The following is a 72089-nucleotide window of genomic DNA, read 5'->3' on the forward strand; positions in this document are numbered from 1 at the left end:
CAGACTCCGAGCCAGCGGGACCAAAGGCACCACAGACGCACCGGGGGTGGGGCAGCAAGGCAGAGAGGGACCCGACTCGGGCGGCATGGAAGCGGCCCGGAGTGAGGTCGGACTCTGCGAGGCAGCAGTGCGAATGGGAGACGGCGCACGGGACGCGGTCTGCGCCATCACACTGCCGCCTACTGGCGGAATGGGAGGGGGTTGCGAGTGGCGAGGCGGGGCCTGGCACACTGGCGAACGCGCCCTCTTGTGACCTGGAGTTTGAGGAAACTGCTCTTTTTGTGGCAAAGTGGGTACCGCTGGACTCCGGAGAGCCAGCGGCGGTAGATGGACAGCCGCCACAAAATCCCCCCGGCCCTCCTCCGGGGGTGGGAGAGCAGATGGAATACTCTCCCAAAGGGCAGGAACCTTCCGCTCCAGGTCGCCCGTCTCCGGGCCGAGTTTTCCCCGACCGCTTGCCACCTGGTTGGCAGAGACGGGCTGGGCACCACGTCTGCGACCGGCACCCTGCTGTTTGGCTGGTGTAGGCTGCTGCTTTGCCAACTTAGCAGGGGCGGAGGAAGACGCAGGCGGACGCCCTCGGCGACGAGCGGGCTGAGGCTGAGCCACGGGCGGCTGGGTGGAGGCAGCAGCGGACCGCCGTGGCATGACATGTCTGATAGCCTCAACCTGCTTCTGTGCAGCGGAGAACTGTTGGGCACAGCTCTCCACCGCGTCGCCGAAAAGGCCGACCGGAGACACGGGGGAATCCAGGAACCGACGTTTGTCGGTCTCCCTCATGTCTGCCAAGGTCAGCCAGAGGTGGCGTTGCTGGGCTACCAGAGTAGACATCGCCTGGCCAACAGAACGCGCTGTCACCTTCGTTGCCCGGAGGGCAAGGTCAGTGGCAGCTCGCAGCTCCCCAAGCAGCTGTTGGTCAGGACCTTCCTGGGGCATCTGCGACAGCGCTTTTGCCTGATAGACCAGCAAAAGGGCCATCGCGTGCAGGGCAGAGGCAGCCTGCCCACAGGCACTGTAAGCTTTCTCAGTCAGACCGGCTGAGAATTCACAGGCCTGGGACGGGAGACGCGGCTCACCGCGCCAGCCAGCGGCCGTTGGACACAACTGCGTCGCAACAGACCGCTCGACTGGCGGGATCCTCGCGTACCCCCTGGCTAGCCCGCCGTCCAGGGAGGTGAAGGCGGACAAGGGACCAGGCCCTGTACGAGCCCCATGCGGAGCTTGCCAAGACCTGGTCACCTCATCGTGTACCTCCGGGAAGAAAGGCATTGGGGCGGGACGCTGGATTTGACCAGCGCGACCCCCCCCCAAGTACCAATCGTCCAACCGAGATGGGCCAGGACAGGGTGGAGGGTTCCACTCAAGCCCGACGCACAAGGCGGCCCGGGAGAGCACAGCCGTGAGCTCGGGATCCAACTCGGGCAACGCTACCGTCCCGGGCGGCAGCGCGTCCGAATCCTCCCCCGAGGACTCAGGCTCACCTTCCGATGCAGCGATCGACATCCGATCCGCCGCCGGCACACCAAAGGTAACGGCTGGACAGTCCGTAGAGGGCCCAGCGGAAACCAACGGTGGCACGATGGGTTGCGGTGCTGATGAGGCGGCAGGGGCCCGAGGAGCGTTTCCGCTCGGCGGGGAAGCCCTGACCGTAATCCTCAGGTCACCCTTCCTATACAGCGCCGTACCGTCATTCCGGTTCCCGGGGCCGGAAAAAACGGTCGTACGCGGCATAGGAGAGGGGACCCCCGCTTCCTGAGACTTCAGGAAGGAGAGTCTCGACCTCAGCATCGCGATAGTCATGTTCCCGCAATGGGAACATGAACCATCCACAAAAGCTGCTTCAGCATGCAGAATGCCCAAACACGAGATGCAACGATTGTGCCCATCAGCAGGGACCAGGGAACGACCGCACCCATTAACGCACAGACGAAATGACATACTGTCAGGGTTCGTCTGTAAAGCTCTTTTAGAAGGGGAAGTCAACTCACTCGTGCTGAAGCACCCAGGGAGCGACGCGATGTGTCAGGTACACCACTCCCTGACACACCGAGGAACCGGCCCAAATCGCTACACACGCACACACTCTTTGTGTTACTGTGAAAACAGCAGTTTTCGAGCTTATAGCTCAGCTCCTCGGAGACTCGAGACCTCACTGAACGTGCCCTTTCACCAGCACTGAAAGCTCGCTGTAAACCCTCTTCTTAGGCAATGTTTTAGAATAAAACAAACGAAGAAAGGAGTCTTCTAAAACAGGACACCAGTGAATGGCTCCGAAGCGAAAGACAGAGTGCGATTGCATCTGCTTCCTATTTATATACACCTGACGGGGGCGGTGCGCATTATGCAAATATCGCACGCCAATTCCATTGGCTTGTTTTAGTTTACACGAAGATGATAGGGCTCTCTAAGCGATATCCCAATTCGTCGGTCACTACTGACGTACGTCGAACGTGACCGACTGAAAGGGAACTCATAATCTGCAGTTGTTACTCCTGTGTCCTGACAAAAACATTGCATGCGGCGCCTGTGGAGTGTGGAAAGTTACTGGAGCGCGCAGCCGCACACGTCTCTCACAAGGAACGTCACGGCAGTGATTGACAAGCCAGAGGGCCAATCGTTTACACAATGATCACGTAAACGATTGGCTGATGTTTTTAAGGCCCTACCTCGTGCACAGATGATGTATATTAATATTATTCCTTTCAGTGCACCTAATAAATAGTCTTTTATCAGTTAGTAAAGACAGTTTCAAGTAATATAGCAAAAATGTATCGAGTCAACATTTAGTCTCATATAAAAGATTTTGTCAAACATTCTGTATCTTTCATACTTTGTGGGGTTTTCTGGTAATAAATACAAGTTCACACACACACACACATTTGTTTTTGTGAATTGTGGGGACATTCCATAGGCCGCAATGCATTTTATACTGTACAAACCATACTTTCTATCCCCCTACCCTACCCTTAACCCTAAACCTAACCATCACAGGAAACTGTGCACACCTTTATTTTCTCACAAAAACATAATTTAGTATTTTTATTAATTAATTTAAATTGTGGGGACCGGTGGCTGGTCCCCACGATGTAGGTGAACTCAGGTTTATATTAAATATAAACAAAAGCACACACACACACACACACACACACACACACACACACACACACACACACACACACACACACACACACACACACACACACACACACACACACACACACACATGTTTGTTTTTGTGAATTGTGGGGACTTTCCATAGACTTCAATGCATTTTACACTGAACAAACTGTACATTCTATCCCCCTACCCTGCCCCTACCCCTAACCCTCACAGGAAACTGTGCAAACTTTTACTTTTTCACAAAAACTCATTCTATATGATTTATAAACCCATTTACATTGTGGGGACCGCTGGCTGGTCCCCACGATGTAGGTGAACTCAGGTTTATATTACATCATGGGGACATTTGGTCCCCACAATGTAATATAAACAAAAGCACACACACACACACACACACACACACACACACACACACACACACACACACACACACACACACACACACACACACACACACACACACACACACACACACACACACTCTCCTGTGTGGTAGGAGAGCATTGAACTGGGATTGAGAGAGTGTGAGGAAGCAGACAGGTCAAGGTATTAAAGTATTGTGTATATTTTCAAGCCTTGACCTGTCCGCTTCCTCCCACTATTCCCTCAATCCTAGTTCAAGTTCAGTGCTCTCTTATACCTACACACACACACACTGTACTGACTGCCACATGAGTAACAAGTAAACTGCACTAGAAAATGAGCAAGATGATGTAAGTTCCTGTACATGAGCGCTTTGTTATGCAGGTTAACAATCTCAGTGTTGTGGTCAACTAACCTCCACTCACTTTCTATGAGACATATGAAAGGCTTGACAGCTACCCAAGAGCTGCCTGAAAGACTTAACAAGACACCTTTAAAACATGACCTTTAACGCGAGAACAGTGTGTGTGCGTGAATCACACGTTGAGTCTGCTATGAATATGAATGTCCACTGAAGCTTAATAAATGTCATTGTTGGTGCTTCTCTGGTTCTTATCAGTATTTGGACACAGTGACATTTGTCTTTTGCTGTGCTCCTGAACACCTGGCCGTATCTCTTATCTCTGATAACTCGGTCTCAATTAGCGTGAGCAGCCTTCTTTGGCATTTTGCACTTCTTATCAAACTTCAGGCAGCCTGAATCCACACTGTTCCCACCATCCAAACATGATATATCAGACACTTTTGACATCTCTGAAATTAAAAGATCCTGCTTAAAATCTTATTGCAAAGTTGCTGGCAGGTGTAACAGATGGGTTCCTTACTTTTCTATTATGGAGTCAAAAAAAAAGGCAGAGAAAAAGATTTAAAGATTTTTGTGACTAACTCACAGAGAGCATTTTAATTTGTTTTCTAGGACTAGACATCTAAAACGCATTTCCTTCTGTTTTGAGTGCAATTTTTTTTTTCATGCAATACTTTTAAATATTAAAGAAATAGGCTACTTCACCCAAAATAAAGTGAAATTTAATTTGTGCAGGTTATTTGCACACTTACATTGTGCCCAAAGGTGTTGGATATAATTCTCTATTCATTAAAATGAATCTGGTTATTGAAAATAAATATCAAGAGTAGGTTATAATAAAACAATATTCTGTCTGAGGTGAATCTGTTTAAATTAAACCGCTGTTTTATCTGTATTTGGCACTTCCTGATAAGAATCACAGAATTAATGAGGTCTGTGTTTAACCTGCCAATGGCGTCCAGCAACCTTTCTATACAGTTTTTTTTCTCTCTATCTCCGCAGTACATAATCTGATAAGAAACACATCCTTGATTCATTTATTTTGAAAGCCAAGATGGCCTGTGTAGTATGCATCAAATTTAAACTCTTTGGCTGTTCCTCTGTATCCTCTGCTATTTCAAATATTTATACTGGCCTTTTTCATATTAAAATATATAAATCATTTTCAAACAAACTATTTCAAAATTATAGAAGTCTCTTTTATTTATTTAATCAAAAATGCAGTAAAAACATATTGCAGAACCAATACAGCTGTGCCTATAATAAAACAAATATATAGAAATGTGCTCTTTTGTTGGTGACTTGAACATTTTGGAGCATAATAAGATAGAATAACTCTTAAATTCATCCACATGGTGAGCACTACATACTGTAACCACAAGTACACCAGCTGCCTTTGATCCTGACTTGTGGAATAAATTTGGGAATTCTGAATTATTTTACATATCACACAGATTTCAAACATCTAGGACAATAGAAACACTTCAAGCTTTATCGTAACTACCGCAGAATCAGAAACTTCATAGCCTGCAGACAGCTAGTGTGGAAGTCCTCCAGGGACGGGACGTTCTTCATCATGCGTTTATCTGATGCTGAGACAGGAAAGGAATGAGAAATCAGTGCTGAAGAGAGAAGCCATGATACCAGCCCTATCTGACATGGCTGGAGTCAATAGCACTTCTTGCTGGTCACCCTTTAGAAATGGAATTGCTTTTATCAACAACCAAAAGGTCTGTATAGGAGAGATATAAAAGTTTTATTGTTTATATTGAGATATATTCAGAGTTTTAGACTCTTCTGAACAGCATGATGCTTCACAATGTTAGATATATGGTGAACTCTAGGATTATACAACACTCCTGCTCTGGTCCTGCTCTGCTTCATACTACAGTAACGTTCCCGAGTCCTATCCCTATTCTTTCAAGATTCAAGGCTTAAACTTGGCGTCATCAAGCTATGCCTTTGTTCTGAATAGGCCACTAGCGACCTCTAGCGGACAGAAAATATTACATAGTGCACCTTTAAGTACTCACCCTCATTTCGCTCCAAAACCGTGAGACCTTCGTCCATCTTTGGAACACAAATTAAGATATTTTTGATGAAATATTTTTTTTTAACCTCCTATAGAAAGCAACAAAATTACCACATTCAAGGTCCAGAGAAGTAGTAAAAACATTGTTAAAATAGTCCACGTGACTAGTGGTTCAACCTTAATGTTATGAAGCAACGAGAATACTTTTTGTGCGCAAAAACAAAACAAAAATAACGACTTTATTCAACAAATTAATCTTTCCCAATTCTCCAATGCTGTTTACATAAAGCTCTTCCAGGTTCTACATCAGAACGCTAGCTCAGTTGCTCAGCTGCCGTTCTGTCGTAGTGACTCACTGCTTTCACTGCATCAACTGCGTAGGAGACTGACAGGGAAGAGGAAAAACGGTTGAATAAAGTCATTATTTTTGTTTTATTTTTGCACACAAAAAGTATTCTAGTCGCTCCATAACATTAAGGTTGAACCATTGTAGTCACGTGGACTATTTTAACAATGTTTTTACTACTTCTCTGGACCTTGAATGTGGTAATTTCATTGCGTTCAATGGGACATAAAAAAAAACTTGGATTTCCTCTCAGATTTCTTTAAAAAATATCTTAATTTGTGTTCCGAAGATGAACAAAGGTCTTGCGGGTTTAGAACGACATGAGGGTGAGTACTTAATGACAGAAATTTCATTTTTGGGTGAACTAACCCTTTAAATGTACTCTCATTATCTTTGCAACAATGTGATTTGCTGTTCTTGTTACAAGGCACTGTTGCATTTTACAATTGTTTTTCAGCAACCCCACCATATAAAATGAATGCATTACAGCAAGTTACACAAGCACAATTCTAAGCAATATGCTGTTCTTGTTTCCTTAGGAAATGGCTTTCCAGGGTCCTTCGTGTCAAAGGTTTGCTTGTGGTCCAGAGACTGCTCTGGGCTTCCACTCAGCCATGTCAGAAGGGATTTTTCAGGCTTACACCACCCCAACAGAGAACAAGATAAACAATGATTCACTCCGAACAACAGCTTATGGCCCAGAAGGCTTGTGTGGCCATACTATGGCCTTTTCAGTGTATGAGCCACTGTTGTTCCACATATATTTACATTGAACTCTTTATGAACACTGTGGAGAGTGACATCATCAGTTTAACCAATTAGAATTAGCTACCACACCAATAGGGTCTTCCTTATTTGCAAATTAATCCATTGCTATAGGCCATGATTCGAAAAAAAAATAAATAAATAAATAACAAAGAAAAGAAAATAATAAATATACTTTCCATATAAAGTATCTGTTTTCTACACTTTCTTTCTTTTCCTTTAGCCACCCACACGTACTAAGACACGCGCTTCCTGCATCCGAACTGTGGAAGCGGATGTCAGTCCTGCCTGAAGAACATTCTCTCCCCACTGACTCACTGCTAAACCCCGTGATGCTGCATGTATGCAGATCTCACTTTCATGAAAATGAAGTTGGCCTCCGAGCCTTTTGTGTTCAAATACTACTGTCAGCTGGGAAATCTGCTACATGTAATCCTATTTTGAATTTGAAAGGCAATGTGAATGATCAGTAAACAACGGTGATGGGTAGATGAACACTCTGAGGAACAACCGAGAGGTAGTGTTTGGGGGTGAAGACTAAATAAACAGGCAGAATTCAAAGTGTCTTGGAGGAATCCTCAGGCAAAGATCGGCTCCTGGTTACTTGGTTTGGCTTTTGTTGGAGAATTCAGATGTGACATCATAGCTCTGTTTGAAAAGCTAGTGAGCTGTAGACAGCATTTTAAGGTGGTCTCGATGTGAAACTAAAAAAACAACAACAACAAAAAAAAAAACCCTATGCAGCATAGTTAAATGGCTTTCTAAGGGAACTTCTTTTGGCCAAATTCAAAAGCGGCATTGCATGTATCCTTCACTTGTGAAAAAGAAGTGTGCTTAATAGTACTGAATGTGCATTATATTATCTTTTTAAAATATCATATTTGCAGATATCACAATATTAACAAAATAAGTGTAAACATTGATGACTGTTTCTTAACAACACTTTTAAAAAGTGCACTTTTTAATGTCAAATTAAAAGTTTTACTTTAAAGTACATGTCAAATAACTGTTTTAATAATCTTTTGTCATGCTACAAAGAAGTACGCTAATTTTGATGCTTTAGTATGTTAGCCAACACACTAAAGCATCAAAATAAGCGTACTTCTTTGTAATGTAAGGTGTAAGGTACTTGATTATTTTTTACTGCAGTGTGTTATTTGATATTACACTTAAAGTTATATTTTAAATGTACTAAATTGCAACTTCATTACAAAATGCAATTACAAATATTTTTAAATGCACAACATACAGATTTTGATAGAAACGACATTAAAGTATACTTTACTTTACCATAAATGCACATTTGTGTACATTTGGCAGCACACATTAACCATATTTCAAAGACAATAATATAAAATGTACTTCAGTCCTACTTAGTAGGTTAACTAATTCCATTTAATATAAACTATAATACATTTTCATTTAACAGTAAATAATATGGAATTATGACATATGTCCGAAAACATTACATTTAGTTGGCACTTAAGTATATTCATTTAAAGTATATAATTTCCATAATAAGTACTATTTTTTCAGAGAGTGCTACACTCCAAAAAATTCTGGGTTAAAAACAACCCTAGTTGGGTTGAAAATGGACAAACCCAGCGATTGGGTTAAATGTTTGCCCAGCGTGCTAGGCAGTTTCATTTAACTCAACTATTGTTTAAAAATTACTATGGCTGGCTTAAAATGAACCCAAAATAAGTTGGAAATTGAAAATCACAAACATAATTACTAGAGGCAACAATAATAATCAAAAGGTGAACATTTATTAATAAGCAATTTAATAAATGTATATTGTTTAAGTATTATTCATTAAACTTATTAATAAGTGTAAATGTATTAAACCTTAATAAATGTTAATTTTCAACATATTTTGGGTTCAAAAAATCCAACCACTCCTTTTTTTTAATCCCCATAAATCATAAGCAGTGTCTCAGAACAAGCCGTTTCCAGATCCCTGGCAGTATGACGTCACATTAGCCACATACTCCGCCCACAAATGTTGACAGACACTGTTGTTTTAACACAGAACCGCCCTGAGCGAGTTCACAGCGAGTTGTACACAGTCCGCCATTGCTGCACTGATGAGAACATCTCCCAGGCGTTTTAGGTGTTCTATAGCTGGATGGATTAATCCACATAGCTCTCTCCATTTACTCACGAAATCTAAACTGCTGATGACGAGGTGGATTAATTTTGTTTTCGAAGAAAATGCTCCCTCAACTCTACCGAAATGTGTTTATGTCTGCGTGAATCATTTCACACCGGACTGCTTTGTGAACAAATGTCTATACAAAGGGACAATACAAAACAGAGGTTGAGATAAAAATTTGTTACTTAAGGATAGATCAGTAAACTGTTTGTGATCCAGCTTATAGTCTCCAGAGTGATACTGGATATGGCAGTAATGAAGGTGAGAGCACTTTATTACAGTTCATTGGAGTTTATTTATGGATATAAAGTTTACCAGTTTATTAAGCACCACCCGAAAAGGCATAAGGTTTATATATTTGTTTACTGTTAGTTGTAACAAGTGTTTCTGTGTAATTCGCTGTGTATGTTGATGATAATGTAAGGGAGAGAGAGAGTTTATGGATAATATTTTAATGCACACTTGCACTGTTTTATTAAAGATGCCATAGAACGCTTTTTCACAAAATGTAATATAAGTCTAAGGTGTCCCCTGAATGTGTCTGTGAAGTTTCAGCTCAAAATACCCCATAGATTTTTTTTATTCATTTATTTAATTATATAATAATTATAAATGCGCCGATTCAGCGCGCTACCCCTTTAAATGCTCGCGCTGCCCGCCCCCAAGCTCGCAACTCTAATACATTGCATAAACAAAGTTCACACAGCTAATAAATGGATATTTACAAAGTGTTCGTCATGCAGCCTATCAGATCTTGTAAGTACAGTATTTATTTGGATGTTTAAATTTGATTCTGAATGAGTTTGATAGTAGCCTATGTGTGGCTAATGGGCTAAAGCTAACGTTACACACTGTTGGAGAGATTTATAAAGAATGAAGTTGTGTTTATGAATTATACAGACTGCAAGTGTTTAATAATGAAAATAACGTCGTCTCTGGTCTCCGTGAATACAGTAAGAAACGATGGTAACTTTAACCACATTTAACAGTACATTAGCAACATGTTAACAAAACATTTAGAAAGACAATTTACAAATATCACTAAAAATATAATGATATCATGGATCATGTCAGTTATTATTACTCCATCTGCCATTTTTCGCTATTGTCCTTGCTTGCTTACCTCCATAAAGTCTGTTGATCCAGCTGTGCAGCTCCAGACGTTAATATTGCCTTGTCTAATGCCTTGAACATGGGCTGGCATATGCAAAAGTTGGGGGCGTCCATATTAATGATCCCAAATGTTGCGTCACAGTCGGTGTTGAGATTCGCCTGTTCTTCAGAGGTCTTTTGCACAAATCAAATTTACATAAGAAGGAGGAAACAATGGTATTTGAGACTGTATGTCATTTCCATGTACAGAACTCTAATTATTTAACTATGCCGAGGTAAATTCAATTTTCAATTCAAGTGCACCTTTAAGCTCTTACAGAGATTTTCTAGAGTGAAAACGGATGCTTCATCTTTTGTGTGAAGTACAATAAACATCATAAAACTCATCTGTAAAGTTTTGGCCATCATTCGGACGGGGTCCGGTACAACAGGCTTGTACTAATATAGTGGATGAATACAATATAAGTTATAACTATAATTGAACTAAACTATACCTTTTCTATCTCCATGCAGCATGGATTCGCAGTTTCTGACATTATAGTGTGTCCTGACTGACTCCTGACACCAGAGAATCAGCTCTTGAAGCTCCGCCCTCTTAGGCCGAGAGCAGCAGCTCATTTGCTTTTAAAGGGACCACATTGAAATGGTGTGTTTTTGCTCAAGCCCAAAAAGTAGCAATTTTAACATGCTTTAAAAAATGATCTGTGGGGTATTTTGAGCTACACTCTGGGGACATCAGAGACTTATTTTACATCTTGCAAAATGGGGCATAATAGGTCCCCTTTAACACAGCTTTTTTTTTACAGTGTACTTATTTTTCACAAGGGAATCCAGTGTTTCCCATATATTTACTAGACTGTGGTGGCCCGCCACATTCTAATTTGTCCTGCCACAGTCTCAAAATGAAACAGAAATTAGCTTTGTCGCGATATTTAAATAACCGTCTGATAATTGCGCTTTTTTTATATGGCAAAAGTGGAAGTCAGAGAAAAATAAGTAGACTAGCACCCATTAAGTTTTCGTGCACTATATTCAAAGTCATCTGAAGCCATTCCATAGCTTCATGTAAGGGACAGAAGGATATGTACATCGTTAAGTTCATGGTCAGAAACTCATCTTCCCTCTGCTACAGCTGTCAATCATTCAGCACTCAAACAGCACGTCGCGTACGGTAACGACATTCAGCACGATAAAACTCTCCAATATGACATATTCTCATTATAATACTTGATATGTAGATAAAGGGCTGTGGATTTACATAAAATGACTTTATCCTGCTGGAGTTTATTGCAATTTCTGAACGATGTGATCATACTGGCTACAGTGTCTGTTAGATCGCACAACACAAGGACTATGAATTGGTTCACACACACAATAACTGGAATTTAAAAAAGTGAGAAGAAACACATGTTTAATAAACTGTTAGAAGCAGATATACACCGGGATTCTCTTTGTACCGTGAACTTTTCAATGTGCAGCGCAACTGCGCGCTCTGACTCGATATTGCTTCAAGCACATCATTTTGCACCCGGGATGCGCATTAGCGTTTTTTTGCTGCTGTTTTGAAGCGTTTCATATTATCATGGTATTGCACACTGAAGGATTATTAATAACCTATTTTGTTCTGTCATATCTATCATATCTTGTTGCCCAATTAAAAAGCTGCACAATACACTTAAAATAAGCGTCTTTTAATCTTACATTAACATAACATATAATTATTTACATATAAATATAATATAAATAGTTTTTCATTTTCATCAAAATATGTTTTTCATTTCATAATACAAATAGTAATTTTAAACTTTTTATTAACATTTGAATTTATAAAATTACTATGCAAAGTTCTTTTTTTCCCCAAGAATTAGGCTAGAATACTTCTTGCTGCTGAATTATATACTCACCTAGTTTACTTATTTATTTATTTAGTTATTGGTCAGCTTATGATTATATATTTTTATTAATTTGTAATTTTTCTCTACAATGAAGTGGTGTGTTTGCACTCTGGATTGGTTAACAAATCAAAGAGTGACTATTAGTTCCACAAATACAGATACGGGCTATCATTTAGCCTACTATATGTTGTGTTTGACTAATGTGCCCTACCATCACCAATAAATAAATTACTTTTAGAGCACAAAATTGTTTACAAGAGAACAAATTTCTTCATTGATCTAGTCACTTAATTTTGCTCTCAGAATGCACCAGATTTATGCATTTAAATATAAAATGTACAAAAAACTGTCCACCCACCACAGTCTCACAAAATCCTGTGGGAAACACTGGAATCCCATAATGCAGACGAGCTGGAAAACATGGATGGCGAACAAACATACAATTCATTCAGTACTGTTGCTGTTAGTTTACTATAGTAAAACATTCATACGTACTGTTTTTGTGCTTATTAAAATAACACACTGACACAAAATTCTATTGAAATCAATTGTAAATCAAGTCTCCTGCACATTTCACACAAGTAGTGCTATTTGTATGCCTCACAGAGCTGCTGCATGTAGAGTGTTCCAAATCAATCACTTACAAAGTTCCATTTCAGTTGTCTTAGAAGGCAGCTGTCTATATAGTCAGTAGACAGCGGGCAGCTCAATAGCTTTTGGATCAGAGCTGTGTCTGGGCTTAAGACTTGTTTACGCTTATTTCCATTTGAAATGAGGCAGCCACACACATAACGCAACAAAAAGTCATCTAATCCAGATGTGATTTTAATCTCCCGCCGCATTGGCAGGCTTGAATGGATTATCAATGCCCCAGTGCATCCTGTGAATGTCTCATTCCAAGCAGAGAGTTTCTGCCTCCTGCTGACATTTTTTCATCAATAAAAATTAACATTTAATTCTCATGCGCTCTGAGCCGAAGCCGTGACTGTGCCAGCAGTTAATGGGGCAACAGCAATATTAGCCCTCAAAACCACTGGATCGATAGTAGTTATTACTATTATTATTACCCCTGCTGATAGAATTGCTGTAATTGGTATTATATTTTATGGCCACCATTAAACAGGATGTCAAAGATATTATCAACTGCATGTTTAATGGCATTTTGGATGAAGGAAATTGTGTCACATTGGTCACTGTAAGGTTAAGGGGTTTTGCGCTCTTGTAAGAGGGACTTTTTTTAAATTTGTATCATTATTTTCAAAGGCACACGAGTAGTCATGGTAAGCAAAATCACAAATTCTTACTATAGTAATACCAGTAATTTATGCATAATAACAAGCAGATAATCACAAACCAAACCATATAGTAATGTTAGTCAGTACTCCAATTCTAAACCTATTTATGGAAAATGCAGTTCAACTGGACGATTTCATTTTGGACTTAATTTTATGTTTTGGTGGTGTTGTTTTTAAGTTGCATTTAAAAAAAACAAAAAACAATTGGCTTAAACATCTAAGGGGCCAACACGTTCCTTAATCAGATTATAATACAAAAAAGAAAACTGGATGTAGTTTTCAGTTTTTTAATGAAGTGGTGAGAATTTTAAAATATGATGGTGTATGTGAAACCACAATAGACAGACATTAGCAAGGTGGGTAAGAGATATTTATGTCTCCTCGATTTTCTTTTTTTTCAGAGACAATAACAGAATGAAGAATGTTACACTTTTTATAGACACATGTATATATGCATGTATATAGACACTTCCTGTAAAATGAATGAATGAATGAATGAATGAGGCATTTATATAGCGCTTTCCTATGTACAACTGTACACCCAAAGCGCTTTACAATCATATCAGGGGTCTCTCCACAACCACCACCAGTGTGCAGCATCCACTTGGATGATGCGACGGCAGCCACAGTACAACGGCGCCAGTGCGCTCACCACACACCAGCTGTTGGTGGAGAGGAGAGAGAGTGAAAGAGCCAATTCAATGCATGGGGATTATTAGGAGGCCATGATTGTTAAGGGCCTATGGAGGGAATTTGGCCAGGACACCGGGGTTACACCCCTACTCTTTACGAGAAGTGCCATGGGATTTTTAATGACCACAGAGAGTCAGGACCTCGGTTTAACGTCTCATCCGAAGGACGGTGCTTGTTACAGTACAGTGTCCCCGTCACTATACTGGGGCATTAGGACCCACACAGACCACAGGGTGAGCACCCCCTGCTGGCCTCACTAACACCTCTTCCAGCAGCTACCTGGTTTTCCCAGGAGGTCTCCCATCCAGGTACTAACCAGGCTCAGCCCTGCTTAGCTTCAGTGGGCAACCAGTCTTGGGCTACAGGGTGATATGGCTGCTGTAAAACATCCTTCCATCTATTTGATACTGTTACAAAGGCACACAATTTTATTCTAAATCTCTTATGCAGGAAAACACTTTCCAAAGCTCCAACAAAACTACAGTGGAAACAATTTACTCTGTTGTCAGGTAACAAATTATATTGCATGTTATCATAACCTTTTATCAATCATGCAAATCATGCGTCCATACTGAAAACAAAAATGCATGCAGCAAAATCGCATCATTGACTTTTAGCCCCTGCTGGTAGAGGCCATAACTACACCACTCTGAGGGATCACTTTTCACTTTCGCTTTCAAGTTCGCAATCTTGTGTACTCTGTGTATATAGGCCTATAATTTGCTAGCATCAGCTGCTATCAATATGTGGGGTACCGAAATCTTTGAATTTTTTGAATGCGCACTTGCTTTTTACTTTCGCTTTCGAAATCGCAATCACACGTAGGCTGCTCCATGTATAAGATATTTGTCAATGAGACTCAGGATCTGTTGCACACTAAATCCAACACCCCTTCATGACAATGGTGTTCCCTGGTGGAAGTGGTCTCTTTCAGCAGAATAATGCACCATGCCTAACTGCACGCAGTGTTCAAGAAGGTTTGAAGAAGATTATGAAGAGTTCAAGGTGTTGCCCTGGCCTCCAAGTTCCCCAAATCTCAATCCAATTGAGCATCAATGGGATGTGCTGGACCAACAAGTTCAATCCACGGCGGATTCACCTCACAACCCACAGGTCTTAAAGGATCTACTGCCAGATACCACAGGACACCTTCACGGGTCTTGTAAAGTCCATGCCTTGGCAGGTAAGTGCTGTTTTGGCAGCATGCGTAGGACCAAAAGCACATTAGGCAGGTGGTCATAATGTTTTGGCTCATCTGTGTATATCACAAATATTTAAATATATTTATTGTTTGTATTTTATTATTTATATTACTTATTAAAAAATAAATATAAGTAGATTTTGCCAGTGATAGTTTTCTTGTAGAGCTCTTAAAAGAACAAAGGAGGTGCCAGCAGAGCAATTGCCTTTGATTCTCCACTTATTATAGACAGAGTCACAAATGCACTCCATCTCAATACATGCACATCTCTTATGGAAGGAGTCTTCTTCATTTTCAATGCAATTATTTCACAGTATCATATCAACATCAAGCAATGTCAAAGCACAGAGAGAGAGAGAGATAAGAAGGAGAGGTGTTCTGATGTGCAACAGAAGATCATCACCACCTCCCTGTTAATGATGCTGTCATTGAAGCTTAGCACGAGCTGTTCACAGGCCGTTAACACGGCTGTGTTCCTTATTATGAAGGAATGTGGGAAGTTACATTAAATTAAGCAGGTTGGCAGAACCGCTGAAGAAAATAGAAGAGAAACTGCTTGAGCCATCCAGCAGGAACACGGCTGGCAATAAAATATGACATTTAAAGAAACCACTCCTCGAGATACTGATCAGAGATAGATTTCCTCTAAAACTGATCCTCAAATTTGATCTGATCTGAAATTCAGTTAAGTCTAAGACACCCATTCTACCTAAATAAACAGTACACAATTACATATTTTCATGTCTTTACTGAACACAGCATGTAAATAAACACAGTGTAGGGTGGGAAAAATGTTTGAACCCTTGAATTTAATGACAATTTGGCAACCTTAACCTCTACCAAATGCCTCCTGTAATGCAGATCAGACCTGCAAAACAGCAAGAGGGTTTGATTTCCCCAGAACTGTGAATCTATCTATTCTCACACTCTAACAGCTTTTGTATTTTTATATTAGAGTATCCACAGGAAAGGGCTACTGTATTGATGCTACAAACCGAAAGGGCCTTGCCACGGGGAGTTTGAGGTCACCACGGCTAATGGAACTTCGATGTCCATTAATCCAGCTATGGAGCTGTCTGTTACCCTTGCCAATATACTGCAAACCAAAAGACAAGTCAAAGATAAATAAGTTCAGTAGAACTACAAGTAATAAATCATCTGATTTGATGCTGCTTTAGAAAAAAGCCTAACAAAAGGATTAACTTTCCAAAGACATTTTAAAATCACAACTGTTGGGTTACAATTCGGTGCAAACAGCACATTCTGTGGAATAAGCAAGCAAGTTCAAGTTCTTTTGGACTTTCTTTTGCATCCAAAAATATTCACTAACAGTGGAGAAATGAAGAACAACATAGTCCTGTCAAAATAAAACAGATTTACAAATAGAATACATGAAGCATCTGTGGCATGAATGAAAAGCAATTTGTCAAACAAGTATCAGCAGATGTTCAGTGTTTTACTTTGGACGAACATCTGTGTTGGTTAGATATTGTCCTAAGTAGACTAGTAGTCTAGAGCAGTGGTTCTCAAACCTGTCCTAGGGACCCCCCACCACTGCACATTTTGCATGTCTCCCTCATCTCTAACACCCAATTCAACTCTTGCAGTCTCAACTAATTAGCTGATGACTTGAATCAGGTGTGTTAGATGAGGGTGACATGCAAAATGTGCAGTGGTTGGGGGTCCCTAGGACAGGTTTGAGAACCACTGGTCTAGAGCAAAGGTTCCCAATCACATTCCTGGAGGACCCCAATACTACATGTTTTCCATGTCTCCTTAATCAAACTCTCCTGATTCAGATCATCAGCTCATTAGTAGAGACTCCAAGACCTGAAATGGGTGTGTCAGACAAAGGAGAGATACAAAATTGAGGTTTTCACAAAATGAGTTAATTAAGCCCTCGTCTAGCAATCCCAATGCTCCTAATAGCAATTAAACATCTAAAAGTATCTTTATTTGTATGTTTTCTGAGAGGAGTACCTTTCCTTTGAACATTTTTCTCTGCTTGTTTCTGGACGACTGGCCCTTCCCTCAGCTCAGGTTTGGTAGCGTTTTAAAGCGCAGCATTCCATCTTTGTGAATATTCATAGCGAATTCTCGATGCCATGAGTCTGAACTGATGAAATGTGATTTTCAAACTCATGCTGATTTTAACAAAATGATCTTACTCGCACTGACTGACAGATCTGAAGCGCGCACAAAGACGCCTCAGACAGAGTGATCCAGATATACACATATAAACAGAATTACAGTATTTTAAAAAAATCTGTCTTGGTAAGTATTCACGCAAACATTATCTTGGGGGAAAACATCTGATGTGTAACATTATATTAGATCCGTTTGGTACAGTAGGTCTTAATATGTAGTCTGTCTTTCATTAATGTTATAAACAATTGTGGAATCATGAAAAAAGGTGATTATATATTTTACTATAGATATGGGTTTTGACTTGGTTTGTGCCAAATTTGGTGGTATTACCAGGAATTTTAAGGTATGGTTGTTAGGTGATTTTTTTTTTTTGTGGAACCTTCAGAAAACTTTAACTCGATTTTTCTCAAAATTGACTGGATTCCAACAAATAATACATCAGTTTGGAGGTTGTTTTTTAAATAGAGAATGTGAAAATAACAATAACTATTTTTTTTTTTAAATTTGCTCATTGCAAATCATTTTGCCAGCATGGGTGCAGAATAAGCACAAATTAGAAGTTCTTATGAGGCTCTCTGAGACAGAGTGAGTCCTGAACATCTCTAGTTAGACTAAAAAGCAAAATGCAAATCTGCAAATCATCAGAAATATGCTTTATACAAAGGCACTGCTGAATTATAATTGGTTGACAAATGTTCATACAGTGTTGATTCATTTTCTCTCTAACGGCATGGCTATAAAGTAGTTCCATGTTTGTTGACTGCACTGCAGTTCCATAACACTTTGATTTTGTTTCAAAATCATTCTCCATTTTCATACTTTTCATACCCCATTTTCATACGCACTATGTAGTGCATACTTATAGAATGCATTACAAGTTTGTATATTTTTGAGTGTGTTGGGACATTTGCATATTGAGACCTACTATAGAACCAGTGTACTGTTTAGTGTGTAAGTGTTTCAAGCTAAATTCATTATTACTTTCACTGCAGGTCATACATTTAAAAAAACCCTGCACTTTTTGCCTCAGTTAAAAAGTTGAATGATAAATATTCCAAACTCTTCAATGCCCAAGATCAATATCAACCAAAAAGCATGAATAAACACAGACTTTGACAATCCACTGTCACATTTCGCATACTGTTTTTAAAGGTGCCTTAGAACTTTTTTTTAAAAGATGTAATATAAGGTGTCCCCTGAATGTGTCTGTGAAGTTTCAGCTCAAAATACCCCATAGATTGTTTTTAAATTAATTTTTTTAACTGCCTATTTTGGGGCATCATTATAAATGAGCCGATTCAGGGTACGCGGCCCCTTTAAATCTGGTGCTCCACGCCCCAAGAGCTCGCGCTTGCCTTAAACAACATAAAAAAAGTTCACACAGCTAATATAACCCTCAAAATGGATCTTTACAAAGTGTTCGTCATGCAGCATGTCTAATGCATAAGTACAGTGTTTATTAGAATGTTTATATTTGGTTTGATAGTGCTCCGTGGCTAACGGCTAATGCTACACTGTTGAATTGATTTATAAAGAATGAAGTTGTGTTTATGAATTATACAGACTGCAAGTGTTTAAAAATGAAAATAGCGACGGCTCTTTTCTCCGCGAATACAGTAAGAAACGATGGTAACTTTAACCACATTTAACAGTACATTAGCAACATGCTAACGAAACATTTAGAAAGACAATTTACAAATATCACTAAAAATATCATGCTATCATGGATCATGTCAGTCATTATCGCTCCATCTGCCATTTTTCGCTATTGTCCTTGCTTGCTTACCTAGTCTGATGTTTCAGCTGTGTAGATCCAGACGTGTAATCCCTTTCATAATGTTGGGAACATGGGCTGGCATATGCAAATATTGGGGGCGTACACCCCAACTGTTACGTAACAGTCTGTGTTATGTTGAGATTCGCCTGTTCTTCGGAGGTCTTTTAAACAAATGAGATTTATATAAGAAGGAGGAAACAATGGTGTTTGAGACTCACTGTATGTCTTTACCATGTTCAATTTTTGAATCAAGGGCACCTTTAACACATTATTTGACAGGAACTGATTCAGGATGGATGGTATGCAAATTGGAACAGAGCAAAATTTCAAATGAACTTCAAAGAGCATTTCAAACTAGTAACGGTGGCTTGGGCAAGCTTGGGAAGTGGTTCCACTCAAAACATTTCAGGGACAAAATCCTGAAATATTGCTATGGGAGAAACATGTGGTAACTGCGTTTTAAGGAATAATTTACTCTGTATTGTTGAATTATTGAAAAACTAATGCACACCTTCCTCTCATTGTGGTTTCATTACCACCGCGGGTGTGCATGAAACTTTCAATAATTAAACGCCCCATCTTCAATTATTCCTTACTTTCATTTTTCAGTACAATAATATTTGAATTCTTACTTCAATCTTCAAAAGCCAGAAGAACGAAATATTATATAGCAGTTGACATATTCATGGTATAGGTTTGGGCCATGCTGTTAATACAGTAACTTACAGTTACTATCGTCAGAGTTTATAGCATAAATTATGTCTCTGTTTTGTGTCTACTATCTTTATCACATGCCTTAAGAAATATGAAGAGGAAACCATCTTTTACGCTTTGGATAAATAATTCAAATAATAATTTTCCTTCTCTACCCTTAAAGTATAATAAATCTTTCAGCTGCAAAAGGTGTTATGGCTCTCATAAGAGAGTCCCACACAGAAGAGAGTAGTCTAATTGACTGTATGAAACCACAGTGAAATGATCTGTGATGACCTCTGCGCTATAACTCAAGATTACAGCCATCAATAACCGCCATTTATCGCAGGAACACATAGTAAATCAAATGCAGATGGAGTGAAATAATATCCGCGGTGGTGAGCGTCTCCCCAGGGCCTGTTACGGTTCACCGAACGCAGAGTGGACAAAGCCGCCGACATTACTGATTTTGCCGCTGTTGCATTATTCATGTGAAATGGCGATATTTCACGCTCGAATTATGAGAGCATGTATTGTGCAAACCGTATGTGTACGGGGAACATGATATTCCTAATATGACACGGGGTCGCTCAGCCGGTGGGATGCATTTAGGGCTAATGTCACATAGATCCTCGGGCTGAACTACAGCAAATTAAATAATTTGCCTGTGAGAACAGATCGCATAGAGCAGGTGGGTGTATGGAAATGCACATGTAGTGCTTGTGTCCCTCTGGAGAGGAAGCATATACAACCACACACACATTCAAGGAGCAGGAAAAACACTGAAGAATTTGTTTATGCTATATTTATAATTAGTCATCTGACTGACATAAAAACAATCAGTTCTCTTTTTTTGGGTGGCTTAACCCTCTGGGCCCATATTCATGAAAAATCTTAGTGCAAAGAATTGCTCCAAGTGACAAAATTCTAAGAAAATTCTTAGAAATGTGGGCGTTTACTCTTAAAATTAAAGAAAAAATCCTAGTAAAGAAAAAAGTAATTCAGAAAGCATCTTAACCCTTAAAAGAGGTCTTAAGGTCAAAATTGTTAGGAGCACGGACGAGGACTTTTAAGAGGCTTAAGAGTTTGTTTAGCAGAGGTGAAAATGAAAGAGGAGATGTCAAGAAGAAGAAATGTGTTGCACAATGAGTTAATAAGACACTACACATTAGATTGTGCAGGGATCATGTTTGTGACAGATCTTTTAAGAGACACGCTAACATCTCTGACACAGTGCAGAAATGCCATAATGCCAGAAATAGAAGTAATCACTACATTAACTAACATATTTGGCAACTGGAAAAATGCAACAATGGGTCTGTCACAACCTTCTATAAGCAAAGTGATCACACAGCTGTTCATTTCCTGTCAGATACATTAAGCACGACATTAATAGCATGATAAATAAAAAAATAAAGTACATACATACATATATATAATATGTGTGTGTGTGTGTTTGTTTATATTACATTGTGGGGACCAAATGTCCCCACGATGAAATATAAACCTGAGTTCAACCACATTGTGGGGACACAGATTGTGTCCCCACAATATAAATGGATTATTAAACATACTAAATGATGTTTTTGTGAGAAAGTAAAGGTATGCACAGTTTCCTGTGATGGTTAGGTTTAGGGGTAGTGTAGGGGGATAGAAAGTACAGTTTGTACAGTATAAAATGCATTACGCCTATGGAAAGTCCCCACAATCAACCAAAACGAAAGAAAGAGTATGGTAAAACAGGAAAAATTTCACTTGTATTTTCAAAGTGAAAGCTTATAACACTTAAAAGTGCTCTTTTTTTCCCTTCTTGGACAACCAAACAATCACAGACTTCAAAAGACTGTGTCATACCTAGCAAAGGGGTCAGCCCCGCCTCCTCACTAAGATACAAGTTTTTGTCTTTTCCTCGCTCACAGTTGCTCTAAGATTGGTCCTGAATCACCCTTAAGTTAAGACTCCTAGGTAGAAACATGTAAGCTAAATTAGGAGCTTTTTGAGAGGATTCTTAGAAGCTTTAAGAATATGGGCCCTGGTGTTGTTCAGTCATTTTTGACCAAAAAAAGTTTTGGATTTTTTTTTTAAATCTCTACTTCGAAATTCTGTGGTTTTTGTGGCAGTCTCTATGTGATAGGGCTGCATGATATATCGGAATTATCGAAATGTTGCAAATGTGCATATTGCAAAATGCATATCGCCATGGTTTGCGATAAATGAATGATTTAATACTTAAAGTAATGTATAGTCAAAGTTTTAGGTCGATACAGATAGTATAGCATCTGGCGCGTGGATGTTATTTGGGATATGTGTGCAGGATAGCGTGCGCATGCTCTGACGCAAGACAATCAACAAGCCGCGACGCTCTCACAGCAAGCTAATCTGATAAAAAGCACCAGTCAGAGGCACCTACAGCTGCTACCGACGATTTAGTGCCAAAACCAAGAAGCTTCTCAAAAATATGCCAGTATTTTGGTTTTAAAAGAGATTACCACATGCAGACTGAAGTTATAGGTAAAACATGTAAATCTCGAGTGGCAATGCAAAGGGGAAGCACTACAAATCTTTTCAGTCACCTCAAAGCGAAGCACAACAATTTGTATCAGCAATGCTCGGCAGACAAATCTTCAAGCACAGGGGAATCAACCCTTGTTCCCGAAACTAAGCAGCAATCCATAACATCAAGCTTTGAAAGCCTAACACCATATCCTGCAAGCTCCCACCATCATAGAGATAACAGAGGCCATAACACACCATCTGGCAAAGGATATGGTTCCAATCGCCACTGTCGGGAAACAAGGTTTTGTGCACCTGATACATACCACAGACAAACGGTACAACATTCACTCTTTGTCCTATTTATCCCACACTGCTATCCCCAAAATGTACGAGTAAACTCGCACCGTGTCATGTTGGAACAGAGAGATATCGAACATTTCGCATGTAAAACAGACCTCTGGTCCATTAGGACAACAGAGCCGTACATTAGTTTCAGTTCGTTTTATTGACCAAGATTTTAAAATGAGAAGTCGGTGCTTACAGATGGCATATTTTCCCAGTGAGCACATCGGGGGGGGGGAAAAAGCTCTGGGACTGCGAAATTTGAAGATTGTAATTTGAGTGAGGCATGTCTAGTGTGTTTTACCACAGACATAAGATATGATGAACCAAAAATGGTTGGCCCTAACTTTATTTCAGTAGTTTTAATTAGTTATTTTAACATCATAATTTTTCATTAAACATGTTTTATTGTATATTCTGTCACATTTCTTCTAGTGTTAATATTATTTAAATGAATAAAGCATTATAGATAAGTTAAAGTATAGATGTAACAGTTTTATGAAAATTATTTTTTATTTATAATACAATTTTAATTTTATGAAACCATCATTTGTTAATTAAAACAATTAAAACATTTTTCTTTTCTTTATCCAGAAAATGCTGTTAAAGGTGACACGTATCAGTCGCGCTAAAGGAATGTGCAAAAGTCTGGTGGGACATTTTTCCCATTATTGGAAAAAAGAGAAGCACTGAAGAAAGAGAGAACTTAACCTGCCAGAACATGGTCTGATCACAGAGTGCCCAACACGATGGGGCACTAAGCAGCAGATGATGGAAAAGATACTGGAACAGCAGAGGGCTCTGTCACAAATTCTCTCTGAAAATCGGAGTACACGACATCTGGTTCCATCTTGGCAGGACACTGAAGTCCTTGAATCTGTAAACACAGCATTGAAGTTTACAGATGCTCTGTCTGGGGAGGACTACGTGACCATTTCCTATCTCCTGCCAGTTCTTCATTTACTGAAGACAAAACATTTGCTGCTGAAGATGAAGACACAGAGCTGATACCCACAACCCAAACTCTGCTGAATATTGCCACATTTATAGACCCAAGGTTAAAAAAAACACTACATTTGTAAGGAACAACTGCCAGAAATTAGTTAAAGGGTAATATCAGAAATGAAGGCAATTCAGAAGGTAAGAATATTTTAAATGGCAAGAATGATTTGAGCTCATGAGTGCCTCCATACATAATTATTAATTATTTAACTTTCTTTTCTCGGAGACACAAGCAGCTGTTGACATCTCATCATCATCATCTGAGACAGGGCTAAAGTGCCACAGCCACAAGTGCAAAGAAGATGAAGAAGTCTTTAGAAAGCCTCTTACAGTCCTCAGTTACATCTGTATCTCCATCTGAATCCCCTGACCAAGCAAACATTGAAGCAGAATTTAACAGCTACGTTCTGATCCACAAACTCCATAGTGAGGAGGACCCTTTGGCTTGGTTGGGAATTCATAAGGTCATTTTCCACACTTAATGTGGAAGGCTCTGTGCTAAAGTTTCAAACAAAATAAAAAAATTTGGGGGTGATTTTTGATACAAACTTAACATTTGATTCTCACATACAAAACACTGTTAAAAATTTATATTTCCATCTAAGAAATATTGCAAGACTGCGCCCCCTGTTATCCTTCTGTTGCTGAAAAACTAATTAACACTTTTTTTTTTCATGCATCGATTACTGCAATGCACTTCTTGCTGGGATCCCAATATCTACCTTGAACAAATTACAATCCGTTCAAAATTCGGCCACTAGGATCCTGACAAGGACCAGGACTAGGGACCATATCTCTCCAGTTTTAGAGTCTCTACACTGGCTCCCTGTCAGGTTCCGGATTGATTTTAAAATTCTTATGCTGACCTACAAGGCCTTAAATGGAATGGCTCCGCATTATTTGTCAACTTTTAACTGTCTATACTCCGAGATGTGACCTCCGTTCCTCCAATTCTAGCGTTTTGGTTGTTCCTCCTACTCGTTTGCGCTCTATGGGTGACCGGGCTTTTTCCATTTGTGCACCTAAACTTTGGAATTCTCTCCCCATCGAGATTAGACCGGTCAAATCTTTTAGTGTTTTTAAGTCAGTCCTTAAAACCCACTTCTTTAGGATAGCATTTATGTGATTTAATTGTTGAAGGTGTATGTGGGTATATGTGTGTGTGTGTGGGTATATGCATATAAACATATATGTGTTTGTATATATATATATATATATATATATATATATATATATATATATATATATATATATATATATATATGGTATGTATATACATATGGTATGTATATGTACATGTACTGCCATGTATATGATTTTTATTTCATTTTTATCTCTATGTCTGTAAAGCGCTTTGAGAGGTTACCTGTAAAGGCACTATATAAAATAAAGTTTATTATTATTATTAAGAAGATAGCTAGTTCAAGATGAGCATTTATGGTTAAAATGTATACAATTTTTATTTTATTTTTTTTTTAGAAAATGAGCAATGGTTTCTCTAGATAAGACCCTTATTCTACATCTAGGATCACTGTAAACTGTAATTTTTACCTTCAACTGTTTGGGCTCCATTGAAGTCCACTATAAGGAGAAAAATCCTGGAATGTTTTCATCAAAAACCTTAATTTATTTTCGACTGAAGAAAGAAAAACATGAACATCTTGGATGAAATGGGGGTGAGTAAATTATCAGGGAATTTTAATTTGAAAGTGAACTAATCCTTTAATGGTTAAAGGACCAGATTTGTTCACTTGATGGGGAGAGCCAACAAGTATCACTTCCGTTTTCTCACTGTTAAGACAGAGGACGTTTTGAGACATCCAACTTTTTATCTCAGAAATGCAGTGTTCAACAAAACCAATAGCTGCATTAACACCAGTTTTTGTATGAATATAAATTTGGGTGTCATCAGCATAAAAATGGAAATTAATACCAAGAGATCTCAAAAGCTAACCAAAAGAAGAGATGTACATGCTAAAAAGAAGGGGACTCAGAATTGAACCCTGGGGGACACCAAATTGAACTGAACCAACTTCGGACCGACATCCACCCAAGGAAATAAACTGTCTATGGTCGGAAAAATAAGACTTAAACCATTTTAATACAGTATCATTAATACCAAAGGTAGATTCCATGCGAGTGAGTAATAAACAGTGATCTACTGTGTCAAAGGCTGCAGTTAAATCAAGAAGGATCAATATTGAAGGACAGCCACAATCCGCAGCAATCAACAAGTCATTTGTAGCTTTAACTAAAGCAGTTTCAGTGCTATGGAATTCGCGAAATCCAGATTGGAGTGGTTCAAAAAGATTGTTTTCAGTGAGATGAGTGTGCAATTGAGATGCCACGATACGCTCAAGAATTTTTGCGATAAAAGGAAGATTAGAAATGGGACAAAAACTGTTTGGGTTGTCCAAGTCAATGTTATGCTTTTTTGGTACAGGGGTCACAGAAGCAATTTTAAATGCCGCTGGCACGACTCCCGTATGCAAGGATTCATTTATTATACTCAAGACAACAGAGCCTAGAGAGCCAAAACAAGATTTAAACAACTGAGTAGGTATAGGGTCAACTATGGAAGTAGCTGCTTCTTCTTTGAATTCCAGCAGAGTAGACGCTGCTAAGTGTATTACTTCCCTTCACAGGTCTAAGTTTTAACTAAATTGTCATATACAATATGCTAGTGCAAGTATATAACAATTAGTTCAAACTTTGACCTGTGGAGGGCAGTAATACACTTAACAGTGTCTACACTGCTGGAACTCTAATAGAGTATTCTGGGGGCAGTAAATTATCAGGAAATTTTAATTTGAAAGTGAACTAATCCTTTAAGCAAGTTGGAGCAAAAGTATCTTCGTGTGCCTGCCACTAGCACACCATTTGAAAGACTTTTCAGCACCTTAGGCAATGTAGTTTACATGTCAGCGCACATCTCTGAAACCAAGCAATGATGATGGTTTTCTTGTCCAAAATTCTGTAACAATTTTATTATGAATGCTGAAATGTGACTAAGCAGCAAGACATGTTAAGAAAACAATAGCAAAGAAGTTACTCTACTCTGTTTCAAGTGTTTTTGTTTACCTGTTTGTTTGCAGGTTGAAGTGTTGGTGATATTTTTTTTTTGTTTACTTTTTGTTAAAACATAATTTGTTTTATGCAACAGTAAAACATGGCTGTTCACTTTCAGAAGTTGCAGTGATGCTTTATTTTCCCTGAAATAATGTGAAACATATGCTGGTTTAGATATAAACTCACAATTCTGACTTTTTCTCAGAATTATTTATATCTCACAATTCTGAGAAAAAAAGTCTCCTTTTCCTTACAATTTAACTTTATAGAAAATAAGTAAGAACTATGAGTTTATATCTTGCAACTGATAGAAAAAAAACTTGCATAAGTTTATAACTCACAATACTGACTTTATTTCTCACAATTGTAAGTTTATATCTTGCAATTTTTACTTTATTGTGAGAAAAAAAGTCATAATTGTGAGATAAAAAGTTGAAATTAGAATTGTGAGAAAAATTAACTCACAATTTATTTTTATTCAGTGATGGAAACAAGCTTCCATACCATTAAGATGACTGTTCACAAAAACAATGTTTATTTCTTAATGTTTAAAACTTTTTTTTTAATTAGCACCAAACCACTGACTGCATTATATTTGAACCATTATTATATTTGAATACAATTTGATTATTCTGAGTGACTTCAGTTCAGTCTAAAATACCATCCAAGGTAAATGCATTGCCACAATGCAAAAAATATTTTCTGGTCTTGTTTTCCAGTATACTGTATCTAAACATTCTTAAATCAAGATGCATTTAAGGTATACTAGGTAACTTTTAGCCATCCAACAGGTAAAAAAAAAAAAAAAAAAAAACTGCATGCATTTTGCAGAATTACATTGTTTTGGTTGTGATTCGGCTCTGATCTGACTGTGCGTATGAATATGGTTATACAAATGCTCATAAAACATTCACTGCTTAAGAGATATAACCAGTTTAGATGGAAAGGATCTCAAGCTGACTAGCTGAAGGCATTATTGTAGCGACACCCATTAATATACATGGTATTTCCTTGAAAATAAATTCCACCAGCATTACAACAACCATAATGAAATAACCCTTAACAACAGATAATGCTTTACAATGAACTGTTAGAGAGCTACAAATGGCAATTTATTTGTTCAATAAAATACCTTACTCACCTGTTGAGTAATAAACGCCATCTCCACGTTGCTTTTCAAAATCCCTCAGTTCTTGCCATCTCCGAAAAGCCAAGCCAATGTTGATTCTCATTTTATTACAAGCTCTGTCGTCTTCTCTTTTTGCCAGCAGACTCTCCTCTTTTCTTCAAATGGGTGATTCCTGGAGGTTTGAGATTTAGCATGCTGCATGTCAACCAGTCTCGCTCGTTGTGACAAATGACCTATGCAGATGGAAAATTATTTATGGGGTGACACAAGGACTGTGAGGGGTGACAACACCAAAGCAATCAAGGATTCAATCATCTATACTTAATCTATACTATAATTACATACAAAATATAGCCTCAAGCGGCAATCATCAGGTTCGAGCACCAATGACCCATTTGGATGACCATGTTCCAACTGAAAGGAGTCTGGTGCGTTTCCACCGCTGGAATTTTCCCCAGGAACTATAGGGACTTTGGGGTGGTACTACTCAACTGCAGGGACCAGGTCTAAATTCACAAAGCTTAGTGGTGTTTGAACCCCTAATAAAAAAATAGCAATACCCAGGGCACCAGGAAACTGCATTAAACACTTCAACGCATTCTAAATGTATTTTAGCTCATTAAGGTGATGATACACAGGGCAACTTTTTGAGTAATGTTGCCGGGCAATAATGCCAAGCAATGTTGCTTTTCCATCAAGAATGGGCAACAAATTATGATCTAAAGTATCCAGATAAAAATGTGTTGCCCATTCTCAATGGGAAAGTGCCCAAGCAACATTGCTCAAAAAAGTTGCCCCATGTATCATCACTTTTAGAGTAGGTATTTCATTGGATCATTACTATATAGAGAAGAGTTTATTACTATTATGTAGGCAGCCTACAGTACGGGAGAGCAGGTTAAGTTGTCACATGTAAGTTGTCACACTCTTCATACTGTAACTCCAAAACTAGAAGCTCTATCTCAAAAATCAAATAGCCACTTTGTGTGACTTCTTCTTCCATAGTCAACTTCCTGGTCACATGTGGTCAAAATCGCTCTGAGGTTAGCACAATTTTCTTATTTTTTGGCTTAAAAAGTAAAAAAAATTGCACTTTAAATTTTATGCAATACAACTTTGTTAGGTATGAATGTTAATTTTTTTTATATTTTGCACAACATAGAGGAGACAATAACGTATCTTTTGATACTTTAGCTGACGTGCTATGTTGAGCGAACCTTGAGATTTAGCCAACATTAGCACACATGTCAGTTTGGGGCAAGTTGTCTCAATGACTTTGGGGCAAGTCGTCACATGTGACAACTTGCCCCAGTACAAATAAACACATAGCTCAACATGCTCAAAAAAGAGGTTCAACATGTCAAGTCAGTTATGTTCAGAGATTAAACATGTTAAATTAAGCGAGTTATCTGCAGTATTCCATTCAGTTATCATGGATCTATGTGCAAGCCATAGAAAGTTTGAGTTTAAAGTTCTAAGTAAAGTGGTCTTGCTACTTAAAGGGATAGTTCACCCAAAAAAGACAAATCCAAATGAAACCCTGCGGCTCGTGACGACACATTAATGTCCTAAGACACGAAACGATCGGTTTGTGTGAGAAACCGAACAGTATTTATATCATTTTTTACCTCTAATACACCACTATGTCCAACTCCGTTCAGCTTCCAGTGAGTGAGGTCTCGCGCTCATTGAAGTATATGGGCGAGACATCACTTCCGTCACCAGAACGCGTTTTTTGACCTCACTAGCAGGAAGCTGAATGGAGATGGACATAGTGGTGTATTAGAGGTAAAAAATGATATAAATAATGTTCGGTTTCTCACACAAACCGATTGTTTCGTGTCTTAGGACATTAATGTGTCGTCACGAGCCGCAGGGTTTCATTTGGATTTGTCTAAGCAAGTTTTATTTACTGTTATAGTTGAAGTTCCCATCTACTGCAATTATTTGAATGACAGAGGGCAGCGGTTGCAGTTAAAAATCATCATTTGTGATCGACTGAAGAAAAAATGTCACCTACATCTTGGATGCACTGGGGGTAAGCTGATAAACATCAAATTTTCATTTTTGGGTGAACTATCCCTTTAATGTGTTTTGACTTAAATATGTATTTTTTGGATTGAAATAATTGTTTTTCCAAATTCTCTAGTCATGATTGTTTATATTTCCAGTTCTGGTTTGAATTTAAAAATTAAAATCAATAATAACAATTAAGTAGTTGTGTTCTTATTTTTTGATAATCTAGTGTGACAACTTACCCACCGATGGGACAAATTGTCACAGTGCACATTCTCTATTCAACAGTCTACAACTCCGTAATGAGGTAAGATATGAAAATGTAATGAATACAACATATGTGCTCAAGACTTCCTTCTTTCATTTGGTATGACATTTATACCATTGTGATGTATGGTGTTCAATAAATGTTAGACAGTGTGAAAAGTGTGACAACTTATCCCGCTCTCCCTTACATAATAGCAATAAACTCTTCTCTTTGTAGTATTTGAACGTTTCTGATGCTTTTAAACTTGATGCACTAAAACTTGTGATTTATATATCATCTAAGTAGCCTGTCTGTCATCGTTTGTCCATGTAAAAATAAATGAGATGACCAATCAAATCAAAGTAGGTGGGCTTTATGAAGATGCTGAGTGCGGATTCTATTGCAACGGTCATAAAGTGTGAGATATGATGTAAGTAGATAAACTAAAAATTTTAGATTTGACACAGCTGTTGGCTATTAATGTAAAACGACCGACAAAAATAATGAGGCAAAGTAATAAACTTTTGTCTCATGTCGTCATTTTGAATTGTGATTCATGTAACGTTAATAATTAACTGTCAATGGGGACAAGAAACATTAAAGAAGCTTTTCATTAGGCATAAGAGCGATAATAATTTTTGTATATGTTGTGAATTAATTTAATAAACTTATTTACCTAGCTTTCTTGGTAGCCTTCAGTAAATTAACTGCTAATAAATAATTCATAAAACATAAATATCAGGTGACCCTACGTTTTTTACGCAGGTCAAAATAGACGATGAGAAACGTTGTGGAAAATAATACTATTTATAAATAATGAAAAAAAACGATCCATTTGTTTGTGAATTGGACTGGTTGTGCTGTGTTTTGACTCACCAAAAAGAACCTTTCATGTCTTTTAATAAAATTAACTACAACGCGCGAGAAGTCTTGCAGCAGAGAGTTTCCTTGCCATTTTTCATATAAGCGCAAAATGGCGGAATACGTCCCGCCTTCTAAGTAAAAGAGCCAATCGCTGATTGATAAAATCATTGCATGACTGCAGCTGCAGTTACAAGCTCCGGTTCCCATAGAATCCGGAGAGTCGCGCGTAGACACGCCCAGACAGCGCAAAACGGACCAATCATGTAGGAACTTTTCTGCAGCTGTGGAATATCATTAAGAACGTGACGTCACAGTAGACAGGTACAAAAGCGCTTACTATCCTCAATCTGCATCGCTTGTAGTTTGTTGCTCATTCTGGTGTTTCTTGTGTTTGTCACTTGATTCACGCTTGAGTCACAACAACTTGCATTTCAGATACATAATTTATTGCGCAATATACTTATATTGCACCATTTTTTTTTTTTTTTTTTATCTGTACACGACTTATATCGACACAGATAAATAACAAACCGTTGATCTCACATCTTGCAGTCTACGGTTAAGGCCTAGTTAAGGCTTTCAAAATGGTGCTTTTTACATTACTGGGACTGACCGCTTATTTCCTGCAAAAAAGGAAAAAAGCCAACAACACCGACTCAGGTCAGAGTGAAAACTTGGACCAGAGTGATGAAGTCCCACCTGTGGAGAGTTGGCCTGATGATGGTAAATGAGATGAAATTATATATAAATGACATAAATGATCATGTTATGAGAATATGTAACTCTTTTTGTTTACTGGAGTGTGCACTGGCTCTGCACTTAAAAAGTTTTTTGAAGGACAGTCAGAAATTTAGTGGCACAGCTGAAGTTCAGTTTTGTAAAGTCTGTGTCACAATACAACACATGCACAAGCATGAATTAAAAACTGAATTGTGCTACAAAATCCCAAAACTTCATAAACTCGACACATGATACAGGACATTACACACCATCTTTAAGTTCGTATCTTCATTAATTATGTACACAGAAATGAAAATGTATTGCCTCCATATTACTTTTATCGGAGTCTGTATATGTTTATATACATTAATTACATCACATGATGTTTGTTTATTGCATATTGACTGACAACTGAAAAAGTGGAAAGAATGCGTCCAGTGTGAATTCCCCCCAAAAGTTACTTCATAATTAACAGCAAGCTTTGTTGCAGTAACATGAGTATTTTATTAATATGGTAATGTTGATGTCATTACCCTCTTTAGGTCAGACTTTTCAGGATATCATCAGTGACCATGAAGTCCTTCCTACTGCAGAGGAACCCATCACTGGTGATCCTGAAGTCAACAATGAATGGAGTCAAGACCCATTGCTGTCATTTCTGGTTAACACCTCTTATTTTTCTTTTAACAGATATCAATTCTTGCTGCTATGAAATCGGCGATCAACTGGGTAAAGGAGGCTTTTGAATGGTTTATGCTGCGACACGTTTGGAGGATGACCGTCAGGTATCAATTTTCATTACATAACTATTTATCTAGATAATTATTTTTGTCTTGTATTAGACTCTTTCTTATCAAGCAATCTTAATGTGTCTTATATTTACTATTTAGTGCACTTGACCTGTTTAAATTGTCAGACATGCTCTACATGTTTGTAAATTTAAGAAACTTTACATGACTGTTCAGGGTTGATAATTGAAATATGCAAACTCTGAACACACAAACAAATAAATAATTCAACCACAAATCTATTTTCTGTTTTTTCATCAGGTGGCGGTGAAATTTGCTTCCAATGAATATGCAAAAAATGCCCGCATTGTAAGTAGACTGTGCTCTCCCAGTCACTGTGTTCAATTTTAAACATCTCATATTAACATAAATCACAGAATGATTTTTCCAACCATTATAACAACTGTCTTTCTTCTAGGACAGTTATTCCAGACTCATTCCGCTCGAGGTCGCTCTGCACATGTATGCAAATCAAGGGCCCAGGGTTCCTCAGATCGTCGAGCTTCTAGACTGGAAGGATGAGGATGACCATTACATTATGGTCCTAGAGCGGCCTGTGCCCTGTCAGCCCTTGTATGAATTTTTACAGAGCTACACGAGCACAATGGATGAGAAGTTGGCACGGATAATTATGGGGGAGGTAGCATTCGCTGCTCAAATATGCTGCCAGCGTGGAGTGTTACACCGAGACATTAAGCCTGAAAATCTGCTTATTAACCCAGACACCCTAGAGGTCAAACTGGTTGACTTTGGGTGTGGTGATTTCCTCACCAGCGCGGGTTACACGTCCTTTGCTGGTATGTATAATTTCTCAAAGCTGTAAGGTGGGTCTCAAACTCTGGTGATGAGTTGAGAGCTGTTCACACAGGACTCTGAGTGAGTCAAGCTCTCATGAAGCATCATGGAATGGGATTCAGTGTTGATTAGCATCAAATTTCTTTTATGATAACGGATATCTAGTCAAAATGTTGTGCTAATGGAAACTTACTTTTTCCTGCAGGCACAAAAGCGTACTGCCCCCCCAAGTATGAGATGTACGGCGTGTATCACGGGGAACCAGCGACAGTGTGGTCCCTCGGGATACTCCTGTTCTTAATACTTTTCTGGCAATTTCCAAGCAGACGAGACCTGCGTATGATCAGTAAGAACATCTGGGAAAATGATGGCTTGTCACAAGGTGAGATCTTCATTTCAGTAAAGGACAAGTTTAATTTTGAATATAGAACAAAGCAACAATACAGGAAAAGGAACATCTGAGCCTAGTGGCATTATAAATGATGCTCTTGTGGATGTTTGTTAAGTTAAAGTAATAATCTGACATCTATCCCATCTTTCTCCACAGAATGCTGCGATTTTATTCGCTGCTGTCTCCAGAGGAACCCAAGGAAACGGATTGAACTGGAGAAAATCGGTCTCCAAGACTGGTTTAACGGTATTAATTACATTTTAAAGATTTTGACACTACCTTTAATTATGCTACCTTTCGATATGTGCTGCAAGTGTCATATAGTCAGATGACAAATTCCAGTGCTGTATGTTTAACTTCTGAATTATATATATATATATTTTTAACTCATGCTCTTAAATGTCCTTTTTTACCTTATGTTGGCTCTTTTTGTTTGTATCTATATGATGTTGTGTAATGTATGTAACAATCTGATTTGTTTTGTTGTTTCAAATTGCAGACGTGGAGTAATGAGGAAAGGGAAAAATAAAATAATGTCATTCAAATGACGGGAAGCTCTGCAACGACCATGTCAGGAACTTGATGCTGCCCCCAAGTTCCCAGAGTTTAATTTAGAAAAAGGGCTGGCCAAGGATGGTTGAGCCACCTGTCATCCTGCCATTTCAGTGGCTCTTGCCTGCAACAAGATCCACAGCAGGGGCTGGAATGTATACCAACACGCCAGCAGCTATCACCCTGTAGCCCAAGATTGGTTGCCGACTAAAGCTAAGCAGGGTTGAGCCGGTCAGCACCTGTATGGGAGACCTCCTGGGAAAACTGTGTTGCTGCTGGAAGCGGTGTTAGTGAGTCCAGCAGCAGGGGGTGCTCACACTGGTCTGTGTGGATCCTAATGCCCTAGTATAGTGATGGGGACACTATACTGTCAAAAAAGCAGAGTTCCTGACTCTCTGTGGTCATTAAATTCCCAGGATGTCCTTCGAAAAGAGTAGGGGTGTAACCCCGGCATCCTGGCCAAATTTGTCCATTGGCTTCTATCCATGATCATGGCCTTCTAATCATCCCCGTACAGTATACTGTATATATGTATATACTGATTGGCTATATACATTCACTCCCAGAATTATAATATATATATATTTATTTATTTATAATAAAAACAAAATAGAAAAAAAAAGATGCTTGAATTTAAATGATATTCTCTACGACAGTATAATTTATAACTGCTGAAAGAAAAGTGTTTTGCTGGATCATTAAATGTACACTCTCATTCGTAAGTGTTTATGTGTATGTGTGTGGTTTTCTACAAAGAAATGTAGAAAATACACTATCACCGAATTAAATGATAGGCCGTACACATCTTTACATAGGCTATAAATCGTATTTCTTATCAATATACATTGAGTGACACAGTAAGGTAAACGAACACTGAAACTGTGATTATTAAAATGGCGTCTTAAAGATGCAGAATAAGGTGCAAACAGATGCTATTGCGGTAGTGAAACTGTGATGAGTCATGCATCTTGCAGTTAAAACGTAACAATAACAGATGCACTTTCAAGCAAATGAATCATATTCAAACATTTATTAGTTAAGTTAATTAACACACACAATACTGCACAAATTAAGGTGATTACAAAGAAGTAAGATCTTCACTCCCTCTGTCCCAAACGCGTACAATCTGGGCCAATATCAACTAACACAGTAAGGTGGATATATACCGCACCCCATCAGTTAGTTATAGTTGGTTCTATACTGCCACCTGTTGGCACATTTGTGTAACTTAGAGAAGATTAAAGGTGCCCTAGATTCAAAAATTGAATTTATCTTGGCATAGTTGAATAACAAGAGTTCAGTACATGGAAAAGACATACAGTGAGTCTCAAACTCCATTGTTTCCTCCTTCTTATATAAATCTCATTTGTTTAAACGACCTCCGAAGAACAGGCGAATCTCAACATAACACCGACTGTTACGTAACAGTCGGGGTGTACGCCCCAATATTTGCATATGCCAGCCCATGATCCCAACATTATAAAAAGGCATTAGACAAGGGCAGAACGTCTGGATCTGTGCACAGCTGAATCATCAGACTAGGTAAGCAAGCAAGAACAGCAGCGAAAAATGGCAGATGGAGCAATAATACCTGACATAATCCATGATAGCATGATATTTTTACTGATATTTGTAAATTGTCTTTCTAAAAGTTTCGTTATCATGTTGCTAATGTACTGTTAAATGTGGTTAAAGTTACCATCGTTTCTTACTGTATTCACGGAGACAAGAGCCGTCGCTATTTTCATTTTTTAAACACGTGGAGTCTGTATAATGCATAAACACAACTTCATTCTTTATAAATCTCTCCAACAGTGTAGCATTAGCCACGGAGGACAGCCTCAAATTCACTCAGAATAAAACTTTTAACATCCAAATAAATATTCGAAGCATACATGCGCTGTAATATAGTCGACAGTTCGTGGGGCAGGAAGCTCGCGTCTTAAAGGGGTGGCGCCGAGTGTAAATCAGTGCATTGTTAAAGGGATAGTTCGCCCAAAAATGAAAATTTGATGTTTATCTGCTTACCCCCAGTGCATCCAAGATGTAGGTGACTTTATTTCTTCAGTCGAACGCAAATTATGATTTTTAACTGCAACCGCTGCCGTCTGTCAGTCAAATAATAGCAGTGATTGGGAACTTGAACAATAAGAGTCGAAAAAACTTCCGTAGACAAATCCAAATTAAACCCTGCGGCTCGTGACGGCACATTGATGTCCTAAGACACGAAACGATCGGTTTGTGCGAGAAACCGAACAGTATTTATATATTTTTTTACCTCTAATACACCACTATGTCCAACTTCGTTCAGCTTCCGGCTAGTGAGGTCTGATCGCGCTCTGACAACGGAAGTGATGTCTCGCGCTCATTGAAGTATATGGGCGAGACATCACTTCCGTCAACAGAATGCGTTTTTGACCTCACTAACAGGAAGCTGAACGAAGTTGGACATAGTGGTGTATTAGAGGTAAAAATTATATAAATAATGTTCGGTTTCTCGCACAAACCGATCATTTCGTCTCTTAGGACATTAATGTGTCGTCACGAGCCGCAGGGTTTCATTTGGATTTGTCTAAGCAAGTTTTATTTACTGTTATAGTTGAAGTTCCCATCCACTGCTATTATTTGACTGACAGACGGCAGCGGTTGCAGTTAAAAATCATAATTTGCGTTCGACTGAAGAAAAAAAGTCACCTACATCTTGGATGCACTGGGGGTAAGCAGACAAATATCAAATTTTCATTTTTGGGTGAACTATCCCTTTAATGGTGCCCCAAAATAGGCAGTTAAAAAAATTAATTTAAACAAAATCTATGGGGTATTTTGAGTTGAAACTTCACAGACACATTCAGGGGACACCTTAGACTTATGTTACATCTTGTGAAAGAACATTCTTGGGCACCTTTAAGTTGAGATAAAGAGAAAACAGCTTTTATGTCGAGATCACGAGAAAATATTGTAATGATCATGAGAAAACAACAATTGTTATTTCGAGAAACGAGAAAGAAAAATAATTATAATCCAGGGTCTCTAATAGATAGGGCTTCTGTAAATTTGTCTATCATTGACATTTTGATATATACATATATTGCGGTATGTAAACATAAATATATCTGCATAGCAAAGTACTAATTAAAGTTGTTGACACTTTAGAGTGATAAAGAAACATGCATGAATGAGAAAATAAAAAGCAAGATGTTAAAAAGTTATTAATCGCAATAAGCAGTGAAAAAGAACTCAACGCGGTTCTCGCGCTGACTAACAACACCCAGAACACACACCTCTCTCAAACAGCATGTGATCCTGAATTCAATTCTCTTTTGTGTCTTATTGCGCTTCAATGGTCAAATAAACACACAATTATATAAAAATACACATTGGGTCTCATTCATGAAACACGAGCAGAACAAATTTTTGTGTAAATCGTGTGTAAAGTGGTTCTGGCGTAAATTTTCGGATTCATTAAAATGTTCGTATTTTCCAAATGTTAGTTGGTACGAAAGAAATCTACACCTGCTCCCAGTCACGCGTAAATAGTGCGTTTAACATCCGAACGTTTTGCTCATTAATAAGGCTGCATTTTAATTCACCTTAATAAGGTACATATTTACACAGCATCTTGAAAAAATATTATATATAGTAATTACGTAAGTTTTTTCTTTTTACTTTTATTGTGAGAGCCACTAATAGCATCTGCAAACGGAGCACTTTAATCAAATAATTAATTGATTTCAATAGGGCTGGGCAAACTAATGGCCCCAAATGGCCAAAATCCTTCGTTTGGTGTCATAATATGATTCCCATATATAGTTGTCAGTCAGATTTAATGGGCGGGATTTATGGTAATTGAGAATGAGCGTGTACGCGCGTCCCATTTACGACTGATTGGAATTCATTAACACACACACATTTCACTATCACTTCTGACGTTTACGAAGTATTTGTGAATCAGGAGAAGAGTTTTCGGGAAGGTCTCTTTACGCGCAAATCACTCACATATTTACTCGTATATTTACGAATGTTTCATGAATGAGACCCATTGTGTGGAATATTCTCGTAAACACAGTTGGCTATGTCAGTGAGCACTGGGTAAAGACCGGATGTGTGTCAGTCTATTAGTGTCATGGACTGCATTTCCCTAGTTGCTAGTTCCATGCTCCCTAGTCTTTCCTTGCTCCTCATGCCCGCCACAAACCCAACTAAGCAAATTTTTTTTTTTTTTTTTTGCAGTGCAATTGGCATATATTTTACTTCTTTATTAGTTTAGACTTTACATATAGATAATAAAGGTGTAGACTATATATATATATATTCCCCATTCTCTGTAAATATATAAAAAAGTGGCATTTGAAAATTGCACAATATTTTTTTAAAACTAGTTTGTGCTACACTTGGAAAAACTGCATCTTTTGCAGCATGGAGTATTACATTTAATCTTTCCAAAGCTACAGCTGAATATGTAGCAACCAGATAATTGCATATATTGGAAAACAGAGTTAAAAACATGATAAGCTCATGTTTGTCTGGGGAGAGAAACAGAAAAAGTGACAAGCTGGAGGTTTCATTTATTTAACTTTCAATCCGAGAACAGAAACATCAGCAACAAATTCCTCATGACTCTGCAAACTTCTTCTCCTCTTTCAATTCGGCTCAGTATGCTCATATTAATGTTCCTGTTCCTCCGGCCTCACATGTGACTGAGAGTGAAAAAAGAAAAGAAAAGCTTTTGAAATGCACACATTCATTTTAGAGAAAGGTGACTGATGTGTTGCTATAGATTATGGCTTATTCTGAATGCATTTTTTCAATTTTGATATAAGTCATCATTGTAGTCACTGTATTAAACACTCTTTTAATTATTGTAATTGTAACTTTATTTTACACAGTAATTTATTTCTCGTGTTTGCAACAATTTCTTATTATTTGGACATAGTTTTCACACATACAATACTGCAGATCTGCATCATTTTGGGAAGACTTTACAATAAGGTTTCATTTGTTAACATTAGTTAATGCATTAACTAACAATTAGCAATTAGTTCACAGTGCAACTAATGTTAACGGATACAACTTTTGATTTTATAAATTTATTAGTAAATGTTGAGATTAACATTTAACTAGTAATAAATCCTGTAGAAGTATTGTTAAATGTTGGTTCATGAAACCTTATTGTATAGTGTTACCATCATTTTTTTATTAGTCACTTGATAAGTTGCGTTTGCAAAATACAAACTTGGAATTACAATAAGCTTGTTTTTTATCATTAGTTTCCAGGTGTCATTTTGAGAGTCACAATTTGAGATTTGAAATCAGAAATACAGAATGCAAAATATCAAACATCTTATACACTCTAAAAACTAATTCAGGGGACCTTTAGTCATTACTTAAATATATATATTGTTGTTAAATAAAAAATCAAGTTCTGAAATGCTGTTAGACTTTTTACTTGTAACTGTTATTTTATTGAGCTTGGATGACACACAAATCATGCCTATTGATTCAATATACTATCATGACTTGTCATAGTTTAACATTTTCAGTTAATCAAAACTGTATTTAATTTTAAGTTCTGTTAATGTAAAATACAATCTGATGACGTGTAAACACATTTCATTGTTTTGAGTTGTATGAACACTTCTTTTAATTTAACTGAACCTGGGATTTATATTTCCCACGATTTGCCCATGGCACTTTAAATGGAGAGTAAATGCTAAAATTAAGTGTTAATGTTTTTTGCACAAGATTATTGGTAAGGGAGATTTAGCAGTAATTAGTGTTTTGTTATGCTAATTTAGAGGAGTTTCTGTTAATGTGAGTTTTTGGAGATTCACCATCATGGTGACAAGCAGTGCTTGGTAAGATCATGTTACTTAGAAATGTTTTATTGTGTCCAAAAAGCATCTTCACCTTACTTAAAACATTGTTGGATCAACTTAAATAGTTGCATTCATGTTGACAATTATTAAGTTCATATTACTTAGAAATGTGTTTTTATTGTGGCAAAAAGTTAAGTTAAAAATTCTAGTGGAAAACGTTAACATATTTTTTTTGTTGTTGTTGTTGTTGAACCAACGTTTTATTTTTTAGAGTGTTCAAATAAACTAAAAGGGCACAATTGCAACAGCACAAACGTGAATTTGTTAGTGTGCAATGTATTAGGCTTCAATTAAACATACTATTTTTATGTACTAGATTGAGAATTGCTGTTTAAAGAGTGTTGCTGCATATGTTGCATTACTCAGATACTGAATATTTTTCATGCCCTGTTTGCTCTCAGCAATGCTTGCAGCTATAGATGAAAAATAACATTTACACTGTGTGTGTGTGTGTGTGTGTGTGTGTGTGTGTGTGTGTGTGTGTGTGTGTGTGTGTGTGTGTGTGTGTGTGTGTGTGTGAACATGCATGTGTGTGATTTAGTGACTTGACTTCACTATCAAGAAGGTCCAGTAAACAGCACTTTGAGAAGGCTGTTGGATTACTTGTGGAAACACTTCATACATCTCTGAATAGCTCCATGCTGCTCTGTCTGCTGCCCCGAGGAAATGTAAAAAGAGATACAGATATTCTGTTTCCTCTCCTCCACCTCTATCTAGAGATCACACAGAGAAAGAAAATGATAATAATTAAGAGTGCAATCAAGAAGAAATTTATATGTGCGCAATTTGTGACCTTGGAGAATGTAAGAGGTTTTCAGTCCCATGATCGAAATTTGATATATGAGTTATAATTATGAAGGGTGGCACAGATGCAGGATCTCATCCACCACTTAAACCAAACACTATTTTTAAGAGACTTTGAGAGAGTCATTAAGTCTGTAATTACAGACTATAAAAAATTGAACATTAGATGGAAAATTACAGAAAAGTATCTCTCTACACTTTGAATATTGTGTATAATAAAATAGTTAAAAAGTCAAATGTTTGGTACTTATTTAAACAGTATAACATTAAAATGCATGTGTATTAAAATTAAGTGTAGGCTACTTAAAACTGTTTCTATAACTTGTTATCATATACAGTATAAAGATAAGCCTTAAAGGTGCCCTAGAACTTTTAAAAAAAAAAGATGTAATATAAGTCTAAGGTGTCCCCTGAATGTGTCTGTGAAGTTTCAGCTCAAAATACCCCATAGATTTTTTTTAATTCATTTTTTTAACTGCCTATTTTGGGGCATCAATATAAATGAGCCGATTCAGGGCTGCTGGCCCTTTAAATCTCGTGCTCCACGCCCACGGAGCTCGCGTTTGCCTTGAACAGTGCATAAACAAAGTTTACACAGCTAATATAACCCTCAAATGGATCTCTACAAAGTGTTCGTCATGCATGCGTCGGATTATTTGAGTATTGTATACTGTTATATTGTTTACATTTGATTCTGAATGAATTTGAGGCTGTGCGCCGTGGCTAACGGCTAATGCTACACTGCTTGAGAGATTTATAAAGAATGAAGTTGTGTTTATGAATTATACAGACTGCAAGTGTTTAAAAATGAAAATAGCGACGGCTCTTGTCTTCGTGAATACAGTAAAAAATAAAGTATCTTTAACCACATTTAACAGTACATTAGCAACATGCTAACGAAACATTTAGAAAGACAGTTTACAAATATCACTAAAAATATCATGATATCATGGATCATGTCAGTTATTATTGCTCCATCTGCCATTTTTCGCTATTGTTCTTGCTTGCTTACCTAGTCTGATGATTCAGCTGTGCACAGATCCAGACGTTCTGCCCTTGTCTAATCCCTTTCATAATGTTGAGAACATGGGCTGGCATATGCAAATATTGGGGCGTACATATTAATGATCCTGACTGTTACGTAACAGTCTGTGTTATGTTGAGATTCGCCTGTTCTTCTGAGGTCTTTTAAACAAATGAGATTTATATAAGGAGGAGGAAACAATGGTGTTTGAGACTCATTTCCATGTACTGAACTCTTATGTTATTTGACTATGCCAAGATAAATTAAATTTTTCATTTGAGGGCACCTTTAATGAGTTAGTTCATTTACTCAACCTCATGTCTTTCTGAACCAGGAAGACTTTTGTTCATCTTCAAAAACAAGTTAATATATTTTAAATGAATATTTCTGTCCTTCCTTGACAGTCCACGCAACTACCAGTTTGTCGCTTCAAAATGTTCATAAAGAGACATAATACAAATCCAGTAGAATGGAGTGGTTTAGTCAAAATTTTCTGGAGAGATTTGATTACTTTATACAATGAATTTAGACATTTATTGTATAAAAGTATAATGTATAATCACACATAGATCAGTGAACATAAACAGAAGCTAAACTGTACTTGCTTGATGCGTGAGAACAAACCTTTTTTGCTCTTGCGGAAGCTCAAACCAGATCCATTGAGAGAGTTGTATCAACTATGTTTACTACAATGGATCTTTTTTTTTCCCAGCAATGTCGGATCGTAGAGCTCGGAGGTCAGGTCCATCGCCAAGGGGGGAATTAGGGGGGCAGTGCCAAATTTACGATTGAGAGCAAAAATGTTATTTCTGTAGATTTGGCCATTCGTATTCCATAAAGCATCTTGTTTACAATGTGTTTTTGCAGCGCTGAGCAATCACAAACATATCTGTTGATTTCTTGAACGCAATGACCAATCAGAGGTGTTTAAGTTAGTATTGCCGTTTTGAGCGGTGAGTGGATATCATCTCATCATAACAAACAATTACATAAATAAAAGATTCAATGCGCAGTCAGCTTAATTTATTCTAACACCTGCTTGAGATTGTGATGAACTAATATTAGTGACAGCTTTTTAATGATTATAAAAGGAGCACTCTTTGCACGCCAAATCCCGTGTACAGTATGTAATCTGTTAAAATTAACAGTACTTTGTGAACGTAGATGCTTTATTAACAAATAATTTATCAGCAGTGTTTATGTTGGGATGTGTATGTTGTGCAGTGACAAGTAACTATTTCAAGGAAATCTGTTTAAATGTGTTTTTAAACGAGAAGTGCATTTCCTTAGACTTTCTCTGGAGTTGATTCACCCTCCACTTATGATCGGAAAATTCATATTTAACGCATTATTACACAAAACGGAACTTGAAACATAATTAGGCTATATCTATAAACGACTATCACTCGGAGACCCGCCTCCTTCAACTACCTTCAATGTACATGTAAGTACATGTAACCCCTCCAGTTCGCACCTGCCCGCTCCAAGCGGGATCCGAACCTGGGCCAGTCTACGTCCGTTACACTCACCCCCCTAAACCTCACTCCCATCCGGGTCATGGCACCAATGTAGCCCCTCCAGTTCACACCTGCCTGCTCCAAGCGGGACGTGAACCTGGTCCCGTCCACATGGGAATCGGACGCTCTAACGAGGAGGCTAAAGGCTGTAACCTCTAGCGTCAGTCGCTAGAGCATCTCTTGAGAACAGGGGAGTGAGGTTTACATGCACAGCACTTACCAGCCTATGTCCGTTACACACACTCAAAGTCTTTGTTACACATCATTATGCTACAGATGTACATATTTTATTGCTATTTGATATGTATTGTTTTTATCATTGTGTGGTCGGAGGAAATGAAAAGCTTTTGTGCGTATATTAGGCATAATGCAAAAGGGTTTGGTGTAGTTTGTAGGATGGACTATCTTGTTTTTTGGTGTTAACGGGTTAGTTCATCAAAAATGAAAATTATCCCATGATTTACTCACCCTCAAGCCATCCTAGGTGTATATGTCTATATTCTTTCAGACGAACACAATATGAGATATATGTAAACATTTCCTGGCTCTCCAAAGATTTATAATGGTAGTGAATGGGGGGCGTGTTTCATCCATCGTTGTGTAATTGGATAAATAAAAGCCTAAATGAAATTCTGTTTATCATGATGGTGAGTAAATGATGACAGAATTTTCATTTTTGGGTGAACTATCCCTTTAAGGCCATTTCTAAACAAAAGAACACAATCTTTCCATTACAGCCTTTCATCTCTTGTCAGTGGGAGTCTGGAGTGCAGTGTGAAAGAAGAGAATATATTTCCTTTCTATTTTTATCGACCTACCACCAAATAACAAGTGAACATCTCCTTTCCATCTCAGTCTGAAAGAAATCATACTGCAGGCTCCATCTCAGCCTCTTTTCAGACAATATTTACTGAAATGGTCCCTGGAGGGAAAGTATCATAGCAGAGACCCGTACAGCAGGAAAGTGCGGTAGACCTGAACAAAAGAAATACATGAACAGCTCTTTTCTCATCTTCCATGATTATGTTTGCTAATTGAGATTGCAAACACCTAGAATCATCACCACCTTTCGCCCTGCTATAGCGACAGCCCTGATTTCAAATGTGAAAAGTTCTTAAGAGGCCTAATTTAAAGTCTGACCATTTATTTAGGACCAGGTATTTGGTCAGATTTTCATGTTTCTAAATGTGTGCATAATAAATACTTCTAACGTTAAAGGCACAATATGTATGATTTTTGGATTAAAATATCCAAAAGCCACTAGAACAATGTTATATGTTTTGTTGAGTTGCTTACATGATCCCAAATGTTTCCAAGAATGTTTAAATCCAGAGAAATAAGTCATTTTTACATAGGACATGGACCATGTCTATGCATCGCCTATCAGTGACATCATACCCACGTTACCCTCGATTTCTCATTTTATTTTGTAAAAAGCAACACCAAAGACGCTTTAATATATTATGTGTTTTATTAGACAGGTGAGCAGGTTTTATAGCTCAACACAGTAAGTTTTATTTATTAAATCTCGTTTTCTTGATTTACCACGAGTACCATGTTTTACCATGCCTAATATCGATCCAGCTTACTGCAGTGTGCAACAAGTGTCTCAGAGTAGCCGCCGAGCAACGCACAGAGTGGCATTATAACAACTTTCAACACACAAATGTATCTAATATGATAAAACAGCGCTGTGTTACCCCACATACACTTGAGATTTTAAAATAATAAAAGCTTGTCTCTCATTAGCAATCGCTCCAGCGGTCTCGTTCTACTCCAACAGCTTTCAGCCCCACCCTGCTTCATACTACAGTAATGTTAATAAATCTTTAATACATCAGCTCATCCATGAATATGATTTCTGTCCGAGTCCGGTCGGATTCTTTTCCACTCGCTGTAGATGCGAAGACAACAACTCCCATGATTCCACGAAATCAAGGCATCCCCAAGCTACACCTTTGTTTTGAATAAGCGACCTCTAGTGGCGAAAAATTAGATATTTTGCCTTTAATATACTGTCAATTTGTCTATATTGTTCGTTTCAGAAAAATAACAGCTCACTCTTGCTTGAGGTTGTAGCTCATTGGCAATAATTAATCTACATTGCTTAACAGTCTATTGGATTCCCAGCCTTAAAAAGACCTTCATCAGTCAGTGATGCAAAGTCATTAGTTATATTGTGTAGCAGACCATTAGAGGAAACCGAGTGTATCCAAGTCTGCGCTATTTTATCGCGCATCACATGTACACCATGATTGACGACCTTCACCACTGGCATGAGTGCTTTAGGAAATTGATGTTATAATAGTTAACAAATAAGTGAATGAATATAGATGCAAAAATCTGCTCTGATGAGCATACTGGTATTGCATTTTCAGATCACTTTTAATAAAAAAGTATGCCATTTAATTACTTTTTGATAGTGGCCATCTGTTAGCTGTAATGTGCTAATTGGCAACTGAATCAGTCCATTGAGTTGACAAGTAAGATGATCACACACACTCACATCAGCCAATGCGTATGTAGCAGTAGGTTTGTGTGTGATTCATTTTAAACAGCCTGAGGAGCTCTTCCGCTCACATTTCCTCTAAACCAATTAAAATCTATAACTCCACACATAGCTCTCCTCACATCTCTTCAGCTTTTCAGTTATATTTTATTCAAGACACTATGAAGGATTAAACCATAATGAATTGTTTGCATGAGAGTTAGGTGTATTTTATTCACTATATAAACCTGTAAAATAATGTTTTGATTGATAGAACAGAAATGCCTTGGATGAGCTACTGAGACGTTTCATTTCAAGTGGAGCTGGGAAAAATATCATACAACTTCTGAGTGCATGAATGTATTTATGAGTGAGAAACTATTCTAGATGATTTGTTGATTTTAATAGCTTATCAGAAAAACAAAAATCTTTGGAAGTGACCAATAGACACACTTCACTCCTCACAGTCTGCCATCTCAGATCTGATCCAAACTTTTCACCAGAAAAAGTACTGTGATTGTTATCTATGGTGATTGTGTAACATTTTGTGTGTGTTCTCCTACACATAAGTGAGTAATACTATATGAAAGCAGAGGCAGAACAGTCTGTTTATGTAATTCTTTTCCTCACTGGAGCTGTGCATGCATGAACTTTCTATTGAAAGACCCAAAGGGACAAACACACAATCATACACATTCACAGGGTGAAGTCGCTCCATGAACTGCTTTCCACTTCACTGGATGTTTATTCATGATGAATCATATTGAATTTGGTCTTTCTGAGATAAAAAACAAACAAAACAAAAAAAAAACAACATCATTGTACTATAAAAACATACTGTAACTTTCTACTGTAAATTCCTCCCCTTGTAAAAAAAATGAATTAAAAAAAAACTTACTTTTAAAAGGAGTACCTACTTTTTACAGAAATAATATACTTTAAAAGAATATACTTAAATGCTGACTGTTTTTATGTTTTAGGATACCTGAATGTTATTTAATAAATGAAAATGCATTATTGTTTAAATTTATATTAAATGCAATTAGTTGAACTTAAGACCAAATTTCCAACCCCCTTTCCAAAGAGGGCGGAGCTTTAACAGCTCACGTTTCGGTTGATCAACAACAACAAAGCTGGAGAATCTCACGCAGTCAAAATGAGGATTGTCAGTAACGGTGTTCAGCCTTACATTGTTCAAACCGGAGTCGACACTGATGGAGAGACTCAGGAAGAAGTTACAACTTTTAGAATGAAACTGGACGTTTCTGAATGTTAAGTGGATAAATTTATGTAGTTGCTGTGGAGTTGATTCAACTCATTGACTAGCATGTGCCGTCATGTTCATCTTTTGCGCAAATCCAGTGTTGAATTGATCGTCGTTTGTGAAGCAGTCTGACGTAAAATGACGGCATGACAACAACACTCTACTACAACAACTCTTCCTCTTCTCTAAAGCAGCTCAACATGGCCTCACCCCTTTATTGCATGTTCCAGGGATCAGGGTTTATGTACATTTTAGGGTTAATGATGTCACTAACTTAGGAAGAAGTCCTTTGTTGTAGTCCTTAAACAGTCCCTAAACATTTTCTTAAAAGAAAATATATCCCTTTGCATTGAACTTTGAGTGTCATAACTTTGTTTATGCTCTACATTACAAACTAACTAAAGTTAAAAAAGAGAGCTGGATTCAAGTCTTGTGCAGTTTATGAGGCACATTTCAGCACAGATTGTTTTGTGAATCTGTCATAGTGTAATTCAGGCTTTGCAAAGAGACTCTTATGTGACTTTAAAATAAGCATGGAACAAGTTTCTATCTTTCTTCTTCTCAGTTTGTCACTGCTGTATCTGACTTCTATATTTCATCTTCATAGCTCCAGGATGCACGGCTGATGCAGTGTTGACATGACTGAAAGATGGCCAAACCACATTTTCTACTTTTTAAGAAAGACTCGTCTTTTTATCTTTGAAAATAAAAACTTTTATCTTTTTCTCCTTGTATGTTTTGCCTGTTGGCATTATGTTCTCTCTGTCTGTCTACCACTGCTCTTCGACCATACTGTGAGTCGACAGGATGACATTTGATAATGTGTCCATCAAGCCGGGCTGCTGTGTTGAACCGCACTCACACATACACTCACTCACTCGACAGCTCTTCTGACTAACAGCCTCTCCGTAGACAGACACAGTGTGATACTGGAGTCACGACTTCTCGACTCACACAAACATGGCTCAAACTCCAGCAGAGCAAACTCAACACTCACAACTGTCCTCTGACTAAACATCTGTTGAACAAGCGCAATAGCTGCCTCTTATGGCTCAAGATACCTTTGCATCTGTTTTTAGTAGAATCAGAGCTGAGCTACTCATATTTCAAGCTACAATCAGCTCGAACTAATTTATGGCTTTGGTTAACTGGCCTATACTAATAGACCACTTTGGAGCAGACGTCACAATGACGTCACTTGCAGCTGCGCGCGCATAGTGGTTGCAGAAAAATAGCGGTAGCAATTGGAGGAAAATGTGCAAAATCCACAGAATAAGAGAAAAATGTTTTGTTGTGCCTCTGGATGTTGGAATCGGAATGCAAAAAATATAGTCTTCATTTTTAAAGAAAACCATCGTTGAAAACGTCCTTTGAAGCTAAACGGAGACGTTTCACAGACTGGACTGATGACACCTGCAAGGATTAGTCTACTATTAAAGCAGGAATTTGATGTAAGTCTACATAATATTCACATATGCAGTTCAGAGGGCATACATACATAGCAGTTACAGCATTTAAATAATATTTAAACCTATAACATTTCACATAGATAACTTTTAAACAGTCTATACAATTTTAATTTCACAATTCTGACTTTTTTCTTGCATTTGCGTGTTTATTACTCCCAGTTCGGACTTTATTACTGCAATTGTGAGTTTATTTCACAATTCTGAGGGGGAAAAGTCAGAATTGCGGGATAAAGTGCAATTCAGAAAAGACAGAAACGAGTAGCTATATCTCACAATTGTTTTTCTTTGTAAGAAATGTGAGATATAAACTCAGATTTGGGAGAAATAAAAGTCAGAATTGTGAGATATAAACTCGAAATTAACTTTTTATTCTTTTAATTCGTGACAAACAAATCAAAAAACAAAGTTGTACGCGTCAAGACAAGAGACTTATACGCTTTTAGCTTCTCCTGAATATACACTTGAGGTGTCAATCAGGTAAATATATATCTCTGGCCACTGGATGCTTGGCCATTTCGTTTCGTCATTTAAAAACTGACAAGGTGCTATGGCAAAAGGATCCGTAAGCTGTATACCACTCGGTAATGTTAATTTTTTTGAAATAACAGTGCTTATCGCTGGGTGAAGCTGCTGTGATATGCCGACAACATTTAAAAAATAAATAAATAAATAAATAAATATTCTATAATGTTTCTAAATCTTAACTACTTTGAACCGCTTCGTCGTAACTCTAGTCGTAACCATAGACTGTAAAAAAATACTGTCTAGTCGTAACTGGTTATCACTCCCGGGTTTTCTGCAACCATGATCCGCGCGCATCCCGAATGTTTACAAACAGTAAATAGGCCTATAGCTACTAATAAAAAGTAGCCAACTACATTGTAGCATTGAAATCGTGAGGAAGTCATCCGACAAATGGCTTATACATGTCTCTGAACATCAAACTTGAAGGACAGGAAAAAGAAGGGTACAAAAAAAAAAAAGAAAAAAACATTAGACAAGTCATCTTTCTTTTGTTACATTTTAGTCCCTCTAGCCTCGTTTAGGGTGTTTGAAAATGTGCCCAAGTTTGATAATCACATATTAACAAGTAAATTGTTGTTATATTAAAATTTTACAATTCATGGTTCTTCCTATGCATTATTCATTAAGTCATTAAGAATGTATTAGTGCATATTAGTCACTCTCATTTGCATGATTAGTAAAAGGGAGGCAAATTGGAGCATGTTTTTTTTCCCCCCACACACACTCGCTGAGCACTTGGATATTTTTTTTTTTCAAAGATTAATGTGCCTGTAACAGAGATTTTGTGTAGTGAGATGCTGGTGTTGTAGGTATTCACACTCTTGCACATCTGATTTGCTTAGCTCAAGTGTATTTGCAACACATTCTTTAAAGTCTGACAACAGCATAAGCAAACAGCTTTGTAGTGTGGCTTGTGAAGGTGCGTAACATTGACTGGATGAAGTGATATAATGAAAGTGCCATTCACAAAACAAAATGATTGAATCAGGCATTTTGTTTGTCAGTCTGCTGAGTCTGACCAACAATGGCTGAAGGAAAGGCAGGGTGTGGATTATATGGGGGTTTGGGTGCGTCAGACTCTTCTAATTAAGGCTTGAACCCTCAAAAAGGTCAAAACTTAATATTTGAATAAATGTAATAACATTTTTGTTATTTTGTTATACATACATTTTGCATATGTGTACAGAAATCACACACTTACATGCACGCAAAAAAAATTTTAAAAAAAATGCTGGGTTAAAAACAACCCAAGTTGGGTTGAAAATGGACAAACCCATGCTGCAATTGGATTGTTTTAACCCAGTGGTTGGGTTAAATGTTGGCCCAATGTGCTGGGCAGTTTTATATAACCCATCTATTCTTTAAAAATTACTATATGCTTGCTTAAAACGAACCCAAAATAGAGGCAAAGATAATAATCAAAAGGTGAACATTTATTAATAAGCAATTTAATAAATGTTATTGTTTAATTATTATTCATTAAACTTATAAATACATGTTAATTTCCAGCATGCTTTGGGTTAATTTTAAGCAAGCAATACAGTAATTTTTAAACAATAGTTGGGTTACATAAAACTGCCCAGGAGGTTGAGCAAACATTTAACCCAGTCGCTGGGTTTGTCCATATTCAACCCAACTTGGGTTGTTTTTAACCCAGCATTTTTTAGAGTGTGTACAACAAAAACTGTAATATTTACATAACATAAAATAAACACCAAATACATGCATTTCACAGTGGATACACACACACACTCATCTGAAACATGCTTCTATATATAGAGAGTGCTGCAGTTTTTGTAGCCCAATAGCCCAACTTGGAAGTTAGCAACACCCTGGTTGCCTCAACCTTTTCTTTTGGCTTTTGGATTGTTGTAGAAAAGTTCATGATTCTTACATGTTCTTACATGTTCATAATGATATTCTTTAAAAATTAACTCAACTTTTATGTTGAGTCTTAAACAATCATCATAAGTAAAAAGCTAAATGTAGGCTGTAAACGAACTACACCACGGTCACATGACTTCAATATACGTCACCATCATTAAGCTCTCGACTACTCTTTCAGTCTTTATTTAAAACAATATTTCCCTGAAAGTTCAAGTTAGAATAGTTTGCAGAGCATGATTATAAACACAGCAAGGCTATGATAGTGGACTAGTCAGTAGATGAGTTTACTAGCCTGACGTGGTCATACTCAATTCTAGTCAGAATATGAGTCTGATCCTGCTCCATTGGGCTTTGATTATGGGGGCGTATTTCAACCGATCCAGGAAAGACCTCAATTGGATAGACCTACAACCAATCAGAGCTACAGAGTAAGTGACGTATGTTGAGCGACGCATAGATGTCAACAGAACTCTTCTTAGCGACCATCGGGGCCAGCTGATAAATCAAACTTTTGCCGAATCCCGTAGGAAGGACGGCAAAGACATCTTTCCCATCGACAAATGCCTTGATCGCGGTCCTCTGTTCCTCTTTTAAAATGAATGCGATGTCGATATCTTCTATAACGGACGCGAAGGCGGAATCTACACATCTCAGTTCTTCAACAACAGCCATCATTGTTGTAAACTAATTGACCTTTTGCAAAGACTCGCCCCCCTTAGTTACTGTTGCTTTGTCCGACAAGCCGTGGCGCTGTCATGCCACACAGAGTGGAAAATACATCGCGGAGCAAAGAAGAAACTGACAACACATCGACAGACGAGACAGAGGTTACTTATGATATTAAACAAAGTCCAAGCTTTCAAACTGTGTAGTTATTAAAAAAATTCAAATAATAAAAACCGTTTTGTGGCTCTTTAATGTGTTGTGTACATGATCGTGACAGATTGCTGTAGCGCCTCAGCTCAAGAGGCTCGTGAACCGATCATCTCTTCCTACTAGTCCATTTATAGCATCAAATAAACATGAATGAACATGAGAAGGAATGTTGTTTCAAACGCGGAAAGACGTCAATATGCACAATTTTTCAAGTTTAACTCCACCGATGTTAATCTTCTAACTCCTGACTGCTTTTTTGTACAAAATGGCGGATGCGGCGTTCTGATTGGTTAGATTGCTTGTCAATCAAACTCCCCAAGTGCTCTTTGATGACATGGGTGGTTACGTAACCGCAGATAGCCTGTCCATCATCGATTAAAGCCCGCCCTGGCAATTTGATTGGCTCTCCCTTCTGGGAGCCGAGCATAATTACTCCACAATGGATCGAGTCCAGACCGAACTTCCCGTCCAAAAAATGTTGTGGGCGGGGTTCGGGCTGGCACCCAGGCTATGAGTTTACCTGTTCGGTAAAAGTTTTTAAAAATCACAAGGGGATATTATGCATTTTATGTCATGGAATAAAATGTGAAATATCTTGAGCTTGTGGTAACCAGAGACCTTATTTCAGGCATTTAACAAAAAACCCATTCAAAAAACCCACTGGCTGCATCCGAAATCACATACTTCCCTACTATATAGTAGGCAAAAAACAGTATGTGACAAAAGTAGTATGTCCGAATTCATGGTATTCATAAAAGACTAGGCAAAAAGTACCCAGATGACCTTCTTTTTTTTATTTTTATTGAGAATAAGACATTAACTTCATGACTCTGGAAAAAGTGATAAAATGTGATTGTTTCCAGGATTTGGCCTACAAAAATGCATCATCCCTGAAGCAATCTATTCCAAAGTGATTTATAAAATGCAATTAAAAGTGATAGAGAGGATTTTTTCGTTGACTGAGAATCCAAAGACTTGTTACTGAGTTTTTGAAATGAGCGCATGCGTAAGAACAACCCCCCTCCTTCACAGCTCATTTCAAAGGAACGCCTCCCAAAACTCGTGCACAAGTATGGGAACACGAGTGTTTACCACCGGCATTCACTGTATCGTGTTAGTGGACTCATTATGTCGGACTCACCGCAGGTAACTCATAATCTGCAGTTGTTACTCCTGTCTCCTGACAAAAACATTGCATGCGGCGCCTGTGGAGTGTGGAAAGTTACTGGAGCGCGCAGCCGCGCTCGTCTCTCACAAGGAACGTCACGGCAGTGATTGACAAGCCAGAGGGCCAATCGTTTACACGATGATCGCGTAAACGATTGGCTGATGTTTTTAAGGCCCTACCTCGTGCACAGATGATGTATATTAATATTATTCCTTTCAGTGCACCTAATAAATAGTCTTTTATCAGTTAGTAAAGACAGTTTCAAGTAATATTGCAAAAATGTATAAAACAAAACAAAACATCCTCTTCAGCACCTTTAATGTCAGGTAAGCAAAACATGCCCAAAACACTCATTTGGGTTTGTGCCGAATGACAGAAGTACATGAGTCTGAAGTTTATTTGTATAGGTCATTCCCCACATGCCAGTTTCAGTTTCTCTTTGAATAAATTTGTTTAGGCTTGGCATTTATAATAAATGTTGCTTATGAAATGAACGAATGCCACTATTATTTGTTTTATTCATACTTTCATTTAATATTTACACAGTCATTCCTGTTCTGTTCTAAATACCGTTAATTTTAAAGCATTTGTTGTGGAGTGAGGTGAATTGTAGAAAACATGTTTATAGTGTTTGCAAATGTTTCTGTACATGTATTTTACAGAATTTCTCAATGTAATAATAAAACATGACTTATGTACCAATGTGACTTGTGTGTTTTTGTTTTTCTTTCAACAATGCAATGTTTGACTTATTTTTCGCGACTTATTTTTCAGAAAAATATGGCACACTCTAAATGTACAAAGCTTAGATTAATAAGGATTCAGCCCCAGCTTGCTGGAGTTGTGAATGATTGAACAGTAACAACAAGGAAACAAAACATGTCAGGAAGCCGTTATAGATTTGTTATGAAGGATTTCCATAATCAGCGGAGTAATTATGATTTGACCGGGGGAGATGTCTATATTTCAGGCCGCTCAATGAGCGCTATTGACTGCAGTGAGAGAGTGAAAGAAGAGCTCTGCCATCAATTACTGCAGGAGCTGTCCATGCTGCCGGTGCTGAAATCTGATTGCCTGTGTGTTTATGCAGCTACACTGTGAGCGAGATCCAATATGGCTGATTACTTTCTTTCTGTGTAGGTTTAAATAGGAAGAAAATGTTATTTTGTTTGACAAAATAGAGCTCTGCTGTACTGAATGTCAGCATGTCTGTGATTAGACCTTTTAGACACCGGCAGCTTTTATAGCCTATAGGGGCTTAATATACATAACTTATTTCACAAGTTCACACTTTTAATCAGCTTGCTGTCCGAAGGGAGGGCTCCGAGCTCAGAATTTGGCCCAAACCCAGAGTACTCCCCATGGCTGGGATAGAAACAATCGAGAGTGAGGAGTTAGGGTGGTGGAGGGATGCTATAAACTGATCAGGCATAACATTATGAGCACTGACAGGTGAAGTGAATAACACTGATTATCTCTTAATCACGGCACCTGTTATATATATGTTATATATTAGGCAGCAAGTGAACATTTTGTCCTCAAAGTTGATGTGTTAGAAGCAGGAAAAATGGGCAAGCGTAAGGATTTGAGGGAGTTTGACAAAGGTCAAGTTGTGATGGCTAGACGACTGGGTCAGAGCATCTCCAAAACTGCAGCTCTTGTGGGTGTTCCCGGTCTGCAGTGGTCATTATCTATCAAAAGTGCTCCAAGGAAGGAACAGTGGTGAACCGGTGACAGGGTCATGGGTGGCAAAGACTCATTGATGCATGTGGGGAGCGAAGGCTGGCCCGTGTGGTCCGATCCAACAGACGAGCTGCTGTAGCTCAAACTGCTCAAGAAGTTAATGCTGGTTCTGATGGAAAAGTGTCAGAATACACAGTGCATCACAGTTTGTTGTGTATGGAGCTGCATAGCTGCAGACCAGTCAGGGTGCCCATTCTGACTCCTGTCCACCGCCGAAAGAGCCAACAGTGACACGTGAGCATCAGAACTGGACCACGGAGCAATGGAAGAAGGTAGCCTGGTCGGATGAATACATCACGTGGATGGCCGGGTGCGTGTGCGTTGCTTACCTTTGGGAACACATGGCGCCAGGATGCACTATGGGAAGAACGCAAGCAGGTGGAGGCAGTGTGATGCTTTGGGCAATGTTCTGCTGGGAATCCTTGGGTCCTGCCATCCATGTGGATGTTACTTTGACACGTATCACCTACCTAAGCATTGCTGCAGACCATGTACATCCTTTCATGGAAACGGTATTCCTTGGTGGCTGTGGTCTCTTTCAGCAGGATAATGTGCCCTGCCACAAAGCTAAAATTGTTCAGGAATGGTTTGAGGAGCACAACAAGGAGTTTGAGGTGTTGACTTGGCCTCCAAATTCCCAAGATCTCAATCCAATCGAACACCTGTGGGATGTGCTGAACAAACAAGTCCGATCCATGGAGGCTCCACCTCGCAACTTACAGGACTTTAAGGATCTGCTGCTAACATCTTGGTGCAGATACCACAGCACACCTTCAGGGGTCTAGAGGAGCCCATGCCTTGATGCTTCAGGGCTGTTTTGGCAGTAAATAGGGGACCAACATAATATTAGGAAGGTGGTCATAATGTTATGCCTGATCGGTGTATATAGGCTTCCACTCATGCTGATTGGGTAGATTATCTGAACGTGCTCCTCCTGAACTTTGTTACTAAAACATCATGTTTCAGACACTACATGACCAGATCACTTTGTTTGTTTTTGCTATATTATTCCAAGTATAATTGTAAATATTTCATGAACATTGGTGTTTTTTGTCACATTACTGTTGTCGCCTTTTCATAAAAGCAGCAAGTCATAATTTCACCATAGTTAAAGCTGTAATACAAGGCATTGAGTGTCTTATATCCTAGTTGCCAATGCAGTTCGCTGTGTTTCAGTGGTAAATTAAGACAGATCACATAAACACACACCACTCTCTCCACTCTTAAGGACTTTGTCTTTTTAACTTGGCCAGGCACGAGTGCAAAACAAAGCTCTTGACTCTTGAAAAGACAGTTCATATTGCCACTGAAGTATAGGACAGGCGCTGGTGCTTCACTGCCAGAATAGAGTCTGTCAGTGGGTCTTCATCACAAGTGCCTTTAAAAGCTCACAGTATGTCCACACTAGTGGTTTTAGTGGCAGAGTGACACCGCGTGTAATGTGGAAGGCATGTGATGATCACTGAGGGAGATGGCAGAAATTATGTCGGAGGCTGTGTAGGGAATTTGTGTAAGTCATAAACAGAGTTTGGTTTAATGAACTGTCACTAATAGCTTCCTATGTCACCATGGAAATGTCTATTTTGGGTTTATTTATTTCCTTTTATGTGAGAGTGCTGTTAGTAATCTGATTCTGACATCTATAACCATATAAACTGATGAAGAAATTAAAATAAATCCCACAAGAATTAACAAAAATGTCTCCAGTTGAATCTGATGAAACTCTTTTTTGAACATTCTCAAATGACTTTTCTTTAAGAAAAGTGGTTCACTAAAAGAAAATAATGCATGTTTAGTCTTTCTGTTAAATACATTAGATTCAGAAAGTATTCAGACCCCTTACACATTGTCAAATTTTGTTTTTTGTTGTTGCAGTCGTTTTACTCCAACATTGAAATTTCAATAAAATTGTATATATATATATATATATATATATATATATATATATATATATATATATATATATATATATATATATATATATATATATATATATATATATATATATTTTTTTTTTTTTTTTTTTTCAATTCAGAATAAATAAGAAGTGTGTAATTAAAAAAAGTAGAAGAACCAGAGGTAAAAACAAACAAACAAACAAAAAAAACATTGGGAGAAATAGGTTCAGTCTGGTGGGCCAGTTCTCTTCTGGACAAATGAATGTATGAATGCTTTAACCTTTGTTTAAATATTACTTTTGCCAGATATTTTTAGTGCTGTTAAAAAAACAGCAATTATACTTCAGTTATTCTTAACATTACTGTGCCACCAACCTTCTTTCTTTCCCTCTCTCATTCTCACACTGAGAGATTCACAGGTTTTGAGCTCAAACACACCTGGCACGAACACAATCCCCAGGCTTCATTCAATAAATGATATATCACACACATGCTATTTCTTGTCTTTGCAAACTATGCCAGGAAAAACATACTTTACTTGTTTGTCTCCATATGTTCTGCCTATATATAGCTGGATGCATACACTTTCTCATACACCACTTTTTAATCATCTAAGTCTAAATAATCAGATTAATGATGAATAAATATAGATGGTTCAATTTCTGATTTTTAAAGTATGACCAAATTTGTGGTTATACACAAACAAAAGTACCAACTTTACTTTGTTATCAAAAGAGCTGCATTATTTTAACCATGCCAAAGACTGGAATTTATAAGACCTTCTTATAATTCTAGTAGTATCACACATTGTTCCAGATAAATATGTATAAATATACACAAGTGATGATAATGACCCAAAACATAGAAGCAAATTTACAAAGAAATAGCTAGGAAGAATGAAAAAGTATTTTGCAATGGCCAAGTCAAAGATCTCATTCTAGCCAAATTGAATCTCAATCCATAAAGTATACATCACATTTACACTGTGCATGACACAGACAGAACACTAATGACAAAAAATCAGTAAGAATAACAAAAAACATATATATATATAGTGATAAAAAGTGATACAACTGTCCTGATATCATAATGAAGAAAAAAGTACTTTAACTTTCTTAAGTTATTAGACTGTGAAGTAAAAGAAAAGAAAATAATATTGTGAAAACCATCAATATGCTGCTTTGTTATCAGAGTTATGTTTGTGAGAAATTTGGTATGCGGATGGCTTAATAGTTAAAGGAATAGTTCACCCAAAAATGAGAATTTAATGTTTATCTGCTTATCCCCAGGGCATCCAAGATGTAGGTGACTTTGTTTCTTCAGTAGAACAGAAATGATGATTTTTAACTCCAACCGCTGATGTCTGTCAGTCTTATAATGCGAGTGAATGGTCACACAGTTTATAAGAGTCAATAAACATGCACAGATGAATCCAAATTAAACCCTGCGGCTCGTGACGGCTCATTGATGTCTTAAGACACGAAACGATGGGTTTGTGAACAGTATTTATATAATTTTTTACCTTTATTACACCACTATGTCCAACTGCGTTCAGCACTCGCTTGGTGATGTCTGATCGCGCTCTGACAAAGGAAGTGATGTCTGGCACTCATTGAAGTATATGCGCGAGACATCACTGCCGTTGTCAGAGCGCGATCAGACATCACCAAGCGAATGCTGAATGCAGTTGGACATAGTGGTGGTCGTTTTTATATATTTATGAAAACTGCAACTTATTTAAGGCAGCAATAGTCAGGAATCGAAATGGACTTAATTGATGTGCCCTATGCTCAATCTATTAAAGGTCCCGCTTTTCGTGTTTTTTTTTTGAAGCTTTGATTGTGTTTATAGTGTGCAATATAACGTGTTCATGTTTCACGAGTAAAAAAACACAGTATTTTTCACATAACTGACTTATCTGTATACCGCTGTTTCCACTGTCATAAAAACGGGCTGATGACTTCCTTGTTCTATGAAGTCCCTCCTTCAGAAATACGTAAAGAGTTCTGATTGTGCCAGCGGTTCCTGTGTTGTGATTCGACAGCAGCGTGAGCGCACCTTGCCCAGAAAGGTCACACCTCTTACCATAACGTGTGCTGCACATAGTTTTACATGTGGATTATTGTGTTGTGCCGAATGAACACAAAAGACAATAATTCCCGAGAGACTGAACTCTTTAATCTCCACAAGCAGCAAGAGAAAATGTACAACGTTAGCACTCACTCAGAAGAGTACCTCATACGGAAAACAGCCATATACATTTTTTTACAGTCTATGACATAAACATAGTCCCCTCTTGTGGCCATAATGTGCACTGCAGTCCAACATTAACTATTGCAGTAAGGATACCACAATTATAATTTTCGGAAACCGAGTTAAACATAAATTGTTACCATTGATCTCTAAGTACAGCGTCCCTGGGAAGGCCAAACAAAGGTGATTGGACTGCGGGATGAAAATAACAGCGTTTCAACGACATGGCGACAAACACACTCTACAAACGCAACTCTTGCTCTTCTCCGTGGGAGCGCAACACGACCACTCCCCCTTTTTTGTGTATTCCTGTGGGCGGAGGTTAGTCAAAAAACTGTTTTAGTGACGTCATTAAAGAAGGAAGTAGAGGGATGTAGTCCAAACTGGCCGTTCGATGTAGGCGACTTCTGTTAAAAAAAATATCTCGCTTGGCATTGAACTTTGAGCTTTCAAATTTTACAGATTTTATTTATACTCTAACAACAACATTACACACTAACTAAAGTTTGAAATATGGGATAACGAAGAACGGGACCTTTAAACCTTCCGTATGATCAATCCTGAACACAGATTTGCGGTAATACCTTCGCTTTAATCTACTAGAAATAATGTATTAAGAATAATACAGAATAAACCAAATATAACATTTTATTTCTCAAGTAAAAATTTATCATGCCAATTACATTACAGTTAGACAATTAGAGGCCAATTCAGAAAAAATAAATGCATAACATCAGTTAGGGGTTAGGGCAAGGCGTTGTCCTTTGCTATTTCATTGAGATCTTCTTCTCCAGATGAGTTTTATTGCTTTATTGCAGGATGCTTGATCTCTGTTTTTGTCTAGCAGGAAAATCAAGTCTTCCACCTGTCCCAAACCTTGCCCATATCTCACCTCAATAGCAGCAAAAGTGTTTTCCAATACAACATGAATACAACAGATACATTGTACTTAACATGTAGTTAAAGACACCTAATATAAAGTGTGACTTAATAAATATATATATGTATATATATATATATATATATATATATATTTTTTTTTTTTACCTTGAAATATATGCAGATGTAACATTTTTTTGGGAGAAATCCCAATCCTAAATCAACCTACATGCAATTTTCTCACTGTGACAAATCTGAGCAATGCATTCTTCCATGAATCTTTAGAGTATATGACTGATTGAAACTCTTGCCACATGATGTGCAGTGGAATGGCTTCTCTCCGGTATGCAGCCTCTCATGTGTTGTCAGGCTTCCCGACTGTGTGAAACACTTTTCACAATACGAGCACTTAAAAGGTCTTTCTCCAGTATGGATTCTTTGGTGCCGTTCCAAATCACTTGTACCAGAAAAGGCTTTTCCGCATTCCAAGCAGACATGAGCACGTATACCAAGATGAGCTTTCTGGTGGTTTTCAGGACTCTTTTCCCAAAGTGAACACGAGTAGAGCTGATTTTCATTTTCGGCTGACGCTGAAGTGAATTCTGTGCCACTCCGATCACAATTCAAGACAGAATGAGCGCACACATGATTTTTTAGACTTCTTGCCCATGTGAAACTCTTCTCACACTGCTGGCATGAGAAAGGTCTCTCTCCAGTGTGGATTCTGCTGTGAGTATTGAGTCTTACTTTACGCGTAAAACTCTCTCCACACTGTTCACATGTGAAAGGCTTCTCTCCGGTGTGAATTCTCATGTGCGCAGTAAAGGTTCCTTTACGTGTGAAACTCTTCCCGCACTGGAGGCACGTGAAAGGCTTTTTTCCAGTGTGGATTCTCATGTGCGTCTGAAGTCTTCCTTTATGCGTGAAACTCTCCTCGCAGTGATGGCACGCGAACGGCTTTTCCCCAGTATGAATTCTCAAGTGCGTCTTAAAGGCTTCTCTACGTGTAAAACACTTCCCACACTGAGGGCATGTGAAGGGTTTCTCTCCGGTGTGGATTGACATGTGATACTTAAGACTTCCTTTCACTGTGAAACTTTGTCCGCACTGAGAGCAGGTGAAAGGCTTTTCTGCACTGTGAAATTTTATGTGCCTTTTAAGATACTGTTCACATGGGAAACTCTTCCTACAATGAGAACACGTGAAAGGCTTTTCTCCAGTGTGAATTCTCATGTGACGGTTAAAATTTTGTCTTGCGGTAAAACTTTTTCCACACTGTGCACAAATGAAAGGGTTCTCTGCATCGTGAATTCTCAGGTGCCTATTAAGGTATGTTTGACATTGGTAACTGTTTCCACACTGAGGGCAGATGAAGGGCTTTTCACCAGTGTGACTTCTCATGTGCATTTTAAGTCTTCCTTTAAATGGGAAACTCTTCTCGCACTGAGTGCAGTTGAAAGGATTTTCTCCAGTATGAATTCTTACGTGTGCCTTAAGGTTTCCTTTGGTAGTGAATCTCTTTCCACACTGAGGGCAGGCGAAAGATCTGTTGGCTTCTGTTATTGTTTGTGAGGCATTCGCTTCGGTTTGTGAGGAGCTCATATCATTTTCTCCACTTGTGGAATGATGTTTCTCCTCCACTTCATTCAGATCTTGATGTTCCTTTCTGAGTTCAATTAGATCTAAAATGGAATATAAAAATGTAAATATAACTTAAAGATGATGAAATATGAAAATAAAATTAAATTATATACTTCTATACCATAATTATATATATTTTTTTACCATTATTGTGATCATTAAAGTTGTGTTGCTCATGTTAATTAGACATTTTAAATGCATCACATCCTCCAAAATCTGGCAAACTGGCTAAGGTACATTGAGTGAATGTTTTGAAATCAATAAATCAGACAATGACAATATTAAGATTAAGATGTATTCAAGATGTAAGGGAAAAAATTAATTTTGGCTTGATGGTTACACCATATGACATATTTCTTGAAATAATAGTTTTTTTAAAAGCATACGAACACAAGAACTTAGCACATATGTCCTTTTCAAATGTCCCAAATATGTTTGATGATGTTAAAATTATGTAATTAACATTATACACATTATATCATATGTATATTTATACCACCCCATCAATACCACATTTAAAAGTTACTGTATTCAACAATTACTGTATCACAGTTTTGGTGAAATCAATAGAATAAGTATTTAAGTAATTATTGAAGCAATTAAAAACAACTTTAATTTCCAGAAACCTAATATAGGGTTACACATATTTTGTGCATAACCATCACCACATGATTTTCTGTGACCAAATAAAGAAGTAAAACGGTTTGAAACAGCATTTCTACAACACTTGTAAGTAAATAGTAGGCCTACTATTCTATTAGTCAAACTATAAACCCTGTTACTCAAGCTACTGTAAGAAACAAATATTTTATACTCTATTTTATGGTAAATATAAATGAATTAACTACACACCAGCCCAAACTAGCTCATACAGAGTTTCCTGAACCTTTGTTACTTTAATATCAGGAATCATAAATGTTCACAAACCTCTTTTTTCCTTTGTATCTTCATTTTTCATTGTGCTTGTTTCTGGATAACTTGTGCCTTCACTCTCCTCTTTAATAAACGCCATCTTTCAATAGTAATGTGTCACAGATTTCAGTTTCTGTTTGTTTCGAAGTGTATCTTTACGTTCAGAGTAAGAATGTTGCCGACGTTTATTCGCCTGAATCCCAACTCGCATACTTACACTACGCACTAAAGTACATATTACGCAGTTAAAATAATGTAGCCTACGTACTTTATAGTATGGAATAAAGATGAGTTCTCCATTCAAAGTCATACACTGGATATTCCTACTTGATAACTTCGCCTTGCAACAAGAAATGTTCAGTGTGTGTGTGCGACGATATGACAAATGTCAATGTTTCTACTCTATTAATGTAATTTAGGGATCTTAGCTCAGTTATGAATTTTACTCGGTTAAAAGTGAATGTTTATCATCTCTGCCGCCATGTTTTAATGACGCCACTGTTGGAGATGCGTCATATTATGGAGGCGTGGCTTGACTCCGCTCTCACAAAAACAACAACAAAAAAAGTTATAAAACTCCCATACCCCTTATTTAAAAAACTCACTTATTATTATTATTATTATTTTTTTTTTTTTACTATACTAAAACACAATACATGACAAGTAGGCTATATGAATAAGTTTTTTTTGTCCTGTTATTATTTATTTATCTTTTGTTTTTCTCCTTTTTATAATGAAATTGATTTGTATATATGTGGCCTGGGACCTCAAAACCAGTCATAAGGGTCATTTTTTTTTAAAAAATCTGAAAGCTGAATAAATAAGCTTTCCATTGATATATGGTTTGTTAGGATACAACTATTTGAAAATCTGGAATCTGGGGGTGCAAAACAAATCAAAATATTGAGAAAATGTCTTTAAAGTTGTCAAAATGTAGTCCTTAGCAATGCATATCCAAAAAATTTTGATATAATTACAGTAGGAAATTTACAAAATTATCTTCATGGAACATGATCTTTACTTAATACCCTGATGATTTTTGGCATAAAAGAAAAATCGATTATTTTTACCCATACAATGTATTGTTGACTATTGCTAAAATATACCCGTGCGACTTATGACTGGTTCTGTGGTCCAGGGTCACATATAAGAACCTGTATGCATATTTACATAAATTTGCTAACAAATGAATGGCAGTGAAGTGACACAACTGATGCTGATAGGTCACATGACAGTAACAACATGGCGAATGTAGTACGCCGGAATTACTTTTTTTTTTACACGCATTCATACAATACAGAATATACTTCGCAAAGTGCGCACTTATTCAAAATAAGTACTTGCAAAGCGAATATGTGATTTTGGATGCAGTTTAAAGGCTGATTTATACTTCATGTCATGTCCTGTATGTCCTACACCTTCCCTATTCTACTTACGGAACGAACGCAATGGCCGATCGTTTCTCTAGATAAGACCTTTATTCCTCGTCTGGTATCGTTTAAAGCCATTTGAAACTGCACTGAAACTGTAATTTTGACCTTCAACTGTTTGACCTTCAACTGTTAAGGAGAATAATCCTGGAATGTTTTTATCAAAAACCTTAATTTCTTTTCGACTGAAGAAAGAAAGACATGAACATCTTGGATGACATGGGGGTGAGAATAAATAAATGATCAGGAAAAATTTATTTGAAAGTGAACTAATCCTTTAATGGGTTAAAATCTACCACAATATGAGAACTTGTGAGGTTTTTGTCCTGTATGGATTATTTAGTGACATCCCAACTCACTGGTATTTCCACACCAGTCTTTCCACACTTCAACCAGTCATGAGCACACTGTTTTTTCTCATTTTCTTTTAAACACTTTCCCCAAAAGAATAGTCTTTTCATTTGCATGAAATTTCAAGTGCATTCCCAAGTAAAATTTGTACCATCCTGATCAGAGTTATATCCTGCTCTTACAGAAGCGCGACACATGTTCTTTGAGACTTCCTGTCCATGTGAAAGTCTTCCCACAAAGATGGCATACGAAAGGCCTCTCTCCAGTGTGAATTCTCATGTGCAAATTAAGGTTCACTTTCTGTCTGAATCCCCTCCCACACTGAACGCACACGAAAGGCTTCTCTTCAGTGTGAACAGTCATGTGCGTATTAAGTAATGTTTTAAGTATGAAACTCTTCCCACATAGATGGCAAGAGTAGGGCTTTTCTCCAGTGTGCATTCTCATGTGCAGATTATACCCTCCTTTAAGAGCAAAACTCTTTCCACACTGTTGGCACATGTAAGGCTTTTCTCCAGTGTGAATTCTCATGTGCTCATTCAACACTCCTTTACGTCTAAAACGCTTCGCACAATGTGTGCATTCGAAAGGTTTCTCTCCAGTGTGGATTGTCATGTGAATCTCAAGGCTTCCTTTCTCTATGAATCCTTTCCCACACTGAGAGCAGGTGAAAGGCCTCTCTTCAGAGTGAGTTTTAATGTGCCTCTTAAGACATGTTTCATATAGGTAACTCTTTCCACAATGAATGCATCCAAAAGGCGTTTCTCCATTATGATTTCTCATGTGCACTTTAAATGTTTGCTATGTAGAAACTCATTCCACACTGAGAGCAGGTGAAAGGCTTCTCTCCAGTGTGAATTCTCATGTGATTCTTAAGGTTTCTTTTCTCTGTGAAACAACTTCCACACTGAGAGCAGGTGAAAGGCTTTTTTCCATTATGAACCCTCACATGCACATTAAAGGCTCTTTCCACATGGAGCGCAGGTGAAAGGCTTCTCTTCAATGTGATTCTTAAGGCTTCTTTCCTCTTCGAAACGACTTCCACACTGAGAGCAAGTGAAAGGCTTTACAAGATATTCTTCACATGGGAAACTCTTCCCACAGTCGAGGCATCCGAAAGGCTCTTCTCCGGTGTGCATTCTCATGTGCGCATTAAAGGTTTCTTTATCAGTAAAACTATTCCCACACCGAGAGCAGGTGAAAGATTCCTATCCAGTGTGATTTCTCATGTGGCGTTTCAAGCCTTCCTTCATTGTGAAACTCTTTCCACACTGAGCACAGGTGGAAGGGTCCTCATTGTGGATTTTCATGTACCTACTAAGGTATGTTTTACAATGGAAACTCCTTCCACATTGAGAGCAGTTGAACAGCTTTTCTCCAGTGTGAATTCTTATGTGCGTATCAAGTCTTCCTTTGAACTGGAAACTCTTTCCAAACTGAAGGCAACTGAAACGCTTTTCTCCAGTGTGAATTTTAATGTGCACATTAAGGTTTCCTTTAGTGGGGAAACTCTTTCCACACTGAGGGCAGGCGAAAGATTTTTTGTTGGTTTCTGTTATTGTTTCTGAGAAATTATCTTTAGTTTTTAAGAGGCTCCGCCCATTTTCTTCAATTGTGAAATGAATCACTTCATTCGCTTCTTGAATTTCCTCTTTGATTCCCATCAGATCTAGAATAGAATATCAAATTGTAAAAATCAGTTAAAAAGGACAAATGTAAAAAGCAAAATAAAAGTGGTCCAGTATCTATTTTTACTCACTTTTTTATTTACTAAGGGTGCTTTCTAGGGCTGGGATAATAAATCGATGCATCGCGATTCTCTTTCGAATCAATTCGGAGCTTAGTTTTTATCTGCACACTCAAATGGTCACGAAGAAGAGCGTTCTTGCGTTCGACTGAAGCCCTGGGTATACTTTGTTTTTGTTTTTCTTTGTATGTATGTTAGTGTAGTGCACAGTCAAACGCTTTTGACTCGTGCGCATACACAGGCGTTCGATGCATGTGCAGTTTTGATCAATCTCTCGCCACGAGTTACTTACAACCCATGTAAACATCTTTGTATTCTTTCATACTAAAGCTGTACAAATGAGGGTACTTTCTAACCTCTTTGCAAAATCTGTCATCGATGTAGGCCTCCATTGTCGCTGTAGCTTGCATGAGTTCCGGTCTGTTCTGTTTATGCAGTTTTTCTTCGACTTCCTTGTGAATCGACGCCCCCCGGGCACTAAACTAATTATTGCAACAAAAAAAAATTAAATGTGCATGTGCGACCTGTGCATACAAGTACACACTGTTACAAAAATCCGACAGTGTGTGTACAGTACGCACATACTCTTCTGATGACGAAATTCGCAACAATGCGTGCTGTACGCTGACCCTTGTGTATATGTAAAAAGTGAACCATACTTTGGGCTTTAGTCTGAAAATATACTTGCACCTCAGAAAGCTTTTATGACGCGAGATTAATGTAATCAGCCCACTGCAAACACCCATGTAATTCGCTTCAACCTTTTTAAACTTTATGAATGATTATTTTATAAAAGGTTGAAGTGGTGTGTGTAAAAAATTGGAAGCAAGCAGAGTATGTCTGTTTCTAAAGCATGCAGTGCCATCTGTTGTTAAAAACTAAGCTCTGAATCAATTTAAGAGAGAATTGCAATGCATTCGGAAAATTTCAGAATCGATCGAGAATCATTTCTTGATTCGCGATGCATTGATTGACCCAGCCCTAGTGGCAGTTTTCACACTGGCAGTTTAGTTTGAAACAGAACATGGTTCGCATTAAAAATTGATAAAAATTGAAAGCTATCATGTGAACCCGTGAGCACACCAGGGTACCGAACCTGATACTACTTGTAAGAGGTGGTTTGAGTTTGGTTGCACTGGAACTGTGGCAAGATTCATGTGAATGCGAAAGTAAGGCCCTATCCCAAATGGAACCCTCAGGCCTCACGATCTTCCTTCTGTCGTGACGTAAATCTGCTTTGACTGTTGGGTTGAAGTCTGTTGCAGAGCACTGGGGTCGATAGAATCAAATGTGTGTGAAATGAGACCAATGCTGCGGGGGGTGCCTGGAACAAACGCACTTGGATTCGGACTGTGGCAAACGTGCCCAGTGTGAAAGCCCCCTAAGATTCATAAAAAAAGGTCAAGTTAATGCCATCAAATCTGGTAGATACTTGCAGGGGACCAAACGATGATTTTACATCAACAAGTAACATTTGTTGGAAACATTTGGGTCAATATCAAGACTTTTTTTTGGGGGGGTCCTATCTAAAAAAAAAAATGCAATTCATACACACAATGACTTGAATATGTTTATGACCATGTTTTTACATCATGAATTAAAATTTTGCCACTGTAATATTGTGTGTGTGTGTGTGTCTGTGTAATATAGCAAGATCTAAATCCAGAGGATCACTTATATCATTATATATCATCATACAAATAAATTTGACTTGACTTGATACTTGGTTGTACTTCAAAACTGGATTTAATGGCAAAATTTAAGTGACGAAGACACCAATGGATATTCAGGTTTTTTCAATATATTTTGTAGAATCTTTTAAAGTTATCTGGATAAATATCAGCTGTTACCATCAGGCAGATGATAGAGTTCAGCTGTGTAAATTGAATCTATTTAAGAACTTATCTATCTATCTATCTATCTATCTATCTATCTATCTATCTATCTATCTATCTATCTATCTATCTATCTATCTATCTATCTATCTATCTATCTATCTATCTATCTATCTATCTATCTATCTATCTATCTATCTATCTATCTATCTATCTATCTATCTGTACCCACTTGTAAGGAAAACTGATATTGTCTTGGCTAACTAACACTACCTAACTATCTCCCTTTGTAGAACACAAGGGTCATCATAATGCATGTTTTTAATAAATGCTTACAAAAACGTCACAGTGACACAGAATCTAATGCCTAATACCACAGATGAGAAGTCAACTATAACTATAAAAGGGTATTTTTTACCCCAAAATTCAACATGCATGACACAAAATTGCAGCTGCCTGATTCCAGTTGTTTCTGTGAATTGCAGCAATTTTACTTCTATTTTCTGTAGCTTTTGGCAGTCTGTAGCCCCAATTTCTTGTTGAACCTATTTGTACAGACAGTTGAACAACAGCTCTTTCCCATTTTGTTTTTGTGGCATTCAAGTTGAACACTAACAATCTTAAATAATCTTAAATAATAACAATCTTAAATCAATAAAATGCCACTTAATCTTTCTGTCACTCATTTGATGTAACTGCATTAACTTAAGCCTTCTGTGACATAGAGATGGGTGGTATATCAAGTTATCACGATATATTGATACTTTTATAAATGATATAGGAAGAGGCAATACCACAAATGTTTCCATTTTGCCAGGGGTGCTGCTGAGGTTTCGTGGGGCTCCCTAGCTATGAGATGAGGGGGCCCCCGACAGCACTGAACAGGTCTGACGTTGTCTGACCAGGGCCCTTAAAATAATCCTAATCTCCCCTGCCTGATACGGCACCATGGGAACTGAACTTCACAGATTTTAGTGAATGAGCACTGCCTTGCACATGTATGCCAAACAGACGGAGTGCAATAATTTTGACCAAAATATATATTTTGCTTAAATATTTGTTGTTGGACATTAAATGTGTAGAATTTTAAACTTACAAGGAATGTGATTATGATATCAGTAAGTGTAAAGCGACTACTATAATGGTGTTAATGTAGGCTAATAATTAATAAGCACAGATGAGTGAATTTGTGTTCTGTTTACCAGTTAACATTTAGTCTGTGCTTTTGTTTTTATTTTCGATTTTAGTTTAGCAATTTTAAGTTCTTCTTTAAAAAGCATTATTTATTTATTTATTTATTTTTTTATTAGCCCCAAATAAACTACAGATATATATATATAAAAAAACAAAAAACAAAAAAAAACCATACATATAACAAGCAGGGCAGGGCTGAGGGAACAGAGCGAGGCTGGTGGAGCGAGTGCTAATGAGCATCACCTGTGCACCACACCGGTCTCGAGTCCCACAGAGGAGCTCTGAAAGGATAAAAAAAATCTGGGTCCCACGCATAGACTGTAAAAAAAAAAAAGAAAAAGAAAGATGAACGACGCACCTTTACTTTCTTCCATTGTAGAAAAGTAAAGCCGCCAATGTCCCAATATGGCGCTGATATCTTGCGCTGATTCAAGTTTTTTTTTTTTTTTTTTCCTAGAGCACATTCATAAAAGCTACTTAAATGATCTAATTCAACTAAGAACTAATCCTGGCTTAATATAAGCCCTGTCTGTGAAACCAGGCCTAACTTTTTTTTTTTTTTTTTTTTTTATGGTTTGAAAACATTCAGCTACCCAATTCAGTCATATGGTGAAACCAACAAGCAGAAAAAATCTTAATCAAAAGCAATAAAATCATGAAGAGGACCCCCGCAGACCCTATAACAAAATTAAATTTTTTTTTAAATGAAAATCAAAGTTTGTTCACATTGGAAAATGTCATATAGTGTGACTCTCCAAAAAATAATTTTGAAATAATATTTAAAAATATTTACCTTAAAAAAATGCATTTTAAATGTTTTTTTTTTTTTTTTAAATAATCAAGATATGAGCACTCAAATGCATTCAAGGTGTGAGGGAAATAAGTTATTACATTTGCTGCTGAGTCTACAAACAAACAGTCTTGAACAGTCAAAGAGTCTTTTTTATGTAGTTTGGAGTATACATTAAACGTGATAATACAAAAAAGGACGTGCTCCACAAAATAATGACACGAAAACGCGTCTTTTAATTGAGTCGTCACAGTGCTGCAATAAAGCTGAATATGAATCACAAAATAATCGACTCTTTTAAACCGGTTCTTTTTTGGTGAATTAATTTACGACAAAGGCTGCGTCCGAAAACTGGAAAATGCTGCCTTCCGAGGGCACATTTCAAGGTAGTAAGGCATCAAGGCATGTCTGAATCCAATGTTAGCTTCACTTCCTCTCTCATGAGATACCTTAATCTGATCGATTTTTGAAGGAAGCATGGATGTGTATCCTTAGCTGCCTTTGATATCCCACAATCCTGTGCTTTCCATTCTGTGACAGCTGAGCTGGAAAAATAAAGATGGCGTGCGAAAATTGCGTTTGCTGCTCATTTTGTGTATAAATGTACGATTTTGACCAACATATTTAAATTTTTATTTCATTTCTATCAAGAAATTAGTACTGTAATAATTAAATATTTGTTTAGTTCTCACCGAAGCTCGCGCTATATTGCTGTATATATATATATATATATATATATATATATATATATATATATATATATATATATATATATATATATATATATATATATATATAACGTTACAATGTAACTTAATTTCTTTTAAAATTTTCCTCACTATGAAATAGATTTCAAGGTAAGTCTCGTAGACTATTTGAAAACCTAGGCCTATCTAGCTAAAAATCTGATTCCAAACAGGAAACACAAAATTTGGCTTCACAGCACTGAATGAATTCAATAACATCAGATTAAAATTGGCCTGTGTAGCAAACTCAGAACAGATCGATCAATATCTGACCTCCACGAGAAGCATAGGTTGACATCATGTCAGAGTTTGTGTCGACTAAATGAAATAAAGCTGTGCAGTCATGATGGCAGTTTGTAGACCAACCTGGAATTGAATTATTATTCAATACGACTTCACTCTGGAATTTCCTGTGGTTTGTTTTTTATTATTATTGACATTTTTAATTTATGAGTAAAAGATTTGTGTTTAACATTAGGTTACAACAGGCAAACCTTAAAGAAAGTGCAAATGCATGGGAAAAGAAATCATAAAACTATTTTGTTTTGTTTAATAATCATATAAATGTATTTGTTTTTATAAAAGTTTCATTTTTGAACAATTTTGTAGCCTTCAGACATTTCTGTACACATTGTCATTAAATGTGTAATTGTCATAAATGTACAGTTTAATAAATAGATTATTTGGTTTGATTTTTGTGTGTGTGTGTGTGTGTGTGTTCCCTTTTTTGTTACATTGTGTGCGTAAAAAGGAAAAATGTTCAGCTTCAGGACAGTATTAGTCATATTGTCCTTATACATACACACAACCTTTAAATAATGCTTGTCTCAGGAGCTAAAAGTGCAGATGCCTGAGGTGCAGGTGTGTGTTTAATACAAAGACATGCTCTGAGAATTAATGAATCTTAACAAACCTTAACAAATCCCTCCACAAAGCAACCTTGATGCGAGTACTGTAACGTGACCTTTCCTCCTCCACCGTGGTTCATTGGCAGTATTCTGGAAGAATGCTTATTAGTGTTGTTTGCTATGGCGAGCATCACCATTACTACTGATCTGAGCTATATTTTTGCTTGTTGTGCTTTCACCTTTGCTTACAATTTATACATTGTAATTCATTCATGTTATTAATTTCTGAAGTAAAATTTACATAACAGTTTTTGCATTTTTGGGCAAACAATGATACTATTCAAACATTTGTGGTATGATTAAAAAAAGTGATAAATTAATACTTCTATTCGTCAAGGATGCATGAAATTGCACATTATCATGCAAGCACCACTCATTTGTTTGTTTTGCTATTTTATCTGTATATGAATGTGTTCATATATTGTGTTTTTAGATATAAAACTCTTACACCACAAGACTGACATTACAAAATTTGCATGCGTATTAGATTTAT

At 37.6% G+C, this 72089-nt stretch overlaps 4 protein-coding genes and 1 pseudogene across 5 annotated transcripts; 1 reads left to right on the forward strand and 4 right to left on the reverse strand.

Annotated features, from left to right (window-relative positions):
• Positions 1 to 14407: 14407 nt before the first annotated feature.
• LOC137023558 (5S ribosomal RNA) lies at positions 14408 to 14524 on the reverse strand (annotated as a pseudogene).
• A 565-nt stretch (positions 14525 to 15089) lies between these two features.
• On the forward strand, positions 15090 to 43751 carry LOC137023543 (serine/threonine-protein kinase pim-2-like). The gene is made up of 6 exons (XM_067390743.1): positions 15090 to 15324; positions 32388 to 32506; positions 33052 to 33430; positions 33634 to 33810; positions 33976 to 34065; positions 43543 to 43751. Exons 1-6 carry the CDS (start codon positions 15090 to 15092, stop codon positions 43749 to 43751), a joined length of 1209 nt encoding a protein of 402 aa, XP_067246844.1.
• Positions 43752 to 59211: 15460 nt separating this feature from the next.
• Positions 59212 to 63079, reverse strand: LOC137022562 (zinc finger protein 595-like). 2 transcript variants are annotated; one of them, XM_067388954.1, is made up of 2 exons: positions 62864 to 63079; positions 59212 to 61724 (listed from the first exon to the last, which is right to left on the reverse strand). In XM_067388954.1, exon 2 carries the CDS (start codon positions 61642 to 61644, stop codon positions 60283 to 60285), a length of 1362 nt encoding a protein of 453 aa, XP_067245055.1. In that variant the 5' UTR covers positions 61645 to 61724; positions 62864 to 63079; the 3' UTR covers positions 59212 to 60282. The 2 variants fall into 2 exon arrangements, with proteins under 2 accessions (XP_067245055.1, XP_067245054.1); XM_067388953.1 differs by having other exon boundaries at positions 62611 to 63079.
• Positions 63080 to 64541: 1462 nt separating this feature from the next.
• LOC137023544 (gastrula zinc finger protein XlCGF57.1-like) lies at positions 64542 to 65159 on the reverse strand. Its single transcript, XM_067390745.1, has one exon. The coding sequence runs from the start codon at positions 65157 to 65159 to the stop codon at positions 64542 to 64544; it is 618 nt and encodes a 205-aa protein (XP_067246846.1).
• A 425-nt stretch (positions 65160 to 65584) lies between these two features.
• LOC137023545 (gastrula zinc finger protein XlCGF49.1-like) lies at positions 65585 to 66515 on the reverse strand. Its single transcript, XM_067390746.1, has 2 exons — positions 66416 to 66515; positions 65585 to 66045 (listed from the first exon to the last, which is right to left on the reverse strand). Exons 1-2 carry the CDS (start codon positions 66513 to 66515, stop codon positions 65585 to 65587), a joined length of 561 nt encoding a protein of 186 aa, XP_067246847.1.
• Between the last annotated feature and the right edge of the window lie 5574 nt (positions 66516 to 72089).

This window comes from Chanodichthys erythropterus, chromosome 7 (genome assembly GCF_024489055.1).
Source record: "Chanodichthys erythropterus isolate Z2021 chromosome 7, ASM2448905v1, whole genome shotgun sequence".
NCBI lineage: Eukaryota > Metazoa > Chordata > Actinopteri > Cypriniformes > Xenocyprididae > Chanodichthys > Chanodichthys erythropterus.

What these genes read in the sequence shown, in the direction of transcription:
- LOC137023544 (XM_067390745.1), bottom strand. Translation starts at nt 65,159, where the DNA reads ATGAGAAATCATAATGGAGAAACGCCTTTTGGATGCATTCATTGTGGA.
- LOC137023543 (XM_067390743.1), top strand. Translation starts at nt 15,090, where the DNA reads ATGCCTAACTGCACGCAGTGTTCAAGAAGGTTTGAAGAAGATTATGAA. An exon ending in TAAAGTCCATGCCTTGGCAG is followed by an intron (nt 15,325 to 32,387) that starts GTAAGTGCTGTT and finishes TACCCTCTTTAG; the next exon opens with GTCAGACTTTTCAGGATATC. An exon ending in ACCCATTGCTGTCATTTCTG is followed by an intron (nt 32,507 to 33,051) that starts GTTAACACCTCT and finishes TCTTTCTTCTAG; the next exon opens with GACAGTTATTCCAGACTCAT.
- LOC137023545 (XM_067390746.1), bottom strand. Translation starts at nt 66,515, where the DNA reads ATGGAGGCCTACATCGATGACAGATTTTGCAAAGAGGTTAGAAAGTAC. An exon ending in CAAAGATGTTTACATGGGTT is followed by an intron (nt 66,046 to 66,415) that starts GTAAGTAACTCG and finishes ATTCTATTCTAG; the next exon opens with ATCTGATGGGAATCAAAGAG.
- LOC137022562 (XM_067388953.1), bottom strand. Translation starts at nt 62,695, where the DNA reads ATGGCGTTTATTAAAGAGGAGAGTGAAGGCACAAGTTATCCAGAAACA. An exon ending in AGATACAAAGGAAAAAAGAG is followed by an intron (nt 61,725 to 62,610) that starts GTTTGTGAACAT and finishes ATTCCATTTTAG; the next exon opens with ATCTAATTGAACTCAGAAAG.